General features: G+C 42.3%; 2 protein-coding genes and 2 non-coding genes across 4 annotated transcripts in view; 1 reads left to right on the top strand and 3 right to left on the bottom strand.

Annotated features, from left to right (window-relative positions):
* HMGB1 (high mobility group box 1) overlaps positions 1-4,571 on the bottom strand; it is a 12,625-nt gene extending 8,054 nt beyond the window's left edge. The window contains exons 1-2 of the mRNA XM_063444875.1: positions 4,467-4,571; positions 133-299 (exon numbers count right to left, since the gene is read on the bottom strand). Of these exons, the coding sequence (XP_063300945.1) occupies positions 133-282 (150 nt within the window). The 5' untranslated portion in view covers positions 283-299; positions 4,467-4,571. The remainder of the gene's footprint in view (positions 1-132; positions 300-4,466) is intronic.
* Positions 4,572-37,804: 33,233 nt separating this feature from the next.
* On the top strand, positions 37,805-64,239 carry USPL1 (ubiquitin specific peptidase like 1). The gene is made up of 9 exons (XM_063429475.1): positions 37,805-37,931; positions 46,236-46,406; positions 47,998-48,126; positions 50,091-53,541; positions 53,821-53,916; positions 58,854-58,983; positions 60,524-60,649; positions 61,334-61,488; positions 62,339-64,239. The coding sequence occupies exons 2-9, from the start codon at positions 46,281-46,283 to the stop codon at positions 63,934-63,936; spliced, it is 5,811 nt and encodes a 1,936-aa protein (XP_063285545.1). The 5' UTR covers positions 37,805-37,931; positions 46,236-46,280; the 3' UTR covers positions 63,937-64,239.
* A 5,763-nt stretch (positions 64,240-70,002) lies between these two features.
* Positions 70,003-70,075, bottom strand: TRNAV-AAC (transfer RNA valine (anticodon AAC)). Its single transcript has one exon. It is a non-coding gene; the product is annotated as a tRNA-Val (tRNA).
* Positions 70,076-71,396: 1,321 nt separating this feature from the next.
* TRNAE-UUC (transfer RNA glutamic acid (anticodon UUC)) lies at positions 71,397-71,468 on the bottom strand. The gene has a single exon. It is a non-coding gene; the product is annotated as a tRNA-Glu (tRNA).
* Between the last annotated feature and the right edge of the window lie 621 nt (positions 71,469-72,089).

Here is a 72,089-nt window from a genome sequence, read left to right as displayed (position 1 = left end):
ATACACAGATGACAAACAGCAATAATAATCAAAATAAATAAGTAAATTATAATCTTGAGAATTACTTGCATTTGTTCACCCAAATCAAATATTTTCTCTTACGTTATCATATATTGCAAAAGCGACTCTTACCTTCCACCTTTCTGAACATTTCTTGGAGAACTCTGAGAAATTTACAGATGCATCTGGGTGCTTTTTCTTGTGTTCTTCTCTGCAAGTTTGCACAAAGTAAGCATAAGAGGACATTTTTCCTCTCGGCTTCTTGGGATCACCTTTACCCATTTTTAATTAATTAGTTTCTGCAACACAATAAAAACATTTAAATAAAATAATCAGTGATTTTTTTTTTTTTTTTATCATAATATAGCCAAGCAACTCAGTTGTAGAATGGGATAATTTCTAAGTGCCCCTTAGAGAATACCAGGTAAATAGTCATGGTGTCCTTAAATGGGGGTGCAAAGGAACTCCTGGTACCATAATCACTTATGGTGCTTAGAGTGATTCTTTAACTTTTCCTCAGAAAATGGATTTTAACAGCAAATAAAGCAAAATCACTAATTTGGGATTCTCACTTCAAGTATAAATATACAGACATTACTTTGTTTTGTTTCCGCTCAAGACAGTTTTATCAGCAAATAGGTTTACTTGAACTTTCCCATTTTATATTTCTGAAGAAAATGTCCCCTAGAGGTGAAAATTTTATGCTTGTATATCCCTTTTGGAATACATCCAAATATTTCCCCAGTTGTTTTTTTTTTTTTGTTTTTTTAAACCTCAGCCCCAGCATTTCTAAAGTACCATTCAATATTTATTCAGTCCTAATGGTTTTAACATATATGTATAGTTTACATTTCACATGTGGTAGACGAATAGGTGTAAATATAGGGAAATATTTATGTGGTGTGTCAGTATTTATGAATGCATGTGTGTAATGGGTCAGTATGTGTGAATAGAGGAGTTTGTTTGATATACTAGTGTGTTTGAATGCAGGTGTCTTTGTGTGAAGTGTCAGACAGTGCCTTGAGTCCCCTGGCACGGTTGCTCCATTCATTGTTAAACCATTTCTGACCAGTTTAATACTAAACAAGGGTCCCAGGTCACCCGCTGCTTGGCTCCTACTGGAGGTTAAAACAGAAATTACATTCATACAAGCAATGCAATCCTTTTAGACATACCCATTCATATAAACATATGGGCTCTCTGGTAACCTGAGAGTGGTCAGCTGACACTGCCAGCCACTTACTACTGCTCAGACTAGTGCTTCCTTATTAGCCCAAGTAGTGCAGATAATGGGCAGCTGGGGACTCTTTTTGGCATTAAAATAAAACTGTTTAACGCTGAATGGAAGGGGCGCGCCAGGGAACTACAGACACTATAACTAGTTCAATGAGATGAAGCAGAAATAATGCCTAGTGTCACATTAAGTACCCCAAAACATGACGAAGGTATACATGTCAGGGTTTGCTGTACTCAGTTGAAGCAGAATAAAAATCTATTTGAAGTAAACGGGCACATACAGGAAGTTACGCGAGTAGTTTTCCCATTTAATATGAGAGATAAATACATTCTTAACTGCCCTTTAAAGAGAGACAAGCACACTACATGCACCTTTCGTGAGTTATGATTTAAGAAGGTCCCTTTTCTTCCTATGACCTGTTGCATATAATGTCAAGAGATCTGCAAAACTAATTTCAGCATAAGCTCCCCCACTCACACAAAACCATTCTTCCACCGGCAGTACAAATACTAATTTGGCTTTTGTACACATGGAATGTACGTGCCATAAAAAGACCTCAAAATGCTTGCTCACAGTACTGTATGAGACAGTCTATGTTGAAGCTATGACAAGCCCTCTTAATGTAATGAAAAACATGAATGAACACGAAGTCTTGCTGTGGCTTCTACTGCCTCCCACAGCACTTTATTCAGGTTATTATGGTTATATGAGCTGCCAGAAATTCAAACTAAATTTTACATTGTAGGCCAAAATATCTGAACTAAAAACACAATTCTCTTAGGGCATTGTTACCCCTGTAGGAATCCCCAACAATTCACAATTATGTACCTAAATGAAAATTAACATCTAATGGTGACCTGTATTACATGTCAAGATTTTGCTAAGCACACTCGTTGGATTCATTCAATCTACGCCAAACTGTAGTGAATTTAAAACTGAATTTATGGAAAAATATCCAAAGCAAGCACTACAGATGGGCTGTAAGGTTTTTTTTTTTCTACATTTTGCAATTCAGTTTTTACAAGCACCTAATGTTTGCGGTAGTATTACAAATGCCTTTATACCTTGTTAAAACTACAGTGAGAAATAAAGTGGGTCTGTCATCTTCTGGGGTCTTTATATGTGGCTCTGTCATCTTCTGGGGTCTTTATATATTTTGGAAAGAGCACTGATGGGGACATCAACACTTGGGAGTTCAGCGGCCCTGGGAATGCCGCTATGCTGAGTATATTTACCTAAAATTGTCCACCCAAGGCATCTCCAGCTTCTTTCTTCAGCTCATGGTGCTAAATACCCCTTATTATACAAACAGACAGTGAGGCACAAGACTATGGCACTGATATCTTGTGAAACCTTTTGAGTGACATTAAATCTCCATAAGGGAGACAATACCGTATTCCTAGATGACATCAGTGACAGCTGGGATATGTGACAAAACTGGACAGAGGTGTGTCTGTGTTTTGTGTGGGAAGTGAGATAAAGTTGCTGATGGTAGCGCATGGTTTGTCCATGCAGAAATAAACCATAAGGCCAAGTAGTCCCTAGTACGTTGTCCTATGATATCTTTTGAGTGCGTTTAGATTTCAATGAAAGTCCAACTCACACTGTAGAGCAGAGCCAATTTAACTTAGATGTTGCGTATCATGGAGAAGCATTGCTATAGCCATGTCTGAGCGTAGTGGGAATGATTCTCCACAACAACCTGAAAGTCAGCCAGCACTTGTGCAAAGCCAGGCAAGTTAAGGGCTGCCAAAAACACATTTGAGATAGTTAAAAGCGTTGCTCATCTCGTCCAACACACGCTTTAAGTTCTTTTTAAAAGAACAAAAGGACATTCTCATTACAAAGCAGTGATGACTTATCTGATGTCACCCCCTATCCTTGTAAAAGGTCTAAGCTAGCACTAGTTATACAGTGAGTCAAATGATGGCGCAGATCCAAAAGAGGTGGCGGTGGAGAGAGAGAGAGTCAACAATGACAGTTTTTCTCCTTCCATCTTGCAACACAAGCTTCTGGATGAAAGAAAGTCCCCGTGAAATGCTGCCAGCCGCCTGTCTGTGTGGATGGTTACAACCCCGGCCGCCTCTTGTTTGCGGGCACTGTGTGACTGCGAATACAGCAACACGGTCTTTATCCCCATTATTACACACTCACAGAGAGAGCTAGAGAGACACACACTAACTGCGGGGCCGAGAAGGGAGGGGGGACTGTGAGCGAGGAGTGAGTGCGCGGCCCCGCGAGCGCTGCCTCGGAACACAGGGAGCGCGCGGCGCCAGCTCTCCCTTCCATTGTGTGTGCGTGCCCGTGCGCGCCCCTCCCATCCCGCGCGCTCCCCCCCTTGTCATTAAAACCTCCATGTTAGAACAGGCTGCTCGCAACCGCCATCTCGGGAGGGGGACACGGACACAGCTGCCGCGGCGGCTCGCGTTCCTTTTACCGGGTCACCGGGCAGCTAATGCAGCCCCGGCCATGGGCAGGAGAGAGAGAGAGCCATATCTATATTAATATAAAGCCGTTATCTCCTCACAGAGTGATGGCCGTTATTATTATTATCTCCCTCAGCTTCCCGTCCTGTCAGCCATGTTACAGCAGCGGAGCCTGAGGTGATTTATCTCTCTCTGCCCAGACCGCCCTGATCCTCACAGCCCTGCCCGGGGCAAACAGCGAGCTCACCGCCCGAGCTACCCTCCATCACCACCAGGGACGGCCCCCGGGGGCCACGGATCTCCTGCCAACCGTCTTAATACTAAAACATAGCTAACTAACTACACCTCATCTATCACATGCCGGCCAACACACTATACACACTGTATATAAATATTATAATAAAAAGTTATTTTATCCTCCACAGACTCTCGTCAGAATAAAACATATTGTGGTGAAAATTGTCTTTTAAGAGAAAAAAAAAATGCAATAAAAAAAAAAAAAATTGAATTATAAAAATTAATTTCTTCTTATAATAAAGCCCGTGCCGGGCACAGTGTGAGCAGATGCCCGGTGTATTTAGTTATAATTAGAGTTATGAGGTTATTTTATTATTTTTTCCTGTCACAATCTGCCCTCATCCTGTTTATTAATCCCCGCTTTCGCCCCAGCTCGGCCCATTAATCTCTCTATCTGCTCGTGGTGGGTTTATTGCCGGCTGTTTGAGGCGCGGTGGCCGCTGGCAGTGCCCGCTGAGCGCCGCTCACCCAGTGGGTACAGGCAGCCCGTGCAGTGTGATACTCACCCAATGCTGAGTCTATGGAGCTCAATGTACTGCAATGGCTGTGAGAGCGAGCGGGATCGATACGCAGCCTCTTCACTCTCCCTATCTGTAACATTACTCTCAGCCCAGCCGGGCCGCCATTGGCTACCGCCAACCCTGCGCCGCTCCCCATTGGACGGCGGGGCTTCATTGTCCTGACCAGCGACCGACGCCGGTTGGTCGGAATGTGGCCGACGTCACGGCGGAGCGAAAGGGCGCGCGGATACGAAGCCGGAGCTGTGTTGCTGTGTGCAGCTCGTGAGAGCTGGGAGCTCCGTGTTTACAGCGAGAGCCGAGCTGGGTCCAGCGCGCTGCCCGCCATGCGGCCCCCGAGGGCCACTCCACCCGGCTGGGACATGGCTCTCCGACCTGCCGTATACTGACAACCCCCTGCTCAGCCTTAACCCGCGGGTGGGAGACCGTTCGGTCACAGCTCCGGTGTGTCTGATGGGTTTGTCTCGTGAACGCGCTTCTTAGCCGAACCCGGTGTCCTGTCAGACTGTGTGTGTCCTGTCAGATGGCGGGATAATAGAGTCCTGTCAGACTGTGTGTGTCCTGTCAGATCCCAGGATAATGGAGTCCTGTCAGACTGTGTGTGTCCTGTCATATCCCGGGATAATGGAGTCCTGTCAGACTGCGTGTGTCCTGTCAGATCCCGGGATAATGGAGTCCTGTCAGACTGTGTGTCCTGTCAGATGGCGGGATAATGGAGTCCTGTCAGACTGTGTGTGTCCTGTCAGATCCCAGGATAATGGAGTCCTGTCAGACTGTGTGTGTCCTGTCATATCCCGGGATAATGGAGTCCTGTCAGACTGCGTGTGTCCTGTCAGATCCCGGGATAATGGAGTCCTGTCAGACTGTGTGTCCTGTCAGATGGCGGGATAATGGAGTCCTGTCAGACTGTGTGTGTCCTGTCAGATGGCGGGATAATGGAGTCCTGTCAGACTGTGTGTGTCCTGTCAGATCCCGGGATAATGGAGTCCTGTCAGACTGTGTGTGTCCTGTCAGATGGCGGGATAATGGAGTCCTGTCAGATCCTGGGATAAAGGAGTCCTGTCAGACTGTGTGTCCTGTCAGATGGCGGGATAACGGAGTCCTGTCAGACTGTGTCCTGTCAGATCCCGGGATAATGGAGTCCTGTCAGACTGTGTGTCCGTCAGATCCCGGGATAATGGAGTCCTGTCAGACTGTGTGTCCTGTCAGATCCCGGGATAATGGAGTCCTGTCAGACTGTGTGTCCTGTCAGATCCCGGGATAATGGAGTCCTGTCAGACTGTGTGTCCTGTCAGATCCCAGGATAGTGGAGTCCTGTCAGACTGTGTGTATCCTGTCAGATGGCGGATAATGGAGTCCTGTCAGACTGTGTGTCCTGTCAGATCCCAGGATAATGGAGTCCTGTCAGACTGTGTGTCCTGTCAGATGGCGGGATAACGGAGTCCTGTCAGACTGTGTCCTGTCAGATCCCGGGATAATGGAGTCCTGTCAGACTGTGTGTCCTGTCAGATCCCAGGATAGTGGAGTCCTGTCAGACTGTGTGTGTCCTGTCAGATCCCGGGATAATGGAGTCCTGTCAGACTGTGTGTCCTGTCAGATCCCAGGATAGTGGAGTCCTGTCAGACTGTGTGTGTCCTGTCAGATGGCGGGATAATGGAGTCCTGTCAGACTGTGTGTGTCCTGTCAGATGGCGGGATAATGGAGTCCTGTCAGACTGTGTGTCCTGTCAGATCCCAGGATAATGGAGTCCTGTCAGACTGTGTGTCCTGTCAGATGGCGGGATAATGGAGTCCTGTCAGACTGTGTGTGTCCTGTCAGATGGCGGGATAATGGAGTCCTGTCAGACTGTGTGTGTCCTGTCAGATGGCGGGATAATGGAGTCCTGTCAGACTGTGTGTCCTGTCAGATCCCAGGATAATGGAGTCCTGTCAGACTGTGTGTCCTGTCAGATGGCGGGATAACGGAGTCCTGTCAGACTGTGTCCTGTCAGATCCCGGGATAATGGAGTCCTGTCAGACTGTGTGTCCGTCAGATCCCGGGATAATGGAGTCCTGTCAGACTGTGTGTCCTGTCAGATCCCGGGATAATGGAGTCCTGTCAGACTGTGTCCTGTCAGATCCCAGGATAGTGGAGTCCTGTCAGACTGTGTGTCCTGTCAGATCCCGGGATAATGGAGTCCTGTCAGACTGTGTGTCCTGTCAGATCCCGGGATAATGGAGTCCTGTCAGACTGTGTGTCCTGTCAGATCCCGGGATAATGGAGTCCTGTCAGATCCTGGGATAAAGGAGTCCTGTCAGACTGTGTGTCCTGTCAGATGGCGGGATAACGGAGTCCTGTCAGACTGTGTCCTGTCAGATCCCGGGATAATGGAGTCCTGTCAGACTGTGTGTCCGTCAGATCCCGGGATAATGGAGTCCTGTCAGACTGTGTGTCCTGTCAGATCCCGGGATAATGGAGTCCTGTCAGACTGTGTCCTGTCAGATCCCAGGATAGTGGAGTCCTGTCAGACTGTGTGTCCTGTCAGATCCCGGGATAATGGAGTCCTGTCAGACTGTGTGTCCTGTCAGATCCCGGGATAATGGAGTCCTGTCAGACTGTGTGTCCTGTCAGATCCCAGGATAGTGGAGTCCTGTCAGACTGTGTGTGTCCTGTCAGATGGCGGGATAATGGAGTCCTGTCAGACTGTGTGTCCTGTCAGATCCCAGGATAATGGAGTCCTGTCAGACTGTGTGTCCTGTCAGATGGCGGGATAACGGAGTCCTGTCAGACTGTGTCCTGTCAGATCCCGGGATAATGGAGTCCTGTCAGACTGTGTGTCCGTCAGATCCCGGGATAATGGAGTCCTGTCAGACTGTGTGTCCTGTCAGATCCCGGGATAATGGAGTCCTGTCAGACTGTGTGTCCTGTCAGATCCCAGGATAGTGGAGTCCTGTCAGACTGTGTGTGTCCTGTCAGATGGCGGGATAATGGAGTCCTGTCAGACTGTGTGTCCTGTCAGATCCCAGGATAATGGAGTCCTGTCAGACTGTGTGTGTCCTGTCATATCCCGGGATAATGGAGTCCTGTCAGACTGCGTGTGTCCTGTCAGATCCCGGGATAATGGAGTCCTGTCAGACTGTGTGTGTCCTGTCAGATGGCGGGTTAAACTTCACAAACTTCACATTCCTCCATCCACCATATAATCCGCCGTGTGCCAGCTCCGGGTAACTGATGGACGGACTGACATACCACTCGCTCCGTGTGATTTACTACAGTGCGGATTGTGAGCAGCTCCTCGCACCGCGCTCTGCTCTCACGGGGGTAGACATGCTCTCTGACTTTAGATATCACCGAGCCCGCAGATTACTGGTTCTTCATGGAGAGCACTCACTGAGTGATATCTGGCACCGAGACACACTGAGTGCAGCCCTGGGCTAGCAGGACATGGTGTCTGTGTGTGACCTGTCCATCGAGCTGGGTAATGTGTGTGGCTGGGTAAGGTGGCAGTCTGTGTATTGGTGTGGCTTTAACAGTCCCTGGCATTTAGAAAAAATACCAAGGAACCAGATTTTAAATTAACTCGTTTAGTTCCTATTTAGCATGCTTCTTTGCAAAAATGGCACTTATGCATCCACATTCGCAAAACGCACATAGAAGATAAAAGCGTGATGATTACCAGATTTTATTGTTAACATGCCAAAGTCATGATTTTATTTAATACAGAAGTTAATTTGCTTATCTTTCTTTAATCTTTAGCAGCAAAGAACGGAATTGTTGGAACATACTCCTGTCATTGTGGATTACCAGAATTACCTACAATGGTCTTACAGTTCTATACCGACCGAGCCATGCCCTTCATGTACTTGGGGGCACTCTTGATAGATATACAAGGGAGTCAATTCAGGAAAATGTCTGATCTTAATTAACCAGAAGAAATGTTTTTTTATAATAACCGCAATAAAGGGTAGTTAATTACTAATAACACTTTGACAATTATCAACTAATGGCATGTGAAGCATGTAACAAATTGATCCACAACTTATCTAGAGGCATTACTAGTTGAGACTAGGAGAGTGTAGGTGTAGTGTCTTCCTAGAAGGGAGGGGTAATAATTATGCGCAAAACTGTATGTGACATGGACGTCCTTGCAATGTACATGGTGCAGCAGAACCGATGAAGCAGTTTTGCAATTAACGAGGTATATAGAGAAACTGTTTCACCTAAGCATCTTTAATAAAATCATGACTGTCATGTTACTACTAAAATCTGGTAACTTTATTAAAAGACACATAAGTTCATATTTGCTGGTTCAAATCTGTGAAATAATGGCAGAAGTAAAATGTAAAGGTGGTCTGAAGTAGAACTTAGTGAAAGTGGATTATCGAGATCAATCCGCACACTTCAGGTCTAAGTCAACAACCAAGAGAGAGAACCTTGGAAGCAAGGGCACCTCTCATAAAATTTGGTGTAAACAAAGAGGTGTAAATTCCATCAGGTGACAGTCTATTTTACTCGTCGTGTAAGAGTGATAGATACTGGATGTTGAAGATTATGAAAAGGTAAAAATAACATGGGGAAAAAAAGTATCCTCAAAGGTCGCTGAACGCAATTGCAACTTATGTGAGAAAACTTGGAAAATGGATTTTAGAGATGTTTTAGTCCAAGAAATTTCAAAGAAAACGCCATCAGTAGTATAAGAGCGAGTGGTGATGTCCAACGCCTGTATATAGGCAAGGCAGCATAACCAGATAATTGTTGCAGAGACAAATCTGCGTTATTTGGTTACAAATCAAAAAAACTGAGAACAATTAAAGTCCTAAGTAAGTAGAGTACCTTTGTTGCAGAGTGTTGCAAATAGAATACGTTGTAGAATTTTACTATGTTCCTATTTATAGTCATAGTAGGCATGGATGTTTAATGGGTTAACAAGAACAGATGGTACTTGCTATGCTGTACAAGGAGAACTCTGGAATACGGTAATTGAGGGTCTTGGCCTTGCATGGCTATGGTTATATTCTTACGTCATTATGGTCATATCTATATAAAATAGTGAACAAAGGACGACCACAAGATTCTTATCCTGCTATCCTCTAACTATGTAGAGTGTAAAACTACCTTCAGGAGTCCAGCAATTAACATCTGCTGTTGAACATCCATTATCCTATAACCTCCTTTGCTGTCTTATTTATATAAGAAGTAAGAATAAACCTGAAGAAACTGCAAGTCAGATTGCATATTAATACTTTTGGCTAATATAGACATATATCAACCTGACGAGCCTTTAACCCAAGAAGATATATACATAATACTTATTTTAATCAACCTGGAAAATACACAGGAAAGCGATTTTATTACAGACCTCAAAGCAAAAGGTGTTTCCCCACTTGTAAATCAAAACCACAATGACCAGCCAAGATCGCTGAACAGTGAAGGTTTACCGTGCAATAAACCAAACGATTATCAAAAGGTCTGATAAGGAAAAAGATGTATGTTAAAGAAACTGAATCCACATGTTCCATGCCCACGATAACGAGCCCATGCTATTCCAGGAATGGGAGTAGGATAGTTGTATTCCTGCAGCCCACCCTGCTGCCAAAAGACCAAGAATCAATTGTCTAACGCCAGGCATGTGCCATGGTCCCCGGACAGCAACCAAGCTAAAAGCCAAGGGTGGCCCTGAACTAGGTGTAATACTTTCGTGAGAAAATTATTTGGAACTCAACCGTAGGTGAAAAATCAAATTGGATACTGTCACTTTAAGAAAATATATTTAAATAAAGAACTTTGGCAGTCTTCTGCAGCAATAATGTTTTAAAATAATGCATGAACAATGGAAATCTTGGTTAAGTATATCTTCACAAGAACATTAGTAATTGGTTGCAATTGAATATAAGGAATGCTTAATTAGCAATATAAAGCAATATATATATTGACTTCAATATAAAGTTGACAAAAGCAGGTGATTCCTGTAGTACAAAGGGACAGTCTTTAACTTTAAGAAATAAACTTTATAACATAAACCTGTCCTGCTAGGCAAAGTAGTTGTAGTCATTAGACTCAATTGTAATTAACAATTAAGTAATTTGACATGATATTAAAAAGAGAGAGCATGGAGAATCCCAGAGGGCAGACTTTAGTATTCCTTATCCTTCAAATATAAATTCAGGTAAGAACTAATTAATAATTACAATCACTGGAGAACTTATCTTTCCTTTCATGAATGATGGGAGTTGAAGAAATATGGTTCCTTGAAGTAAGTGAAGAGAGGCAGGAATCCGAAGTTAAGCCTGTTCCTTGAAGAGAGTGTGGAGTAACGCGTAGCCAGGATCAATGCCAGAGGTTCGGTACACAGGAAATCAGGTTAACAGAATTCTGTAGTGAAGCGGCAACAATGTAGCAAGTAGCGAGAGCACATTAAACCACAAGAGAGAGATTGATTGAGCCCTTTAGATGTGGTCGCGGCTTCCTTTTAAAGGAAAGTGCGTGACATCAGACGCATGGGCGGAGATTGATTGGCGAAACCCGGAAGTCATACGGGTAATGCTGATCGGAATGAAATCAACATGGAGGAGTTCCAAGACCATATGGAGGCACTAGGAGAGAATTGGGAGTCCCATTTGGGTCTAAAAGAAGATCTGACTAGAAACTGAGTCATTTTAGAATGTCGATGGACATCTTCAAAATCGTTGGAAAGGAGTGTGAAGAGAACCAGTGATGATTGATATTTGTAGGTGAAGTAGATTATATGGTATCAGCGATAATGGAGGAAAGGCATAGTGGCCATTGTTGTAGAAAAGCATCCATGGCGAGAGCCTCTGGATCCGCTCTCCCGCTGTAAATGTGGGGACAATGTGAGTTCAAACAGGTCTGTGACTAATGGTCCTCATAGTGATAGCTGCTGAAGGAATACTTTAGGTCCAGTCGTGAATTGCTGGAATTCCAGTCTGCCACCACATTGCACACCCCCAGAATGTACTCTGCCTGAACTGATGTTGGGATCCAGGCAGAATTGCCAAAATTCCTTCATCAGATACGCAAAGACACAGGACTGTGCCCCTCCCAGATGATTTATGTACCATACAGCAGAAATATTGTCCAACTTTGAGAAAATGGAACAATGGGTGGAAGCCCCAAGTAGACTACAAATAGCAAAGGACTCTGTCAGAAGCTTAATGTGAAGGGACTTCTCTTGAGGGGACCGCTAACCACCTGTAGAGGTAGGGCCGCAGCATGTGCCCAAGCTAAGCATACATGTGTCGGATTTGACAAAGTACCAAGTGAGTTCCTAATTGTCGTCACAATTGAGAGCTTGATATCCGAGTAAGACATGCCCAGTCGCAAATGTAAACTCTTGAGATTAGATTGAAGTGGGAAGTAGGTCCATCACTCTGGCCAATTGTCGAATGGTTATGAGAGGTTGAGACAAAAGTGTCGTTAATTCCCTTTTTATAGACTTGGTCTTGACATTGGGTAGATGAAAAGAACCTGTGATTTTGAGTTTATGGCAAATCCCAAAAAATGTCATCAGTTAGGTGGAAACTAGTACCAACCTTTTCTGTTTAATCAGGAAACCCAGATTCTGGAGTAGTGTCACTGTCCAAGAGAGATGACGGTGGAGAGCAACCTGCGACATAATGAACAAGTTTTCTAATCATAGGAACTCTAGTTTGGCGCAGAGGAAAGGCCAAACTGGAGACATTTACGCGGGCAGTGTATATCCTCCATTTCGAATTGTTGATATGCCATTAACGCATTTATCACTGGCTTTACGAAACAGTCTATTAGACACCAAGAACAGATTGCTTGTGAAACCTGACGTAGCATAAGGCACCTCTGCACAGGTTCCATTTTTCTGCAGGGTTTAGATCTCCAGGGTTTTACATTCCTTGTCAGAGGCAGAAAAATCAATCCAATGTGGAGGAGTCATCTGACACCATATCAATATTTATCCCAGAACAGTTTGCAGAATACATTAATCGTTCATCAGAGACGCTAAAGCACTGAAAGAGAGCAATTCTGCCCCCTTACCTTTGTTAGGGAAGAAGGGGGAGGCGTAGGTAAGCTTACTATAAAGGCTTCTGTCTTTGGAGGCTTCTTGGGCCCCGCGATTTTGCCAGGGTCAACTACAGATCAATAAGGTAGAAGTGGGACGATTTATTTTCCTGGAATGCAATATGAATTTCGCAAATGCTTTCAAGCTGTCCAGCAACAGTCAAGGCCCACTCCTGTTCTCATGAGCGACGTGAGCATCAGGAAATGCCGGAACATTATTGCCCTCAACCAAAATGGTAGCCATGCATTAGAGGTGATTGCGGCAAAGAGAGATGGCCACTGTATGCAAAATGGTGTGTTGAAGTGAACATGGCCATATCTAAAAAGTGTGGCGATACTTACCAGCTCCATGCTGAGCAGCTACTCTCTAACTGTGTGACCCGACCGCTCCATGTGGAGATATACTTACCCTTTTTGGCACCTGTGAACAGCATGTCCGCATTCGCCAGTGCCAAGCAGCAGAACTCTGTATTAGACTCTAAGGGCACGTCTTGAAATAGATTTGTGTTAGTTTTTTTTTTTTTTTTATTTCGTATGCAAAACATTAGCAGACATAGAACAGGTTTGAAAAAGAAGTGCATTGTTGCCTACGCAGAGGCACAGTTTGTTATTCTAAGGTAAAGCATAATACATATTTCAGAACAATTCCAGCCTGGATAACGTTAGGTCATTGATAACATCTGATAGGGAACAATATACCCACACAGGGGTAGTAATGCTTGTTTAGTAAGTGGCGTGAGATGCAGAATTGGCACATCAATAGCTTTGCAACATTAGCCTACGCAAAGGCTGAAATCGTATTGAGACCGGTATTGTTTACATATTACCCATATAGGGAAGGGTATGTATGTCTAGTGTTCCTTCTGAAGTTCTGGTACACCTTCTGTTTTGCCATACGCGTGCTGATGGTTAAGCTTGTTGGTAGTGTCGTGGGTTAGGGTGTGTTTTAGATAAAAATTTAAACATTTTCCTCTCCCTTTTTTTTTTCTTTTCTCCTTTCCCTCACCTCTTTCCCTCCCTCCTGTTTTTTGTGTGTGGTTGAGTAGCGTATCGGTTTGTTGTTGTTGTGGGATTATGTTGTGTTGGATCAGTTTTTGTTGGTAACATATTGGGTAACTGGATTCCCACGCATGGGTAGGATTGCACTTGCAAGTAGTGCTAAGTAGCTTATGTCAAGAAAGAAGATTATAAGTGGGTGTAGCACTTATGGCGATTGTCTGCAAAGTGAACTACTTGTCTCCTTAGGGGGAGCCTGTGATGTGGTTAGTGTGTGGGATGGTAGCCATGGTGATGTGAAGCGTGGGTGAGTGTGTGCTTCGGGACTGCGTAGGATTGTGTGTCGTGGCTTGGAATCTGGTATTTGTCTGCGGCTCTCTGTCCGATTTCAGGGGTTGAATTAGGTAAGGGACAGGGGGATCCACTTCCGCGGTTATCTGTGGTCGGTCTGGTTCCGCGTATGAATGGGTATATGAGAAAGGGGGGGCGAATGGGAAGAGTAAGGTGCAGGGAAGAGGGGGAGGGGAGAAGAGAGAGAGAGGGGAAAAAAAAAAAGAGGGGACGAGGGCAGGATAGGAAAGGATCTATCCAATCCAATTGAGCGTTATCCCCGGTCCTTAAATAGATTTGTACTCATGACATCACGCCCATCCTTAAAGGTACCACATCATCTAGGCGACCCTATGCTGTTTGGAATGGACCAATCAGAACACATGAACCTATTTAAAGCCATTTTAGGCCCTCATTTCCCTATTAGAGTTTCTGTATAGTTACACGTTTAGTGCTTCAGTGACTCTCTTGAGATTTCCTGTTATTGACCTTGGCTTTGTGAACTTCTGATGCCCTGACCTGGCTTGTTTTTCGTGTATCAGTATTTTTGTATTCCTGACGTCAGCTACTCCTGACTTTGATTCTGTCTGTTTATACGTTAAAGTGACACTGAAGGCAGCCAAGTTAAGCTTAAATTAAAGCTAAGAAGCTCAAAATACACGTGGTTAGTTTCTCTTCTTTCAATTATGTGTAGTTTTCTTGCAGTACTGTAAAATGTCTTGCAGTGTAAGCCGGCCTCCTTAGCCACCCCCTCTCACATTTCAACATGTTCCCTATTCCCAGTCTCTGAAAGAAACATACACTTTGAAGCCAATGGTGTAAGGGATGTTCACAACACAGACCACACTGCTGCTAGAGCCCATATGTTCTCCTCTTCCTCCATATAATGCAAGTAATAAATTCTCCTCCAGCAACGACCAGCCACCATCCCTACCCACTGTTTACTCTTCCCCTGTCAGTCCATATAAGCCAACCTCACTACACACTGTAGAGAGAGAGAGAGAAAACAAAGCTCTAATAGATATTTGAGTTTTTCTGTCTCTATATAGATATTATAAATATGACACTGTATGATACCTAATGTGGTTTGTAAGTTCTACTTTCTGAATACTGAGGACTCCAAAGAGGCTTGGGCAGGCATTATGGGCCTGTGTTGAGCTAAGTGAAACTTTGGCACGCTCAGGAAGGCATAGAGAATCATTGGAACATGGCCACTGGTGGACAGTCTAGCTGAAATACAGAAAGCAGGGAGAAAACAAAGGTGGAAATGACATGCAATCAGAGGAGAAGCAAAAAGTCTGAGCAAATAAAGAGTAAAACCGATACTTCTAAAACTGATTTTTATTCTATTAAGGGAAAAATCATTTAGTGACAGTAGGTTTACTTTTGGGGGTATGCATTTGTTTACCTATACAGTTCCTTAAAGTCTGGCCACTTGAAGTCCTGGTAATAAGGCTTTTGGTGCCTCCCTTTGTGGGGTTCCTCTTTTTTTGTGTGTGTAAGGGAAATGGCAATTGTGGCAAAAAGGGGGTGGGAGATCATACTACAAGGGGACTTGTGAGAGGGATTGACAGTAGAGAGAGGATTTTCTAAAATGGGGAAAATCACAGAGAAGCTTGCAACAAGGAAGTGGAAAGTTAGAATCAACCTGGATTAATTAAACAGGGTTAAACACAGGGCACAATCAGCCCAATGGTCATATATCACATATCAGAGAGAAAACTGGTCACGGTGTATTAGTGATAAATGCACATCTTATTAAAACCCCAGAATCAAAGACAGATATACGATGGATACGTAGGTGAGGAAGCAGCAGCAAAGAAAGAGAAGTGGCTTAGGGTCACATGATGGGATAAACTGGCATTAGTCAAGAAATGTTGCACCAAGAAATATTTACCACACGTAAAACTAATTTTATTTACAACAACAGAGACATGAATATGTAATGTAAACAATAAAAGTCCAGAATCTATATTGGGAGATATAAGGTAAATACCACTCAAAAGGAAACAGAACACAGCAAAAGTTCCAGATTTAAGTATTTTCTTGTTGAAGAAATCAGCATCAGAGTACTTTTTCTGTAATTAGAATCCATGCGAACATACCACAAAAAGAAAACAGAGCAGAGGATCCAATGGTGCAGTATATTAGGGCAAGTGCAACCCGTAAACCATACAGTTCTGGTAATTGCTTACTCACATTTGTTAGAGCTAAAACCAGCTCTAGTACAGAGTGTGCTCAGTGGTTTTGATCCCCCTTTATATGTATCATGAAGATTTCCAAAGCAGAGTGATGACCACAAGATCCAAAAGATAGAATGCAAAGCAATAGTGCTCTCTGTATATTTTTGACCAGAGATTATAATTTAAAAAAAATCTTACTCACAATTTATAGAGCAGGCAAACTGCTCTGTGAATCAGGCGCAGATGATACAATCTCCACCTAGGATTTTTTATTCCAGTTTCTGCAAGGATGATGAACAGGATGCCAGGTAATACAGATGCTAAACAACAAAGAAAGGTAACAATGGTATATGGCAATAATGAATGTAGTAAAGTAGCCAATAATCTTTTATTATTAAAAAAAGAAAAAACAAATATTATCCACTACCATTTTACCACACAAAGATCATTTCCACTTTATAATGCCATGAGTGGTGAATCATTTGGATAATACTGTGTTTTTAATAAGCCACCTATCTTCAGGTGTGCTGCCCCCTTTTTTGTTTGATTACTTAGCGCTGATCCATTGTTCTTTCTTTTGTGTGTTAAACAATGTTATTGGCTGATGTGTTATGTGGGTAACCCTTACTTGTTTTGTAAACAATTGTTTCTACAATTGTACATTAATTCCTTTTTTTGCTGCTGAAGGAATTAAAGCGATAAGAAAACATGAGCCTTCGTGTCTTTTTAAATAAAATTGTTAAATAGTTGATACTTCAGTAAATAAATACATGTTCTCAGAGGCTGAGATGGAGTAAGCTCAGTTACTGTCAAATAGAAATGTTGCACCTGTTAACATCTGCGTCTACAGAAACTCATATTAATTACAGAACTATGAGGTTTGTTTTGCCACCAACATACAATGGTAGCTCTGCACAGAGCTAATGTATAATTTAGCATGTTCCCTGTTTTTGTTTTGTGTACATGTGTTGTTTGTTTTGTTATATCCTATTAGGATTCTTTACTCAGGCGCTGTCAATTGGACAGGTACCAGTTATTAATGCAGAAAAAGGAATTTTCAAGACTCCTGTTAAAGGCTCACCTACCCAACCTGGTTAGGTATAGGTGGAAAATATTTGGTGTTGGACTTGCCATTCCGTCTAGCATCGACACTGGAAAACAGGCACTAACGGTGGATTTAACCCTGCAATGTAAACATTGCATTTTCAAAAAAGATGCACTATTTTACATTGCAGAGACCACCCCACCCAGACCACTTAATTGATTATACAGTAGATGTAGCAAAAATAGATAAAAATGATCAAATATCTATGAAGAAGTTTACAGCATTACTAGAAGTACAGATTACTTAAAATGGCAAGATTACTTAAAATCTACATTTGAGCTTTATCACACCATAAGTACAATTAAATATTAACCAAATATAAAGAACAGAAAAATTCCCCTTAGCCCTAGATCAACAAAGTTGAATCTGTGGCTAGGGAAATGGGTCAGAGTGGGTGGTACCAGCTCCACCGAAAATGGGCATGAATCCTTAATTGTAGATATAATGAAGAAAGCGCACTATATGCTGAGGTGGTGCCCCATAAAAAGAGAGACTACCCAGCAAGCTGGTAAGATGACAGACCGATATTGATATGAGCCTAATCAATCTTAAGATTTGGAGTCCAGTGGATAGGGAAGAACTAGGGGAACAAAATAGGAAAAAACACAAGTGTGTGCAGTGTTCTATACGCTTCATGCAGATTATATGCAAATTTGAGAATAAGAAACTAATAGAGATTGAAAAAAAGATTGAGAGTGAAGTGGAGAAAATCCAACACCATAAAACAGATCCAGCATTTAGCCCAAATGAAAATAAATTACAAAACAATCTTGAGAAGTATCAAAGCATTATAAAACAAAGAAAACACCAAAAATTCTTAAGGGACCATAAGGACTTCAAAACCGGTAACGTCTACAAAAGGTTCAACAAAAAGAGAAGGGTTGACAGTAATCAGGTCTCAACCTCGGAATACGAGTCTAGTGGGTCTGATACTGACGCAGCAGCGACCCCCTCTACCTCTAGTGAGAACAATAGAGGAATTTTAAAGAGAGGTGTCACTTTTTTAGACCACACACAAGGGGAAAATCACCCTGTTTTGAGACCAAGACAAAAAAGACAGTACAACAGGAAGAACAGGTTCTGAAGAATAGACAGATCGTCAACTTATCTGAATATATTCCTACACAATCGGAATTAGATTTGTTGGCAAAAGGTCTGTCCTTCATTCCCATACCACGCTTTGATAAATTTACTTGGGTTAAGGACGTTCATCTCTTCGCAAGAAAGCTCATTCTACACAAAAAATTCCTCCTAAGTGAAGAGAAGAAAGCCAAAAACTTAGGTCTAGAACTCAAAGATTACCGCATGGCTATGATCTTAGCAGACTTATTAGAAGAAAATGATAACACTGGAGGACCAAAATACCCCTTGACCAATCTCAAGAATAAAAGCCATTACTGTCCAAAATTAGGAGATTCCAAGTATGTAGAGACTTTCGTGGAGTTGGTATGCGAGGAGATTGAAAAAATCCCACCTAATGAAATAAGCTACAAACCAAACTCAAACTTAACAGCATCGGAATATAAAGCATTGAATACTTTAAAAGAGAATCAGCAAATAACTATAAAGCCTTCCGATAAAGGTGGCAATATAGTTATATTGGACACTCCAAAATACGTAGGGATGAACAAAAAATTACTCACGGATCAAACGACCTACAAAATCTTGAAACAAGATCCTTCCAAAATGTTTGCAGACAAACTAAGAAGCATTTTACAACAAGGCTTCGATGACAAACTAATCTCTAAGGATGAATATAACTACATGGCAATTAACAATCCTCGTATCTCGACTTTCTATAGCCTGCCTAAGATCCACAAACAACAGAAGATCTTGACAGGCAGACCCATTGTCTCTGGCAACAATAATATGACCCAAAATGTTAGTGTCTATTTGGACCACATTATGAAACCGCTGGTTACACAGCTACCGTCCTATCTAAGAGACACAAAACAAACCTTAGCAGTCCTGACTCAAACCCAATTACCACACAATGCCATCATCTGCAGTTTGGACGTGGAATCCTTATATAGCTCAATACCTCACCCAATAGGGATAAAACATACAGAGCATTTCTTGAGGAGGAGAGGGGCATCCCTAGACAAACACAGCGACCTGGTATTGGATCTCCTAAGGTTTGTGCTAACACACAACTTCTTCCTCTTTGATGGGGTATACTACCACCAGGTGCAGGGCACTGCTATGGGGACATCTTGCGCACCCTCATATGCCAACCTGCACCTGGGATGGTGGGAGGAGCAAGTGGTATTCGCATCTCCCCCACTAAATCCCCTGACCCAGTACATACATCTCTGGAAAAGATACATAGATGACATTATAATCATCTGGACTGGGTCAGGGGACCAGTTTAGGCAATTCACACATAGCCTCAACACTAATGAACTGAATCTTAAATTCACCGCCGAAATAGGCACTCCATCCTTAAGTTTCCTTGACCTCATGGTATCCCCACTACAACAAGGGGTCATTAAAACAAACCTGTTCAGAAAGAGTACAGCGACAAATAATCTTCTAAATTGTAAAAGTCATCACCCAATTCAACAGAAGCGGGGAATACCCACGGGCCAGTATTTACGCCTGAGACGTAACTGCTCCGACTTAGAAGATTTCAAGACACAAGCAAGAGATCTGCGACAAATGTTCAGGTCCAAAGGGTACCCCAACAAATGCCTCAAGAGGGCATACCACAGGGCTCTCTTAACTGAACAGGAAGATTTATTAAGAGAAAAAGGAGCTTTCCCCTCAATATCAAAAGACGGTGATCAGAAACAACTTAGGTGTATTGCCACCTTCGATGCTGGTTGGGACCAGGTCAGAACCATTATGAATCGCTTCTGGCCTCTCCTGAAACAGGATACACATCTTAGAGATGTCCTCCCTTCTTATGCTTCCTTGACAGCTAGAAGGGGTAATAATTTGAAAGACATTTTGGTGCATAGCCACTTTCAAATGAACAAACCACCCACTCACTGGCTGTCGCAAAAAATCAAAGGCACCTATAAATGTGGTAGGTGCAAAGCCTGTAGGTATATCAATACCAATTCAAAAAACTTCAGCAATAGCTCCAATACCGAAAACTTCACGTCACCCTCCTTCTTCAATTGCAATTCGAAGGGTGTGATATATCTCATCACTTGCCAATGCCATGTGATGTACGTGGGAAAAACCTTTAGACCATTCAAGAAACGCATTCTAGAACACATAAACTCAGTTAAAACAACTAGAAACATAGAAACATCTGTCTCCAGGCATGTGAAAACAGTCCATAATGGAGACACCAATGCCCTCAAATTTCAAGACATAGAATTAATCAAACAGGACCAGAGGAAAGGCAATTGGGACCAACGTCTAAGAAGACGTGAATGTTATTGGATCTACCGCCTAAAAACTCTGTCTCCTAAAGGTCTTAATGAGGGCTTTTCATACTCCCCATTTATCTAGAAGTCTCTTCAGACAAAACACATATTTGTCTTGTACATTTGTAAATAGCCTACTTCATCTATCTATTGCGGTCACCGGCCCGCCGAGCCTCACGGCCGTGCCATACCGGCACGGCCACGCCGACAACACGAGCTTACCTGCTCGTCGACGAGCCGGGAACCGCTCCTTCCGTTCTTTCGGGCATCACGCCCGAATCAAACATGGCGCCGACCACGTGGTCGCGCCTAAGAGTAGCTCCGTCCCCGAAAATTATACCAACGTGTGCGTGACGTCACGACGTCAACGCACACGCACGTTTTGGGGTCAGAGGTCGCCCTCTGACCAATCATAGCCTAGAGAGGGGTATTTAAACCCCTAGCTTTTCCCATTACTTTGCCATGTCGTGGTTTCAGTTTCCTGATTTCCTGAGAGTGCTATTTCCGTGATTCTGATTTCCTGGTATCCTGATCCTTGGCGTTTCCCTGGTTATTCTGATCTCTGGTTTCCCTGACTTGGCTTGTTTTATCGGTATTGAGTATTTTCTGGCTTCCTTGACCTCGGCTTTCCCTTTGACCATTCTCTGTCTCTAGCGTATTAGTCCGGCCATTCTAAGGTCCGGTTTACGCTCTATCCTGTTATTTTCCTTTTCTTACCTATGTATATGTTTACATAGTTTCTGCGTGCTGGACCACATTACTAGTCATGACACTATCTTAATTATTATTTATTTTTTGATCAATCCACGGGATTTTTGTTTCAAAATTATTTTCATATATCACTGTATTATGATTTTAACTGCAGGACATTACTTTGTCCCATACTTACCGTCCATTTCCTCCCCTCTTGCTTTTTCCCCCTTTATCAATACCATCCTACATTATGGTTCCTTTTTTGTTTATTGTGGATATATTACTGACGAACTAATGGAGATTCCCCTCATAAACTATCATTTCACACTCCAGGGACTTCTCCATACATACCACATATAAGATTATGAGAGAACACTCCGTAATCAAAGACATACATAATTAATCGAATCATATGTCATTTCTCCACCTTCCATGTAATACACTTAGGATGCAGTGACTGTATTGTTTGAAGTTTTGAGGACTTGCAGATCGCCACATATTCGAATGGCTTACCAGCAAGAACAAAGCTTTAATTGATCAAACATTTAACTGTTAATGCACCCGTGCATCTGTATCATGAAATGATTTCCACTAAGCGAGGGACTTGAGTCAATCATCTGACGTAGTAGCTAATGAATCTCCACCCACATGATGCTCGCGTCAAGATACTACGTCACCGATGACGAAGAAATTACCTTCTTCATGATTGGCCAATTTGCATTTAAATGCAGGGGGGGTTTTGGCGGCAACTTTCACCCCTGACGAAGGAATTTTCAGACTCCGAAATGCGCGTCGGGTTAGACGGGGGGTATTCCCACTCACTGCACTTTGACACTTCACGTGCACCACCTACCATGCACTAAGGGAAACCCCTTTCTGCACATTTTTCGTTATGTTTAATTTTCGTTAACCATTATCTCGATCATTTATTTTGTTTTGGAGTCCGATACCATTTGATAGGAACAGTATCTAGTTTAGCCATCTAGCGTTAGAACACCCACGAAGGTGTTTATTAGCAGAAGCAAAGGGAATCACAGCAGTCTAGCGATCGATTTGTGTTATCAGAGAGATTTTTTCTTATCATACATTACTATTGTCGCTGCCTGTGTATGTCATTAGACATTTTCTCTTCCACTTCACCACTGTGCATCAGTATTGGCTAAACGTTTTTTCCCTACTGAATACTGTGCCTCTCATTGTTACATTCATAGACTGCACGAGTTATATCTTTAAGGGAATATACTGTCTAGGGGTTTATTGTCTCATACTCCCCTGGGAACAGCACTCTGAACAAAGTATTCATTTGCATACCAGGGACAGACTTTCTAATCACTCATAGGATACAGAAGTATATGTGGATACATAGTGGCAAGTGTATCTCTTTCTATAAGCAGTTAATAAAGTTTCAGTGTAACACTGTTGATTTCGAGATACCTTTTTTGGCACTGTATCCATAATTTCTAGTACCATTTGTTGTTTTTTCCTATTTTGTTCCCCTAGTTCTTCCCTATCCACTGGACTCCAAATCTTAAGATTGATTAGGCTCATATCAATATCGGTCTGTCATCTTACCAGCTTGCTGGGTAGTCTCTCTTTTTAAGGGGCACCACCTCAGCATATAGTGCGCTTTCTTCACAATTAAATATTGTTTCTAAAATAAAGATTTAAAAAATGTTACAGCTATGTTTGTAATGCTCAGAGGCATATTCGAGAAGTAATTAGCTCTTCCCTCTTCCTGACAGTAGGAGTTGTATAGTATTTTAGGTTTCTTTTACTGTAGGGAAGGGTGTAACGAAGCGTCTATACCCAGAGTGGTACCTCCGCTGTATATTCTCCCAGGTCCTGCAGTGAAGCAGTGATTATAACTTCCGCATACCCAAACATCAGTCGAGATTTAATGAAGGGTAAAAGATCTGGTTTTATTACGCAAAAGCACACACATTTTATACACAGACCCCCTGTAACGAGAATATACCCCTACACGCAGGATCCAGCCAAACAGAAGACAGCACAGAGGAGAGATACGTCTACCGGACCTTAGAGTGGCCGGACTCTACGTATATAGGAGAAGTACAGAGTCAGGAACGATCCGAGGTCAAGGGCACAAAGAGACAGCGTAAACGAGAACTAGCCGGGCTCTGGTACACAGGAATCAGCAAGCCGGCAAACAGAACAGACAAGGATAAAGCGAAAACGAAGTCAGAATACAAAGCCAAGGTCAAATACTGAGGAACACAACTGAACACAACAAGCGCTAAAGGGAACTGTAGCAGAAACCACGATAGGGCAAGGAACTAAGGGAAAAGGGTAAGTATAAGTAGCCTTTAAACTAATGTGATTGGCTCCTGTCACTTCCACACCCCCAAAAGGTAAGTGTATGGGGTGATTGGCATGACAGGAGCCAATGGGAGCCTTTTTGCAATTTAGGCTCCCACTGTCTCTTTAAGAGCGCGCCCGAGACTCGCGGCGCGCTCTTAGATTCAGGCGGGACATGTGACCGCATCTCGCGGTCACTGCCCGCCTTCCTGTCTGAAGCGTTGGATGAGCCGCGCGCGGCTCTTGCAGCCGCAGGACCGCGCGCGGCTTGAAGAGAGGACTGCGGCCGGCCCCTGGGAAAGGTGAGTAACGCTACAGTACCCCCCCCTGAGGACACGCCCTCCGGGCGGGCAGGACTAGGTCGGGCAGGAAAACGTGAATGGAAAGAACGCACAAGGCGGGGAGCATGAACAGCATCAGCAGAAATCCAACTGCGCTCCTCAGGCCCATAACCCTTCCAATGTACCAAGTACTGAAGCCGACCCCTAAGGAAACGAGAGTCAAGAACAGCAGACACTTCGAATTCCTCATGACCCTCCACAGAGACAGGAGGAGGAGGAGGAGCATGCCGGGTATAGCGGTTGCGCACGTAAGGCTTCAACAACGAGGTGTGAAAAACATTAGGTATGCTCAGATTCTTAGGCAGACCCAAGGCATAAGAAACGGGATTAACCTTATGTATAATACGATAAGGACCAATGAAGCGGGGAGCCAATTTCATAGAAGGCACCCGGAGGCGAATATTCCGCGTGGAAAGCAAAACTCTGTCCCCCACAACATAGGAAGGAGACGCTCTGCGATGCTTGCCATCCTGAGCCTTCTGGCGAGCAGCAGAGTCAACCAAAGAACGCTGAACCTGTTCCCAAGTATTACGCAAACCAGCCAAATGCTCATCCAGAACTGGCATGCCCTGTGAGGAGAATGCAGCCGGGAGAACAACGGGATGCTGGCCATAGACGACGTAAAAAGGGCTTTTGCCGGAAGAATCATGAGTGGCGTTATTCCGAGCAAATTCAGTCCAAGGAAGCAGGTCAGACCAATTGTCCTGATGGTGAGACACAAAACAACAGAGGTACTGCTCCAGAGACTGGTTGGCACGTTCAGCAGCTCCATTAGACTGGGGATGGTAAGCGGAAGAAAACGAGAGAGAAATACCCATTTCTGTACAAAAGGCTCTCCAGAACCTGGAAATAAATTGGCTACCCCTATCGGACACAATAGATAAGGGAATGCCATGTAACCGAAATACTTCTCTAGCGAGGATAAGGGCCAGTTCCTTGGATGTGGGCAACTTGCGAAGAGACACAAAGTGAGCCATTTTGGAAAACCGGTCAACTATCATCAGGATGACTGTGTTACCATTCGAAGGGGGTAATTCAACAATAAAATCCATAGATAGGTTGGACCAAGGTCTCTCGGGAACGGGTAACGGATGCAACAGCCCACAAGGAACTCTACGAGAGGATTTCATACAGGCACAAGTAGTACAAGCACTTATATAGTCAGTGACATCCTTTCGTAAGGAATCCCACCAAAAATACAGAGAAACAGCTGACACTGTTTTGGAAATACCAGGATGTCCAGCAGTCTTAGTATCATGATATAGTGACAGAATATCCCGTCTCTCGGGAACGTCAACGAACAATTTATCATTAGGCCTCTCGCTAGGTGCCATGCTTTGTTTCGCTTGTATGGCCTGCAAGAGGGACGAGGATATAGACAATACAGTAGTTGCTATTATCCTGTCTGGGGGAATGACAGGAGTAACATCAATCTCCTGTTTGTCAACAGTTTCAAACTGTCTGGACAGAGCGTCCGCTTTAGTGTTCCGATCACCTGACCTATAGGTGATTATATAATTGAAATGGGACAAGAACAGTGACCACCTAGCCTGCCTGGAAGACAATCTTTTAGCTTCGCTAAGGTAGGACAGGTTATTATGATCCGTAAATATGAGGATGGGATCCTTAGTGCCTTCTAACAAATGTCTCCATTCTTTGAGTGCTAAAATGATAGCAAGAAGTTCGCGATTACCCACATCATAATTCTTTTCTGCTTTGGACATTTGTTTAGAAAAGAAGCCACAAGGATGCAACGGCTTGTCAGGAGACTCTCTTTGGGATAAGACAGCACCTACCCCTATATCGGAAGCATCAACCTCAAGTATATAGGGCAATGAGGGGACAGGATGCTGTAAAATAGGTGCAGAGGCAAACGTAGTCTTAAGAAAGTCAAAAGCCTGAAGTGCCTCGGTAGACCAGGCACGTGTATTGCCATCCTTTTTAGTCATACGAGTAATAGGTGCTACAATAGACGAAAAACCTTTGATAAAACGTCTATAATAATTAGAGAAACCCAGAAAACGCTGGATGGCTTTCAGACCTTGCGGCAGAGGCCATTCTATGACAGCAGCGAGCTTCCGGGGATCCATACGAAAACCCTTAGCGGAAATCAAATACCCCAAAAACTGGACCTCGGATTGGTCGAATAGGCATTTTTCTAGTTTACAATAAAGGCCATTAGCAAGAAGGGTCTTTAAAACTGTTGTAACATGTCTGTGATGAGTGTGTAGATCTGTAGAATATATTAAAATGTCGTCCAAGTATACAATAACAAATGAGTGAATAAAGTCTCTTAAGACATCATTAATAAATTCTTGGAATACGGCTGGGGCATTGCAAAGCCCAAATGGCATGACGGTATACTCATAATGACCTGACCTAGTGTTGAATGCTGTCTTCCATTCGTGGTCCTTTTTTATACGTATTAAATTGTATGCTCCTCTAAGGTCTAGTTTGGTGAATACCGTAGCATGTTTGAGCCTGTCAAACAATTCTGTTATTAATGGTATAGGGTAAGCATTTTTGATTGTGATTTTATTAAGACCTCTATAATCAATGCAAGGTCTTAAATCACCTTCTTTCTTCGATACAAAGAAGAACACCGCTCCAGCCGGAGAAGAGGATCTCCTAATAAATCCCTTGTCTAATGATTCTTTAATATATTCCTCCATGACACGGTTTTCTTGAACCGATAAGGGGTACACCCTGCCCTTTGGAGGTATAGTGCCAGGCAACAAGTCAATAGCACAATCGTAGGGTCTGTGAGGCGGTAATTTGTCAGCCTCTCTTTTGTCAAAGACAGTCTTTAAAGATAAATACTGAGAGGGTATAGCCGTAGACAAAGGAGGAATGGTAGGAACATTAATAGAATTCACAGGCGTGACTTCAATAGTACATGACTCATGGCAAGCTTCACTCCATGATTTGATCTGCCCTGTCTCCCAGTCAAAAATGGGATTGTGGGCATGTAACCATGGATACCCTAACACCAACTGTGAAGAGGGAGAGGTGATGACCTGGAACCGAATGGTTTCATAGTGTAAAACCCCTGTGTACATGTGTAACGGTGCAGTCTCATGAGTAACAACTGGAGAAATTAAAAGTCTACCATCTATGGCCTCAACGGCCAAGGGTATCTCCTTCTCCCTGATGGGAATGTTGTTTTTCTTTACAAAACCAGAGTCTATAAAATTCTCAGCTGCCCCAGAGTCAACCAGGGCGTATATATTTTCAACTATACAACTCTCTCCCATATGTAAAGAAACAGGGAGAAGCAGTCGGTTAGGAGGCAATGTAGGAGACTTAGAAATCACACCCAAGGCCAGTCCCCTATAAGGTCTTAGGTGCGAGAGTTTTCCGGGAGCAAAGGACACTCCTTTACCATATGGTCTCTCCTACCACAATATAGGCAGAGTCCCTCCCTTCTCCTATGTAATTTTTCATTATCAGAGAGTTTGGCAACCCCTAATTGCATAGGTTCCTCTTCAGATACTCTAACACTCTCCGGTGTATTAACTCTGGGGTGAATAGGTGTAACAAAACGTCTATTTATGTTCTTGGTATAGAGCCTGTCACGAATCCTATTATCTATATCAATGAGGTAGTCAATAAGGTCCTCTTAGGCAACAGGAAGCTCCTTAGCTGCTACCTCATCCAATATAGAGTCTGATAAGCCTTCCATGAAGGCAGTAGTTAACCCATTGTTGGTCCAATCTACCTGTGAGGCAAGGGTACGAAACTGAATAGCGAAATCAGCCACAGACCTAGAACCCTGTTTAACTCTCATTAATGCTCTTGCGGCATTCTTAGACCTTTTCATAGTGTCAAAAGTTCTGCGAAAAGCTGTAAGAAAACTGTGAAAGTCATGCACCATAGGTCCATTAGCTTCCCAAATAGGATTTGCCCATTCAAGTGCTTTGTCGTTAAGTTGGTGCATAAAGAACCCAACTTTAGACCTCTCTGTGGGAAATGAACGTGGATACATCTCAAAGTGAAACTCTATTTGGTTAATGAACCCGCTGCATGTCTTAGAATCCCCTCCATACCTAGGAGGAGGTGTTAAATGGGCCGAAGTAGTAGGCAAAGTGGATACTTCAGGAAGCAGGGGTGTAGGAGGGTTAGGTGTGGTTGCTGGAATGGTTCTAGCTAAGAGCGTCTGGAGAGCCTGAGCTATCTGATCCATACGGTGATCCTGCTCTATAAATCTAGCCTCATGGGACGCCATCTGTTGAGCTAAATCTGCGGGGTCCATGGCCCTATCGTAATGTAACGAGAATATACCCCTACACGCAGGATCCAGCCAAACAGAAGACAGCACAGAGGAGAGATACGTCTACCGGACCTTAGAGTGGCCGGACTCGACGTATATACAGGGCCGCCATCAGGGGGTGACAACCATAACGGTTGTCACGGGCCCGGCGGCCCGGGCCCTACGTGTAGCAGCGGAACTGCGGCGCCCGCACGCTGATGGGGCCCATCGGGTGGCCTTAGGGCCACCCGATGGGCCCCATATCTTCAGGGGCCCGGTCAGCGCTGTGGCCGTGGTATAGCGCGACCGGGCCCCTTAAAAAATAAATTGCCGCCGCAGCGCAAGTGCTGCTGGGAGGAAGTAGTCACTTCCTCCCAGCTCACTCCGCGCGGGAGGAGGGAGCGCCTACCCGACAGCCTGCCCGCCCGACAATGAAGAGGGAGAGCCCCGCCCGCCCGACAATGAAGAGGGAGAGCCAGCCGACTGACAGTCCCATCAGCCCCAGCAAGCCACCCTCCTGCAAAGACAAGGTAAGAAAAAAAGGAGGGTGGCTGGAAAATGAGCTCTGTGTGTGTGTGTGTGAATGTATGTCTGTGTGTATGTCTGTCTGTCTGTTTGTGTGTATGTCTGTCTGTCTGTGTGTATGTCTGTCTGTGTGTATGTCTGTCTGTCTGTGTGTCTGTCTGTGTGTATGTATGTCTGTGTGTATGTATGTCTGTCTGTATGTGTGTATGTATGTCTGTGTGTATGTATGTCTGTGTGTATGTCTGTCTGTGTGTATGTCTGTCTGTCTGTGTGTATGTCTGTCTGTGTGTATGTATGTATGTGTGTATGTATGTTTGTGTGTATGTATGTCTGTCTGTTTGTGTGTATGTCTGTCTGTTTGTGTGTATGTATGTATGTCTGTGTGTATGTCTGTCTGTCTGTGTGTATGTCTGTCTGTCTGTGTGTGTGTATGTCTGTCTATGTCTGTGTATGTCTGTCTGTGTGTATGTCTGTCTGTGTGTCTGTGTGTGAATGTATGTCTATCTGTATGCATGTCATTATGTGTATGAATGTCAGTGTATGTATGTATGCATGTCATTATGAATGTGTGTATGTCTGTCTGTATGCATGTATGTCTATGTGTATGCATGTCAGTGTATGTATGTCTGCATGTCATTATGAATGTGTGTCTGTATGAATGCATGTATGCCAGTATGAATGTATGTCATTATGAATGTGTGTATGTATGGATGTCAGTGTCTGTATGGATGCCAGTATGAATGTATGTCTGTATGTATGTATGCATGTATGTCTATCTGTATGCATGTCATTGTGTGTATGAATGTCAGTGTATGTATGTCTGCATGTCAGTATGAATGTGTGTATGTCAGTATGAATGTCTGTCTGTATGTCATTATGAATGTGTCTGTGTCTGTATGTCCTTATGCATGTGTGTCTGTATCTATGTTAGTATGTGTCTGTCACTATGTACGCCTGTGTGTCTGTATATGTGTGTATGTCTCAGTATTTGTGTGTCAGTATGTATGCCTATATGCGTATCAGTATGTGTGTCTGTTAGTATGTATCAGTGTGTGTGTGTGTGTGTGTATCTGTGTCCTTTTGTATCAGTGAATGTGTTTGTGTCTGTGTGTGTATTCCTGTGGGCGGGATTTGGAGGCGGTCTCCGTGGGCGGTTTTGGAGGCGGGCCCCCAGGGGCCCAGACCCTGAGCTCAGTTAGGGGCCCCAAAATTTCTGGTGGCGGCCCTGCGTATATAGGAGAAGTACAGAGTCAGGAACGATCCGAGGTCAAGGGCACAAAGAGACAGCGTAAACGAGAACTAGCCGGGGTCTGGTACACAGGAATCAGCAAGCCGGCAAACAGAACAGACAAGGATAAAGCGAAAACGAAGTCAGAATACAAAGCCAAGGTCAAATACTGAGGAACACAACTGAACACAACAAGCGCTAAAGGGAACTGTAGCAGAAACCACGATAGGGCAAGGAACTAAGGGAAAAGGGTAAGTATAAGTAGCCTTTAAACTAATGTGATTGGCTCCTGTCACTTCCACACCCCCAAAAGGTAAGTGTATGGGGTGATTGGCATGACAGGAGCCAATGGGAGCCTTTTTGCAATTTAGGCTCCCACTGTCTCTTTAAGAGCGCGCCCCGGGGGGGCGGAGCCTGACCTCTGAGCAGAGTAGACGTGGAAAGCCTGAGCTCCTGAAACTTAGCCTGATTTTGGGGTATTTTGCCCGATTATGAGGCTTCCACGTACAGAATCCAACACACTGATGGTCAGGGGACCCCGGGCAAACGACGTTCTGACTGAAGACAGCACTCAAGCACCCGAAAAGCCCGGGAGCTCTGCTGCGGCCTACCTGGGACAAAGCTGTGGGGGATGCGGCCGATCCACCCGCGCTGCGACCCGGGACCTGAGCCCGCAGCGCTCCTATCCCCCCCCCGGACTGGTGGGGGTCATCCCGGTCCACTTCACGCTGACCAGAACGACAGGCCTCGCATCAACCACTCAGGCAAGATCGCTGAGCAAGAACCTAGCCGTGGCAAGATGGCGGATGCAGCTCCCTCGCAAGCAACGGCAGGGAGTCCAAAGCAGGTGACCACCCACGACCACATGGCAGATTCAATAAGGAGGCTGGACGCCATATTTCAAAGGTTCTGGCTCAAATTGCAGCACCGCGTCCAAGCCACCGAGGCAAGCAGGCGCACAGAAGCTAGGAGACCCCAACGACAGCCTGTGAAGGGACCTACCCAAGGCAGCACTCCAGCGACGACACCCACGAGATCTACCGCTCGCCTTCCCAAGCGGAGAGCCACTAGGGGCATACGCACCCCGCATCATCCACGAGGTCAGAAGACCCCCTGCAACACGCGACGTACGACACCTCGACCTGCCGACTACTCTCTGCGGGGACTAGACTGGGCCTGTTGCAGCACCCAGGTCTGTGGAAAAAGGATGCCGGCCCTCGAACAGGCTTGGGGCTGGAGAAGTCCCTGTGCAGGCGAAATTTGCCCGACGGATGATACCGCCGTCTGGCTAAGGATGGGAGTTGGTTAACTCAGAGGGGGGACTGTCACACAAGCCCTATATCACAAGAGCACAGCAGCTGAATAAAAAAAAAAAACCCTCTGCATCAGTCATTAACCAGGGACATGCCTTCTTATAATGTCCCCAATGTGCATTTAAAATGTCTCCAATGTGCCTGTATAAGGTCTCCAATATGCTTTTTATCATGCCTCCAATGTGTTCTCCCCTGCTTACAGTTTATTGCTAACTTCTTTTTTTCTAACCTCTATGTTTCTATCATTTGACACTAACCCAGCCATCACCCAGGGCAACGAGAACATGCAAAATACTCTGCTCACTTGTCTGAGGCTATTAATCTGCTTCTATTCTGTCTTTAACATGTTAAATGCAACTATATAAAACAAAAATGTGCTGTCTTTCTGAATGCTCCAATTGTTAAGCTTGAAAATGAGCTTGAGGTCTGCTATTGGGGCTCCTTGAGCATGTTTGTCATTATCGTTATGCACAAATAAAATACTAAATTTAAAAAAAAAAAAAAAAAAAAAAAAAAAGAGCGCGCCCGAGACTCGCGGCGCGCTCTTAGATTCAGGCGGGACATGTGACCGCATCTTGCGGTCACTGCCCGCCTTCCTGTCTGAAGCGTTGGATGAGCCGCGCGCGGCTCGTGCAGCCGCAGGACCGCGCGCGGCTTGAAGAGAGGACCGCGGCCGGCCCCTGGGAAAGGTGAGTAACGCTACACCCCCAGCATGGGGTCTCTATTCAGAACTCCCTAAGCCCGCTCAGCTGTTTCTGGGAGATAATTGAGTTGATAACCGGTAAACTAATCATCCCCTGGATACAAAGAGCGCAACACAGAAATACCCCCAAAACATCCGTTAAAAATTCATGTACCCACACATATTATATTATACATCGTTATAAAGGGGAGATCAAAGCGCCAATTCTGGGGAAATGGCGCTGATCCATGCATAATTGTCTAAACACCACACAGTCAAAGTAACCGGTACCATAGTCCTGGCCAAAAAGAGTTTCGGGTTAAATCCTCTGTGATTTATCAGGCTCCGTATCTTCGTGGGAAAAGGGAGCTCCCTGATGGTTTCAGGGAGTGATTGTTCACTTCCATGGACATAATCTTCCCTCCAAAAAGTGCTCTTCTGAGTCGCCGGGAAAGTGGGGAAAATGGAGGTCCAAGCTAACCGGGAAATCTTGAAGTGAGTAGCTGAGCCGCTGATTTTTAGCACGTCTGTCCAGCACAGCGGTTAGGCTCCGCCCCCCGGGGCGGCTGTTTTTAAGATGGAATCTACAGGATTTGGCAACATGCTGAATGTGAGGCTCAAAGGTGAGGCCAGAATCAAGTATGACACCAAGACAGCGCGCTTGCAAGGATGGACTGATGTTGGTCCCACAAACTTGAAGGGAGAGCGAAAGAGGAGGATCAGTATTAGGAGGAGAAAAGACAAGGAGCTCAGTTTTAGAGAGATTGAGTTTCAGAAAGCGGGAGGACATCCAGTCAGAGATGGAAGAAAGGCAAGCAGTGACACGTTGCAGGACGGCAGGGGAGAGGTCCGGGGAGGAGAGATATAACTGGGTGTCATCAGCGTACAGGTAGTAGTGGAATCCAAAATAGGTAATAAGTTTGCCAAGAGAAGCAGTATTAAGAGAAAATAGAAGGGGACCAAGGACAGAGCTTTGGGGGACTCCAACCGAGACAGGACAAGAGGAGGAGGTATCATTATTCAGAGATACACACGGGCACTCACAGATACACATACACCACATATATACACATACACTTACAGATACACACACACATAGATCCACACAAATGCTCACAGATTCACAGACACTCACATATACACACTGGCACTCATAGATACACAGACACTGGCACTAACACACAGACACTCACAGATACACACTGACACACATACTAACAGATACACACATACACATACCTAAACATACACATGGACAAACACACAAATTGCAATTCACATTTGTTAACCATCCTCTGCTCCCATGCCTTTTGTTTGCAGGGAGGTTAATTAATGATGCAGGCTGATGATGATGGAGTATGAAGGAGAAGCTGCAGACCTCTCTCTCCTGCCTCCTCCTCCTCTCTCAGTTGCTTCTTCAGTTACCTGTCAGCCCACGCGGTCATTATGCTGGGGGGAAGAAACAGTCACTTCCAGCACTCTCTGCAACATTAAAGGGGCCTAGTCTGCCAAAGGGCTGCAGCACCCGACCGGGCCCCTGATGAGGTAGTTCCCCTATGGAAGATGCATTAATTTCTCAGGAGGAGCAATTGACCCGTTGCCCCGCCACCCTCCCTCCCGGATCCGCAACTGCAGTGGGGGCGGCGCAGCTTAGCTCATTCAGGGATACTACATTGTCCCGGAATGAGTGTGCCCGGAATCCAGGACAGACTCTCAAAATGTGGGACTGTCCCAGGCGATCCGGGACACGTGGACACCCTAGTATGAATAAATCCATATCTGCAAAATAGGGACATTCCTAAGGGTGCCCTTACTATGAGCAGAACTGCAAACAGAACCATTTTTATGAACACTTTGTGCATAGCTTCCTGTGACAAATCTTGGTTTGGTTTAGTGAACCTGTGCGTATCTTGTATGTTTGCATGTATAACTGGTGCACACATGCATATTCTCACACCGTTTCACTCAAAGCAATCCCTAAAGCAATCTTTCAAAGCAAAGGATTGTATCCGGCTGGTGAAAATTACATGATTGGTATTGCTGCAAGACCTTTCCACCTAACGGGGAAAGCAACAACTACTGTGTATTTGTTTTCATATATCCATTAGAAGCAACATTTTTCATTTACTGCCCCTGTAAGAAAAAAGAGTCCAGCTATGTCATTTAAGACAAGAATTTGTCTGGGCTGCATTGGTTTGGGCTATTGTCTTGTCTCCCATGTAAAGCTAAATTAGTCCAAAGAGCCATGGTATAATAGCTATGTTTTGTGTATATTTCCCATAGGGCATTCTTTCCATACATTATTAATAACACTGAATTACATTTCCAACATTATTACACTAATATTAAGATAATTTAAGTAGTCTGTTTATTCTAGTGGAATGTAAAACACATGCAAGTATTTACTTTTCATCTGCTATGAAAGGATTATACTTTCCAGTAGCAGGTGTCTTGTTCCAGTCTCTAGGTCTATATCGGTGCCACTTTGGAGGTGATCACAAGAAAGCATACATTTAGCAGAGGTTCTGGAAACAGTTTAAACAGTAAGCACGATAATCTCCCATGTTAAAATTAGCGTAGGACCCACCTACACTTGGGTACTGTGACATAGTTGTAGGCTTAACACGATATGGCCATATGGTGTAACTGAATCCCTATATTTGTGTGCTATGATAGGTGATTTTAAGTAGCATTGTAAAAGTTAAAGCTGTATTTTTTTTCTGCGTGCTCTATTCCCTAATATGTATTTTCCTCCAGACTCTAACCTCATTGCAAAGTCAGAACTGAGCTAATTGGAGTTCCCTGTGGCTCAGTAGGGAATGCTAAATCCCTTATGGCAAATTGTTATTCTGCTTCTAGACATAATAGCATACATCTTAAAATAATTCAAAATATCTTGTTATTAATGGCTAAATCTATAAAGAAGGTAATGAGGTAAATATCTTTCTATAGATACAGTAGGGCTTCACTAAACATTGCATTAAAATCAAAGGAAATTCAGGCGAATATAGCCAAATTGGGGCTATAGTTAAAATGGAGCATTTTTCCATGACAGACCTAAATGTTGCAATTGTATTTTCAGTCTGTTTAATGAATACATTTTGGTGTGTGATTTAAATTCACAGGTTATATAGAACTATTACAGTTACAAGCAACATTCACTAAATGCTTACAGTCTGGGCTTCTTTATCATTTGGTTGCATATTGCAGAGTTCACAATCTCAACTCCTGTGTTACTAGCCAGGTTTAAAAGTTAGTAGTCACTGTACATTTCCTCCTACTATTTAATCTCTGGAAATGGGTAAGGAAGCAGCTTGGGCAGTTGCCCTGCCCCCAAATAATTTGTACAACTGACGATTCCTAGCAAGTTAATGCACGCTATGAGTTGCAGAACACTCTGTGCAGCTGCCTGTGAACTACACGTCTAAAAAAAATGAGAAAAAATACAATGGAAATCACTTTTCAGCTATACATTTGCAAGCCATTTTGTATAACCATTATAATTATTTTACATTATTTAAAAGTTAATCACAGTGCAGTTAGAAGACGATGCATTTGCTGTTAGATTTGTGTTTTGTTTTGTTCTTTCTCCTTTATAAATCGCTTGTTCTGGGAGGTATGCAGCCTGCATGTTGCAGCATTTGTAGTAGACTCTGCATGGTGCCTGCTTTAGGTGAAGGTCTGTGACTCAGGCAGATTTCTACAATCTCTAGAGAGCTATAAATGGCTGGTGACCTGCTCTATCACTTAGAGGACCACTATAGACACCCAGACCACTTCAGCTCAATGAAGGGGTCTGAGTGCCAGGTACCTCTAGTTTTAACCCTGCAGCTGAAAACATAGCAGTTTCAGTGTAACTGCTATGTTTACATTGCAGGGTTAATCCAGCCTCTAGTGGCTGTCTCACTGACATCCACAAGAGGTCGCTTACGCGATTCTCAGTGAGTAAATCGCACTGAAATCTGACATCTTCTCCAAATAGCAGAAAAGATTCACCAGATTGTAGCACAATTCTGATCTGGTGAATAGTTCCAGCGCGATCGAGGGTATCTCCCAGTTAGGCGCTCGGTGTGCAGAATGGGTCCAGGGGATCCCAAGAGTCCCCCTTTCCACCTTGGTAATAGAGTAAGCATCTGGAGCTGGGGCCCCTATACCGTCTCCACACAGTGACAATAGCATGTGTTTGGTTCCTTATGGGCTCCTGAGAACGGGTTCATACTCTGTGGGCAGAAGGCTGGCCTCCAAGCCCCTCCACAAGCAAGGGCCACAGGGGCTTCCGTTATAGGTATGAGTATAGAATAAAGCAGGACCATGCATGAGTACACTCATTATCTGAGAGCACAAACTGAGCACTCTCAGCCAATAAAAATGGTCCTGCATTAGCTGGGCTTTGCTCAGAAAACTGGATGTGTTGCGTGATCTTGGTAGAACACAAGTAAATTGTCAAACCATCCTAAATTGGTCTGACATCTTAGCAAGGGACAGTGCAAAGACATGGTGCTTAGAGTGTTTTCTTACTTTACTTGTCAGGAACCTTGCTTTTGGCAATTAATTCCATCTCTAAATGCTGTGAGATTTGGTTATATAATGATGGACCACTGTTTCAAATTCTTACATACATGTCCATAAGGGCTGGATATCCCATGGGCCTGCTTTAATGACTGAAACAAGTATAATTATGGAACTTTAATTCTTATTCTTTGATATATACATTAGTTCCAGTATACTAAGAAAAAACATGGTATGCTCTTACCTGCCTTCCTTACCCCTAATAATATTGGAGGTGGCTTTCCTAAAATAAATTCTTATTTACATTATCCAACACAGGCATCCAACGTCATTAAACGTATTCAGTGCTAAATCTGGCCCCTTGTGTTTGATGTGCATTTGTTACTTGTTAACCAATACTATGCACTTGTAGAAATAGTTTTGTGACATGTATTTTTTTTCTAGATAGGGTGGACATGGAAGCAGGCTGCTGCTTGTCATCATTGAATACAGTGCACTTGTCTTAACAATGTGGACACATGGTGTATGCTAATCCACTGCATGGCTGTCCAGCATTCACCGTTTTTTTTCACAATCAAGATAAGTTCACAATAAAGGAATCATGGAGAGATCAGGTGACTATGACTCACCTCCCTTCCATGCGGTGAGGAGCCCTGAGTTTCAGGAGTCCTGAGCTGCCCTAAGACTAATAATATAATAAAACAATATGTAGACTTGATAAATAAGATTGAGATTCGATAAGGAGGGTATTGTTGAATAACACGGCAGACTGGTAAATAAGATTGGGAGATGGTGAATGAGAGGGTGGGTAAAGGGGGCTTGCTAAATAAGAAGGCTGCTGGTGAATAAGATGGAGTGCTGTAAATAAGGTGGGGGCCAATAAAGTGGGACTGGTTAGTAAATTTAGGTGCTGGGGAATAGTAGTATACCATGAACTAGCATGGTACAGTTAAAGGAGCACTAACGTATTCCTGACCCTATAGTTTTAAAACCACCATCTAGCCCCCTTCTAAATAGAGCAAAATCTTACCTTTATGTTCTATCTAGTCTATTGCTGCTGGCTCTACCCCTGATCTGCCTGCTTATATGGCATCATCAGAAGTGGTATTCGGAGCCAACCACAATGCTTCAACATAGGATTGGCTTTGTCTGAACATGCTGACATACAACTAAATAAAAATAAAAAAAATGTTCATTCCTCCCCCCCCCCCAAAAAATAATCATGTTTTTGGCCGTCATTTATTTATAAATCTATATTTCCAACATCTTTGGATCCTGAAACAAAATCAACCTCTAGTTAGAAACTTGTATTAGGCCAACTTCCTCTTACTGCCTTCTGGTCCATTTGCCCACACTAAAGATGGCGTCAATAACAGCCGAGGACGTTCGCCCGCTGCGCCGGAAGTGAATAGAAGTGGCTGTGACGTATTATTGGCACCGCCGGAAATTAGGACGTTGACTTCACGTTTTGTGGATTCTCGTGTATCCGGCCCGGAGCTGAACCGGAGAGGGCCTGCTGGCCGCTGGACCTTGCCGGCCACCGCTGGGACTCCCAGTGCCATTCATCAAACTGAGGTGAGAGGATGGGGCAGTGCTTGATGTGCCCAGCAGGAGAGCCACGTGCTGGGCAACATGGAGCTGGCTGGCATGCCAACCCTCAAACAGGGGGCCAGGCAGCTCATACAGGGCCACCCGGAGCTTGGGAGACATAAACTGACCCGTAGATACTGTGTGTAATGCTGGACACCCTACTAAACCTCAAATAACCAAATACTCATTATTTAACCACACCACCTATTGTACCCCCACACTGGGAGGTGTGATATAAATCACTTACTAAACATAACTTACACATATGGGCTGTACTAAGAGATATTTAATAACAATTTACCATAAAGTCTGAAATGGGGAAAATATAAATTTAGTAATTCTGAGGGATGACAAATGTGTTAAACAACTAAAGGGGTTTTTGTTTTTCTTTATAGACTAAACATCAAAATGATTTAAAAGTAAAGTATTCTGTGTTCTAGTCACAGTGATATAGATTATTTTAAGCAAACAAATAAGTTTGAATGACTATCTGTTCCTGTCCAAATTAGAGATGATTAAATTGCGTATACGCAGAAGTAAATTCACACTGACACACGGAGTTCAGGTTAAAAGAACTTCGAGAAAATTTAATGGCATCTGGTTAAAAAGCGGGCTCGCACACCCTTATAAGAGCAATATTACATCATCTTAGAATATCAAGATAACAACAAATAAACATCATTAATTGGGTTAGGTGTTAAGTGGCTATGTCAATACCCACCCATCAATATTATTAATTGGCTTAAGTACTAAGTGGCTGGCTAAATGTCCTCCCACCGAGAGGTGGCGTCATCTTGGACATGGGAGTGGACACGATGGCTCAGACGCCATCTTGCTAGCACAAGGCTTCACTCGATGGGAGGGGGGCTTCAGGCGCCATTTTGAGTAGTTAGTGCTGTTAGATTCGAGGTCAGGTTCAAGGCTTTTTAGTGAATGGACATTTCATTAGTACAGTTCTCATGATCTAACTATGGCATACAATGTTTCATATTACAGGAACTTGACAATTCCGGTGTTACTCATATCCTTCTAGAAAATACATTCTCTTTCTAATATTCTAAATGCTGTTAGGAAAATCTGTCATATAATGGAGTTAATGGGAAATTTAATAAGGGTTTTAATAATTCTATAACAACAGCATGGCTGTGTCAGCCTGAGTTTTGAGGTTCGAGTTTCAATTTGCAGTTAAAAGGGGCACTATAGTCCTCAAAACAACTGTTCTGCCATTTAGGAGTTAAAGGAACACTATAGCGTTAGGAATACAAATATTCCTAACGCTTTAGAGCTTTAGTCACCTAAACGATGACTAGGGCCCCGTTCCATGGCAAATAAATGGTTAATGAACTATTTATTTGCTTACCTTAATCCAGCGCCATGCTCCTTTGGCGCTGGTGACCTCTCCTCCTCCATCGACATCAGCCCCCGAGTGGAGCCGAATGCACATGTGCAGCCAGAGGTGCGCACGCATTCAAACCTGCCCATAGGAAAGCATAACTCGGTGCTTTCCAATGGGGATCTTTTTTGATGCTGGACTACATGAGGTCATCCAGCGTTAAATAAGTGTGATTTCCTTGCGGAAGCGTCTCTAGTGGCAGGCGGGAGACAGCCGTTAGAGGATGGATTAACCCTGCACTGTAAACATAGCAGTTTATCTGAAACTGCTATGTTTTCAGCTGCATGGGTAAAACTAGGGGGACCTGGCACCCAGACCACCATTGAGATGAAGTGGTCTGGGTGCCTTTAGTCCTTTAAATTGTATTTCTGTCCATGCAGCCCATGCCAAACCTCCCCTGGTTGTGACTTTTAGCCAGTCAAAAAAAAGTTTCATTTTCAATCAGAAAGCTAACTCACGTTAGAAATGTTTATCTCCTGCTCTGTAAATTGAACTTTAGTCACACTATGGAAGCTCTTACAAGGTCTAGCAAGCTATTAACCGTACAGGAGACAATACATTCTGAATTGACAGAATTTGCAAAAAAGGAAATGTAATCTTTAGTTCTCACTTTACAGAAAGTGTTTAGGAAGGCTGTACAGGTCACATGCAGGGAGGTGTGACTAGGATGCATAAACAAAGTGAATTAACTCCTAAATCGCAGAGAATTGAGCAGTGAGACTGCAGGGGCATGATCAATACACAGAAACTGCTTCATTAAGCTAAAGTGTCTCTTTAATAACCCTCTTCTGTATGTCAGCTTGCATTACTACTTTTGTGTCCTATTCAAATGTCCAAGATTGTTATGTGCTCCACAGATTGCTTGTGCAATATGCTTCTTTAACCCCTTAAGGACACATGACGTGTGTGACATGTCATGATTCCCTTTTATTCCAGAGTTTGGTCCTTAAGGGGTTAAAGTAATTCTCATTTTGGTGAATAAAGCTGTCAGTTTTGCATTGTAGTATATGTATGTACTAAAATGCAAGACTCTCATAGCCTTGCAGTAGCAACTAATCATGATGCACATGCAACTGATCTTATCTGCCAACCATACAGCACCCACGCCAGTATTTGCCCATAAAATGCTATTAATCAGTTACATAACACCCAAATATTTGACAGACCGCACAAGCCATGCCTCATAAGAACCCTGGCTTTGTAGCATATTAGACCCGCTAGCTGCCAGACCCATTAGGTCACGCACAGGTTATTTGATAAAGTCCCAGATTTTAGCAGAATAAAGGGACATTATAGTCACCGGAACCACTACAGCCACTACAGCTTAATTGTAGTAGTTCTGCAGTCTATTCCATTCTCCAGCAGGATTTTCAGAGAAAGGGCAGTGTTTACATTGCTCACTAGTAACACCTCTAGATGCAGTCACTCAGATGGCCACTTGAGGGGCTTCCTATTTCAGTGCTGCACTATGTGTGGCACCTATGTTAATGCTGAACGCTCCACATAGAGATGCATTGATGCAGTGCATCGCTATGATGACTTGTTGATTGGCACAGCGCATCATTTTGCTGTGCATGGGCAATAGCCTCTCAATGTTTCCTATGGGAAAGCAATGGGTTGACTGAGATAATCATGTTTGAGTATTTCAGTCATGGAGGCGGGGCCAGCTGTGGTGAGACCAGTTTGGCGATGGAGGAAAGGTAAAGCAACCTTTTTACTCCACCATGAGGGGGGGCAGAGGATATATATATATATATATATATATATATATATTCCAACACTATGTTGTTAGCAATAAATGTTCCTCTAAATCCAAATTACAAGAATATCTGGAAAATGTATCCAGCTTGACTATTTTACAGTTCTGTTTTGTTTTTTTTGCTACTTTTCGGAGGGTAGTGGATAACGGTGACAAGTTGCTTGTGACACAAATTCGAACAGTCTTTCAGATCACCTAACAGACTGTAACACCCTGGTGTTTGGAGAACCGTTGTGAAGTTCAGTACAATCATTGTACTTACTTTGAAAGCACAAGACATTTATTTCTATATTGTGACTGCTTTAGCAGTTTCAATTTAATTTCTCATATTTTGTGGACATTTCTTATCATCCACAGTCAGATTTTTGTCTAGCTGCGCATTATGTAAAATGTAGTGGTTGGGTATTACAGATAATCTATTATTAAATTCTGGTCAATTGTGGACCTAATTTCCCATGGCTCCTTGCTATCTATTTGGCTGGTTAACCATCACGGAGAACTTGGTCATAAAAGATACTGTCTAAGAATCTGATCAGCCGCATTCTTTGTTTTCAATGATTCCACTCTACCCACTATGCTGGCTGAGAATTATGGGAACCATAACTAATTTTGTTCTTCTAGGGCTGTTTACTACACTCAGTACTGAAGGGGCTGCCCCAGTGGAATATCACAACTCTGTGCACTCAAGGCAGGGCTTGACAAATTTTCTTTGAATCTAGGAGCTAGCTAAAATAATTGAGTATGTGTTGTTTTTTTTTTTTTTTTTAAACTTACATAGCTTTATATTCAACAACAAACATACAATTCTTAAAGGGACACTATAGTCACCAGGTGCTTAATGTAGTGGTTCTGGTGTTTATAGCCTGTCCCTGCAGGCTTTTCAATGTAAACACTGCCTTATCAGAGGAAAGGCAGTGTTTACATTGCTTTGTACTGACACCTCTAGTGACCGTCACTCAGATGGTCACTAGAGGTGTGTCCTGTGTCAGTGCTGCACAGTGTGCAGCACCTCCATTCAGTGTCGCCACGCTCTGCATAGAGGCGCTGAATGTTCCCCATACAGATGCATTGATTCAATGCATCTCTATGAGGAGATGGTGATTTGGCTTACATATCCCAGCGCTAAGGCAAAATTTCTAAGCGCCATGGCCATCTGGCGCCTGGGATTTGTCGATCCCTGACTTAGGGTATTTATTAATATGTGCAAATTCATCCATGGTTTTAATGGATAATGCTATTTACAGCAGGGTTGTCTATTAAATCTTCTATTAAATGCAAAACAAGCAAGGAGCTAATAAAAGACTTTCCTTATGGTTTCTGTAAGTAAAGTTCATTGTGTTGGGTATGAAGCAGTCTAATTTCGTAAAGCTGCTCAGTCACTTTTGAGCCTTACATTGATATAATCTTTATTAATAATTCTCTTTGTTATTTGAAATTCCAACGCAATCAAAATATATACATGCAACAAAATAGGGACTACTTTATCTCATGTTATTGGCAGTCTTTGAGCAATGCTGTACATTAGGTAAAACATGACAAAAACATGCTTGACATATGGTAATAGTAGGTGAAGCAGGGCTTACCCAAATGAGCTTACAATGTTAACGGATGGAGGACAAATACACAGAGGTGTAAGTGAGGGAATCAATTGAACTGTGTATGCCATAAAAGATGGGAGTATTGTTTTGTAGGAGGGAGCATGGTAGATGAGACTGCAGAGGAAGGTTGTAGGTAGGGGATGAGGAATTAAAGTACGAGATGATAGATTTTTCTCTTAAAAAGAGTGTTTTTAGGGTAGGGGGGTTTGGAGGGTCTGCAGAGATGGAGAGTTCAATGGGGTGTCAGGCTATTCCATAAAGGCAGCCCTGGAAAAGTCGTGTAGGTGAAAACCTGGGGTGGGGGGTGTGACAATGTGATAGTAACGGGTCATAAAGAGGCCAGACTGCAAGATACCTCCTAATAAAGGAGGAAATGTAAGCACAGTAGTTGTGGACCGCTTTGTAAGTAAGCAGGAGAAGTTTGAATCAAATCCAAATTGAAACAGATAGCAACTGGCAGTGGTGAGTTTTGATAGTTGCAGTATGTAATGTCGATGAGTCTGGTATAGCTGTTCATCAAGGAATGTAGAGCGTCAATTAGACACTTCTTAACCCGATGAGCATGGACAAGCATTTTGGTTGCATCATGAGTGAGAAAGGGTTGAATGTGAGAAATGTTTTTCAGGGAAAAGTGACAGGAAGGGTCAGTAAATAAGCACACAAAGACAACCTGCCTGTGGGATAGAGTTTATGATATCTCCGTGGACCTTAAGGTAAATAGGAACAGACTTAACCCTAGAGGGAGGAAAGACAAGGAGCTCGATTTATAGAGGTTGAATTCTAGGAATTGACCCTTATTATGAATGCGTGAGATTTCCATTGACTTAGTTTTGTAGTCTCGAACATTTGTGAGAGTAGAATAGAGACAACGGTTCCTGGCAGATTAATTCACCAGAAGTATGTCAACGCCAAGGGCAGACTGCTTGAAGAGAAATTCTAACATTAGAAATACAAAGATCTAGTTATGAAGTTTGTGTCTTAATAATGTTTTTGATTTGCGGCCCCCCAATACAGCAAAACCAAGGTTTAATCCCCTTTTATCTGTTGCTGTGCCAGTATCACAAAGGATGCCACTCTGCCCCTGGATGGGATCCCCATTGCAGCCAATACAACACTTCTCCATAGAGAGAGAAGAATTGGGGGTGAGACTGCACATGCATGGCAGCCGTAGCATTGTACCAATCAGCATCCCCTCAGAGATGCATTATCACATTTGAAATTTTGGAGATGCTAGTTGCTGTAAAAATTCTGAATATAGATTTCAAGGTGTCACAAGGGACAAATATAAACACTGATTATTCACATAAAAGGCTGTGTTTAAACAACTGGGATTGTCTCTTTGCACCGAAACCACCACATTAAGCTGTAGTGGTTCTGGTCTTTAGAGGGTTCTATAAGATATGTTCTGAACAATGATCACTTCGATGGCCGTGCACCGACCGAGAACTCCAAAGAACTGAACAGTCTTCCTTCAACTACAATTCTCATAACTCTGCAATGGCTTTTACGATATGAACGACGCTCCAAACTAAAGCTATGGTTTGCAGGCTGTTGTGCTCACTATGCATTGTGATTGCTTGCAGATTTGAATGTTGGGAGAAACATGTCATAAATATAAACAACTTAGTAGATATTCTCCCAATAAAATATTTATGTGATTTGCTTGGCGTGGTTTTGTTTTTTCCTTTGGGAATATATGAACAATAGGCCAGCCATAGCTGCAGATCTTGAATCTGCAGGTACAGCAAGCTCTTCTTTTCCAGAACAGTTTTCAGTGGCTGTCCAATCAGTCTGTTCAGTAAGCTGTGTTACAGCTCATTGAGAAGTCTTTGCCTCTTGAATTTAGTGCTACAGAGTTAAACTACCAGGAGATTTCTATTGAAATCCATACATAAAATGAGGGAAAAAAAGAGGATGCACTCCTCACTCATAAAGCATTTCCGCAAGCATGTGTTTGGGGTGTTACTTAAATTTCTTAGCCCATTAACGGGATACTATAGTCACCAAATCAACTTAATGAAGCAGTTTTGATTTATAGCTCATGCCTCTGCAGTCCCACTGCTCAGTTCTCTGTCATTTAGGAGTTAAACTATTGTTTTCATGCAGCTCTAGTCACACTTCCCAGCATGTGACTAACACAGCCTTCCTAAACACTTCCTATAAAGAGAGATGTCTAAACTTATGTTATTGCACATTTTGTTTAATTTAGAAGGAACCTGCTGGAGCCTCTTGTTTTTGATTAAAGTTTAAATTACAGAGCAGGAGTTAAAGGTCCACTATAGTGCCAGGAAAACAAACTCGTTTTCCTGGCACTATAGATTTAATAGGTCCCCCCCCCCTCGTGCCGGGCTCAAGAGGGGTTAAAATCTTACCTTTCTCCAGCGCCGTGCTCTCTCGGCGCTTGGGACTCTCCTCCAACTTCCGACGTCATCGGCTGAATGCGCATGCGTGGCAAGAGCCGCGCGCACATTCAGTCAGTCCATAGGAAAGCATTCTCAATGCTTTCCTATGGACGCTGGCATCTTCTTACTGTGAAAATCAAAGTGAAAAGCGCGGAAGCGCCTCTAGCGGCTGCCAATGAGACAGCCACTAGAGGCTGGATTAACCCATAGATAAACATAGCAGGTTCTCTGAAACTATGTTTTCAGCAGGCAGGGTTAACCCTAGATGGACCTGGCACCCAGACCACTTCATTGAGCTGAAGTGGTCTGGGTGCCTATAGTGGTCGTTTAACCCCTTAAGGACACATGGCATGTGTGACATGTCATGATTCCCTTTTATTCCAGAAGTTTGGTCTTTAAGGGGTTAATAACTTATAAAGCAAGTTAACACTCTTTCCATGCAGGCTGTGTCAGTCACAGCCAGGGGAGGTGTGGTTAGGTTTGCACGGACAGAAACAAAAGTGATTTAACTCTTTAATGGCAGATAATTGAGACTGTGTGCGGGAATGAGCTATACACCAAAAACGCTTCATAAAGCTAAAGTTAATTTGTTCATTTTAACCCCTTAAGGACACATGACATGTGTGACATGTCATGATTCCCTTTTATTCCAGAAGTTTGGTCCTTAAGGGGTTAAAGGAACACTCAAAGGTAGGTCACCTTTGGCACTCCAGATGTGAACTACATCTCCCCTAATGGTATGCCAGAATAATGGCTGCAAGAGCATTATGGTAGTTGTAGTCTTCATCATTTAGAATGCTGAAGGTTGACTACCGCTGCTCTACGTTGCTTTTTTTTTCTTTCTTTTCTCTAAGAGGGATTTTCCAAATTCACAATGTACTTATCTAGTATTGGATTCACTTACACACTCATTGTGCTCTGCTACAGCACGCCAGGTAAATGAAAGGACCTGTCCAGCACCATTTGTGTGGTGGTGACCTGTGACACTCCGCTGTTCAACAAATACAGACTTCACCAATGTGTTTATTAAGTAGAATATTATTTCCCTTGCTTCTACAAAACTGTTTTCTGTAGCTGTCTGCATAATGCTGGTTTTAAATCTCATGCGAATTAACTTTTAATCAACTTGTTTTGCAGGGGTCATTGACATGTACATACCGGTGCTGGCAGGTTACATGTGACATGACAAAAATAATCCAATGGGTCACCACGATGGCTTCAGAGACTCCGAAATCTGCAGTGTCTTTGGTTGAACAAGGGTCAATTTTAAATAACTCTTCGCTCCACCTGGTGGGCTATTTGGGAAAAGTCAGTGAAACTTTACTGTTTTGTTTTGTCTAAATATACATATTTTTTAATTTTTTTTTTTTTTTTACCTGCGCACTTTTTCCTTAACATTTTTGTTCTCTGTCACGGAAATCTTTTTTTTTATTTTCTAAAAGGCGAAAGATTTAAACATTTTTCATTTTTTGCTTGCAATATAAATATTGTATTTTTTTTACTAAAACCACCACTTTTACACCCAACACCAACTGGTGTAACAGTCGAATGTTTTGCTGTGTTCTGTTTAATGTATGCATATGAGATGTGAAATAGGAGTAAAGGGGTAAAAAAAATATATATATATAGAATGCCCCTATAATTCTAATAAGAGGGCTTCAGGTGTGGATACAAACTCAATACACTTCAATTAATACAAATATATTAGGCCAGCAAAGTCACCATAGATTGCCACTGAATGATATTGTATGGTTGCCATATTGGACACGTGCATGCTTGTCTGCTCACACTAAATATTGGTGGGCAATTCTTATAGTGCCTTTGTGTGTGTGTGTGTGTGTGTGTGTGCGTGTGTGCGCGCGCGCGCACCGACTTTGGCGGTGGCTGTTTTCTATCAGCACAGAGAAAACCAAATACAGAAATAAATTGTATTTTATGCATTTGCTAGTAATTCGTCTTAGACGATATGAGTTAAAAGGACACCGATGCTAGAGGTGAGCCACTTTTAAATACAATTTTTAAGTAGCCCTGTGTAAAATAATATATTGCTTTGTAATGGGTTACACATAAAGGGAAAAGAATATAAGCTTGTTTGGCAAGATTCGGTCTATGATCTGTGAAATACAGTTATCCAGTTTAGCTTATTTAGAAATCGCAGCTAAACCCTGGTCTCCCAGTGAAAAACAAAGGGGCAAACACATCAGAGTAAAAATATATATCCCTACAGCCATTGACAAATGGACACTTATTGTGTTTGGAGGCTTGTGATTGAGCATGCAACAGAGCACTCGTCCTTTGACAATTGCTCTGTCAGGAGGCAGGATCAGTAAATGTGTAGAAAAAAAATATTCTTTTTGCATTCTTAGAAAAATGCAAACCAATCTTGTATTATATATTTTAAGAAAGACCTGCATTTTTCCCTGATTAAGTATAAATTAGAAAATGCAGTTTGCAATCTAGTAAAATAAAAAAATAAAGGGTTCCCTTTAAATTGTTGCATGTTTGGTGCAAGTATTACATTATTGGTTCAGGATATCCAGCTTGTTTTGTGAAGTTACAGTAGGACTAAGGATCTTATCTTACACGAATTGCATTTGTAAACAATTTTCTTTATAATTTCTTTAAAACAATGCCTATTGGGATCTTCATACTTCATTACACAATGGTTAAGTATTCCATCCATGGATAAAGTATGCGTTTGATAAGGCATTTTATTTTATGAGCTGTGATTATATTTTATCATTTAAAGTGCTGGTTCTTGAAAGTAATGTTTTATACTTATCACCTACTAAAGGTATTGCTTTGAAATATATTATCTTCCAAAATGGATCTAGAAAATGCGGTTTTAATTGGTTTGCAATTTTCCAAAGTTCTATAATGCAGTTTTGTTTTCCCATAGAATTTTGAGACCACTACAACTTCTCCAGATGGATACTGTCCAGTATGCAAGGCCAAAGACAAGAAGCAAGCACTCCGTACATACCGGCTTAATTTCACTCAGTCAATATACCTGTGTTCTGATCCTCAGGTATGTTCAGTTTCTCGTATTCTTTTGGGGCGTCAGTTGCAACTATGTAGCCTTAAAAAGTTATATCGCAAATTTTTACAGCACATATGTCAAGCTTAGTGTTCATGTCTAACACGTGAAAGAACAGGTTATTGATTATTTAAAGGAACACTCCAAGCACCATAACCACTACAGTGAGCTGTTGTGTTTATTCTGGAAAATGTGCACCTTATTCGAAGTAGCCGATATATTTAGTAACACAATAGCTTACTGGATTGATGGAAGAAGGAACTCTCGTCCAGATTTGAAAGTGAAGTTTTAGCTGGTCTCAGAATTTCCTCTCGTCCATTAGCCTGCTCTGGATGTAAAGTATAGATCTGTCTAGTAGTGTAGAATTTAAAATTTTGAGTCCTTGTTTTAACATTGTGACATTTGCCTGAGATGTATTTGTTTCTTACATTTAGTAAGTTAATATAGATTCATCCTCCCCAGCATTGTTATTCACCAAAGTTAGAATTGCCGGGAATTCTAAACATATTTTCACATTTTTTAGACCTATATAGCCGAACTGGAAGCATAGATGAACTAAAATACTGTTAAGTGATCTAAAAGGCACAGAAATAAAGTAAATAGTGAGCAGCAAAACTCTCAAGATAGTGACTGGTTCCTTCACCCTACAGTCAGAAAAGTGAAACCTATCGCAATACAAAAGAATGAGATGTGCTCAAAAAACTTAACTGATCAATTGATATCCTTGTAATAGTGTTTGTGCATGAACAGTGAAAACAATTTAGAAAAAAAGTTGCACTAAATATTTATTAAAAATGTTTGATTTTATTCCTTACTAGGTTTAGATTCAGTCTCCCACTTAAGTATCAAAGAAAGCTTTACCTGTAATCCAGGGTTATGTCAGACTCCATGCAGTAGCCCAGTGCTTACTGTGATATCTTTGGTCCAGTTAGGTGTTGTAGAAAAACGTAGAGGGCGTATGATACCTGGTTAGGTATTCCTGCTCACTTAATAGCACAAAATCCAATGCTTCTCTGAGTATTTTGTGGCATTATGATGTGTGAAAAATCAAGTCTTAAAAGACCACTATAGTGCCAGGAAAACATACTCGTTTTCCTGGCACTATAGTGCCCTCAGTGTACCCCCACCCTCAGGGTCCCACTCCCGCCGGGCTGGATGGAGAGGAAGGGGTTAAATACTTACCTTTCTCCAGCGCCGGGCTCCCTCGGTGCTGGAGACTCTCCTCCTTCTTTCCCCGTCATTGGCTGAATGCGCATGCAATTCTCAATGCTTTCCTATGGACGCTGGCGTCTTCTCACTGAGACAGCCACTAGGGGCTGGATTAACCCATTTGTAAACATAGCAGTTTCTATGTTTACAGCAGAAAGTGGACCTGGCAGCCAGACCACTTCATTAAGCTGAAGTGGTCTGGGTGCCTATAGTGGTCCTTTAAGATGGAAGTGCCTCTTGTGGCTGTTAGTCTGGTCTTCACATTCGACATCATCACATACAGCAAGGTCATGTAAATGCTAATAAAACAACTCTCTTATCTCTTCTATCTCAATATCTGGGCGCAGCCTTTGGTTCTCCTCTGCCCATAATGTCTAACTTGAACCTCTATTCCATCGCATAGGCCAAGTTCTCCCCTCAGCCTGATCCTCCTAGACTGTCATCATACCCCCTAGCTGCTGTGTAAGATGTGCTGCCATTGTTTGCGGACGACAGACCCCAATTTAGAACAGAAATCATGTTAGCCAGCCCAAAACTCTATGATATCCTGATGATGCTGTAAGAGGTGAAGTTAAACTTCATATGTTCAGCATTTCATAGCGAGATGCTGCACATAGAGGCCCCATGGCCACTTCAAAACAGTGAAGTGGTCATGGTGCTTGGAGTAACCATTCAAATGTGTAGTATATTTTAATTGCTGTTTTGGATTTATTTAATGAATGGCTGTCTGTTTTTATTTATTTCAGTGTATTTATCCCTTGGGATACACACCTTTGGATGACGTAATTAAAAACACGGAGGACTTAAAGAAATCATGTCACCAAAGCAAGCAGAAAAAGCGTAATTTCTTGGAAACCTCTCCAACCAACAAAGCTTGTATTAAGAAAATGAAAACTGATCCTTCTGTCTTTATGGACTTTGACTCAAAAAATAACTTTTCTTGTTCTCAAGTAAACTCTAAACATGCACCTCTCACTGTGACACCAGCAAGTGGAGTAACAATGGTACCTAACCCTTCCATGTTTTGTTTAAATGATTACAGACTGCAGACAGAGCAAAACTTGATGGAAAGTTTAAGCCATTGCAGTAGTAGTACCACAACATTATTACTGAATGGGAAACGTGAATCCCCAGATGATGAACCAAAACGGGAGTTTTCACAGGATCATAAAATGCTCCATGTAAAAGAAATGCAAAAAGAGTTTACTAGACTTAATGATTTAAACGATGGTACTGCTAGCAACATTTCAAAACTTACAAGCATGTTGATTAATGGGCATGAAGAAAATATGGGCAATAGTTCCGATAAAGTAAATGCCAGTGTTATCAATGACTATTCTGAAGTACAGGAAAATAGACCCACTGCATTCAGTTCAGTGACTGAAAAGATTGTATGTGAACCTTCTGTTCTAATGCATGTGAAGTATGGCGTTGAAACTATGAATGCAACATGCTCTTCAATTCCAAATTCTGAACTTATAGAAGCTATTGGTTCCAATCTCGGTGGTCAGATTGCTGGGGAAGTGACTGGTTCTCTTAAATGTACATTTCAGAACTCTGAGCCTGAAAAAGATGGGCAAGAAGACTCCGCTTTGGAAGTGTTTAGTGCTTCGGTCAACATGGTGGAGTTAAGTGAGGATAATCTAAATCTATCCGACACATTAATAGAATGCAAAGTATCAGAACCAGTGGGTTTAACCAAGCATGGTCAAAGTCCATGTAACCCTAAAGATTCTGCCAGTACCCTGCAATTTGAACATGGTTTGCAAGAAAGTTCATTGGTCAAGGTGGGCACTGAAGCAGCTGTTGTACATGGCAATGGAAGTATAACTCTATCAGACTCCTCATTAACAGAATGTAAAGTATCAGAACCAGTTTGTTTACCTGCACATGGGCATAGTCCATGTAACCCTACAGATTCACCCAATTTCCTGGAGCAAAGCAGATCTGAGCATGGTTTACAAGAAAGTTCATCGAACAAAGTGTGTAGTGAAGCTGCTGTTGTGCAAGGCAATGAAAGTATGACTCTGTCAGCTATGTCGTTAATAAACTGTAAAGTATCAGAATCCCTTTGTTTGCCCGAACATGGGCAAAGTCCATGTAATCCTATAGATTCTCCTGATCTGCAAAAAAGGCGGTCCGAACATGGTTTGCAAGAAAGTTCATCGATGAAAGTGGGCACTGAAGCACATGTTCAGAACTCTGAGCCTGAACAAAACGGGCAAGAAGACTCTGCTTTGGAAGTTTTTAGTCCTTCAGTCAACATCGTGGAGCGAAGTAATGAAAATCTAAATCTGTCAGACACATTAATAGAATGCGAATTATCAGAACCAGTTTGTTTAACCAAGCATGGCCAAAGTCTATGTAACCCTAAAGATTCTGCCAATACCCTGCAATTAGAACTTGGTCTGCATGAAATTTCATCGATCGAAGTGGACACTGACGCAGCAGCAGCTGTTCTTGGTAATGAAAGCATGACTCTGTCAGACAAATCATTAACAGAAGATAAATTATCAGGACCAATTTGTATAACCAAGCATGGACATAGACCATGGGACCATACAGATTCTCCTATCCTCCTGCAACGAAGGATGTCTGGATATGGTTTGCAGGAAAGTTCCTTGAACGAAATGTGTAATGAAGCAGCTGTTGTGCAAGCCATTGAAAGAATGACTTTGTCAGACACATCGTTAAAAGAGTGTAAAGTATCAGAACCAGAATATAACACTACAGAATCTCCTAATCCCCTGCAAAAAAGGAGATCTGAGTGTGGTCTGCAAAAAGGTTCATCAATCAAAGTGTTAACTGAAGCAGCTGTTGTGCAAGGCAATGAAAGTGTGACTCTGTCAGACACATCAGTAACCGAATGTAAAGTATCAGAGCCAGTTTGTTTAACCGAGCAGGGACAAAGTCCATCTAACTCTACAGATCCTTCTAATCTGCAGCAAAGGAGATCTGAATTTGGTCTGCAAGAAAGTTCCTTGATCAAAGTGTGCACTGAACCAGCTGCTGTTCAAGGCGATGAAAGCGTGACTCTGTCAGACACATCATTAGCAGAATGTAAAGCATCAGAGTCAGTTTCTTTAACCGAACCGGGACAAAGTCCTTGTAACTCTACAGATTCATCTGATTTGCCAGAAAATTCCTTAATTGAAGTGAACACTGAAGTGGATGTTGTACTAGTCAATGAAAATATGACTCTGTCAGACACATCATTAACAGAATGTAAAGCATCAGAGTCAGTTTGTTTAACCGAGCAGGGACAAACTCCTTGTAACTCTACAGATTCATCTGTTCTGCTGCAAATGAAATCTGATTTGGCAGAAAATGCCTTTATTGAAGTGAACACTGAAGTGGATGTTGTACTAGTCAATGAAAACATGACTCTGTCAGACACATCATTAACAGAGTGTAGCCCAACACATTCTCTTAATCCCCTGCAACAAAGGAGAGCCGGACATGGTTTGCCAGAAAATACACCAGATGAAGTGGGTACTGAAGCAACTTTTGTGCAAGGCAATGAAAGTATAAAGCCAAACGGTGCTTTATTAGTTAAATATGAAATACATAGAACCCCTGATTTGGTTCAAATATGTCAAAGAGAAGTTAAGCATGCTGGCTCTCCTAGTTTGGTGTCCATACCAGTGGAAGGAAATTCATTGATGGAAGTGTGCAATACTGATCTTGTTACAACTCTCCCTTCAGTAAACACCTGCAATACAAAAATAGTTCTCTCCTCCTTAGGAGACACAATAATGGATAGCCCTATCAAGCAAAATAATGTGGTGGCAATGGCAAGCCCTTTCAACCAAGTTCACACTGAAGACTCTAAAGATGTCCCAGAGCCAGAGATGTCTTCACTTGTGCCTGTCTTGCAGAGAAAATGTGTAAACATCACTGCAGAAAAATCGTGTCCTACAGATAATGCACCAGAAGAGCCATTGCTGGATCCTCAGCCAGCTTCAGAGAAGGCTAATCCCCAAACTCAGAATAAAACCTGCAAATATCTCCAGTGGAGAAACAAATTTTCTCTTTGTTGGTTAAACTGCATGTTGGCTTTTTTGGTTCATTCCAGCACACTCAAGAGCTTTGTGGCAGAAAGTGGTTTTACGGAGGAATCAGTCATTCATATACTTTTTGCAAAATACAAGGAAGCAAATGCTATAGTGACATCGACCGGCCACAGAAGCAAACGAGGTATTTATAAACCTACTTTTTCTGTGTACTCACCTTCTTTGATATCCGATTTTTTTTCTTTTCTTACTAAATTGCTTAGAAAAACAAAATGTAACATATGCTTCTTGTCCTATATGTAAGTGACTCTTTAGCTTTGTAATTATTTTCCTTTAGGTAAGCCCTGGCTAGCAGCAGATTGTCTTGACACAAAAGGTGTATATGTTTTGAAAAGAACAATAAAGTAGTTTTAAAGTTCATTTGTCCTATAGAAACAGATCTGATTTAATGTTTACTTTGCAGGTTATCCCAAAAAACTTTCTGCAGCTCAAAAATGTCTGGAGGAAGTCAGAATGGTACTCTTTGACACAATCAAGATTCCGTTGAAGTGCAAGTTGGGTAAGTTACATTTTGTTTTGTCTTTTTCTTTCATATATACATTTATTTGCTGATGAGGCATTTTTGGTTTTATGCAACCGTAATATTCACACATAAGAAAGTAACTAACTCTGTCTTCACTGTATGCCTGAAATGAATGGGTGTCAGTGATTGCTGAACCTATCTTCATACCTCTGTATATATTCTACATAGCTTTCATGGAATTTGTTCAAATTCGTGAGTTTCCTCTTTCACATATCCACCAGTGTTTCACAGTGTCTTTATATAATTCCCAGGAATTATCAATGAAGATTATAGGATAAGTTCTGGCTGGAGTGGGGCAGTGCCCAGATATATTCTTTGCGCATTAACGTTGACAATGAGCACTAGAGGTTACGGAGCAAAGAGTGCACCTTTAATCTAGACATTTAAACGAGACATGCATAGATATCTAGATTAGAATTTTTTTTTTTCCTCTTATCTTACCTGAAGCAAACCAAGTTACCTACACATGCACAGAAAGCTTAATGAAAACCGCCTTCAGTACTTAAAAAAAAAAATCTATATATCTATATCTATATATCTATATCTATATATCTATATATATATATATATATATATATATATATGTATATATGTGTATATGTATAATTTTTTTTTTTTTCAATGTAATGGCTAGAAAAAACAAACCAAAAACAAAGGAAATTGAATTGTCTATTTACATTCTAATGCATTTGAGTGTAATCTCCTTTTTAAAGGATTCTCTTTGTGTAGTCACATTTTTTCTTTTAACAAAGGGTACATTTTCTAACGAACAATGTCATTTGCAGCTTATTTTTAATTCGGTGACACGCCTTCTTTTCAGGTGTCTGGAAAGTGACTTAAAAGTGGTTTATGGAGTAGTGGACTGCATTATAGTGTAAGTAGAATTCGGCCTGCAAGATCTTACCCGAATTGGATGGTATTGAATTCTAAAAAAATCCCCAAACACCATTGGTTGTATTAAAGGGGCACTGAAGGCTGTAGTTGATTCCTTTTTTTTTTATTTTAATGCATTATGATGAAATTTTGATGGTCCCAAGTATCCAAGTTGTCGCTAAAACACCAGTCTATCCATCTGTGAAAACTTTTAAAACCACAGGGCGTTGCTCGTTTAAAAAGGGGTTCTGCCAAGAACATGTTCTGTCAGTAGCTTGACAAACCTTTTATTAGTGGTAGGTGGACAGACTAAAAGTGTTGCTGTTAAGGCCTGGAGGCAATATTGGGGGGGTGATACAGGGTCTAATTGTTAAATGGTCCATTTATAGTCAAATTTACATTTGTGAATTTCTTCTTTTAAATGACAGCGGTATGTTAATTGTACACTTTCAGATAATGCAACATTTTTTGGATCTTATGAAAATCATTTTAAAGTTTAGCAGATTAAGCAGCCTTTTTTAATAAAAATATTTGTGAGCATCATTTTCAATGATGACTTTGTGCATGCGGGATGTTCTCATTCACATTGGAGCCATCACTGATTGTGGTGTGGAGGAACTGTAGTAGCCTACACAGAGCCTTGATCTCTACCCCACTGAACATCTTTGGGATTGTAAGAATTAACATTTTTTTTTTAATGCTTTTGGGTGAATGGGCACCAATTCCCACAGGCGGAATCCAAACTCTTGGAAGAGTGGTAGCTTTTATAATGGAGTTGTTCCCTTCAATTATGACTATAGTGCCCATGTTTTTAATACGAATGTCCAACAAGGTCATATAGGTGTGATGATATGGTGTCTGCACACTTTTGGCCATATAGTGTATATTTTAATGTTTGTGGGTTTTGTTGCACAGAGAAACCTTCAAACTTGGTGTCATTTTTGGCAGGTACTTCAGATGTATGGTGGTTTTAATGGAATCTGTTATGTTTGCGTGGTATCTGTTTGTTTGTTTTTTAATATGAAATATCTTCCTGGGTGGTGTACTCACAATTATTACAGTCAGGGTTGTTCAATGTGTAAACTTTATTTGCCTTATAGACTGCGACTATTCGGCTTTTTAACATGTTTTTTTTTTTTTTTTTGTAGTCTGAGTGCACCTTCAAATATTACAATCTATATTTGTATCAGCCAAGATATAACTTGCAAGAATAGCCATTTGTTATTGCAATTTGTAATTAACACTACTAAGATCTTATTTGTAGATCTAATCTCCCTAAATATATTGATAATTGTCTTCCAATTGAAAATAAAACTGGAGAGAGAATTCTATGTGCACTAAGTTGCCATTCAGTGAGGACTGACACCCCGCTTAATGCTATTCATTTACTAGCCAGCATGGTGGATTTAATTTAATTGATATCACTTGTCATGACGATTTCGATTGGAAGGAAGACTAGATTTCATTTTTTGGTATTAACCTCACCAAAAATCTTAACAAAAAATTTAGATAGTTTTTGGAGAACAATTTAAATAGTTTTATATAACTAAAAAAAATAACATGCATATTTGTGTATTTGCTTAATCATCAGTGCTGGTTAACTGAAGAGGTTTAACAAAATATCTTTAAAAACTTAAACTGCAATGGTTTCCTCTCTTACCTGGGTCCCACCGGGCACCAAGCCTTCTCAGTTGCTGGGTGAAATTAATCAGACTGCTGTAATAGCTAGATTCCATTGGTCATGTTTTGACTGAGAGCATCAGCTGAGCACTCTCAGCCAATGAAGGATTCTGTGCAAAGAATATGCACAGAATTGATGTTATCCACCCTGGAACTCTTGTTCTGGGCTGGCTCGTGATGTACAAATGCAGCTGCCAGAGATGGAGTTATAACCCTTCCAGCAGTATAAAATATGTCCGTATGTGCAGTTTCATACTGATAAGCTTATCATACAGACTTAAAGCACCATGACCACTTCAAATCATTAAACTGGTTAGGAAACTTGGAGTAACCCTTCAAGGTAAGCTATTTATTGTGTGTACATAGATTTGCAAAATAACAATACTCTTAAGGTCTTTTTTTTTTTTTTTTTTTTTTTTTTTTTTAATGTCTGCAGACACAAGTTTTACTTGGATTAATGGAATTTCATTTACCATAAATGTAACTTTTGCATGAATACACAGCCTCATGCTCCATAACCAATTCTTCGTTTCTTGCTGAATAACCTTTGGACTACAATTTTTAGATAGACCTCCAAAAGCATTTACAAAAATAAATATCAGATTTACTTCACTTTTTATTATTCATTTTTATTTATTTAATATAGTTTTTTGTTTTTTAAAGCCTCACATTTTATCAATCTTGCTTGCCAGTATGAGTGCGTCCGTATGGAAGACTTTCAAGATATGGTGGATGTTATGGGGAAATGCAACAAAGACAGCAGTAGCTGTAAATTGTGACTTCAATTAAGGTTTAAATGTAAGGGATATATGGATGATTCCAGGGTATTGGGGTATTAAATGATAGCTGTCATTTCTCTAGAATGTATACTATTGAAAACAACATTGAAAATCACCTTTAACTTATGTTGAAGAGAATGTCACCATCTAAGGTCTTTGCATAAATGGCAGAAACCCTTGAAGGTGACATCACTGCTGGGTTGATAGGGGCACGGAAAGGTGAGGTTTACCTAAACCTGTCCTTTTTAATCCACCGCATTCGCGGGATCCTCCGTAGATCTCAGTATTTTTTCATTACAGCCGTCACTGGTAACAGCTAGGGAAAGTGACAAGCTTCACAAAGGTAACTCCTCCTTTTGTCGAGCTTTATCTAGTGTAGGAAAAATGAGTAGTACCTACTTTGTCTCAGTATATCTTTTGACTGTGTTGGAATTTCAACCATATTCCAACTGAATATTTCACTTACATCAATCCCCCTGTCCGCCCCATGAAATGCTACATTTTAACTTAAATTATAGGAACACTCTAGCATTAGGAATACATGATTTATTATCAATGTTGGTGTTGTTCTATCATTTATTATCATCATCTCCATTTATATAGCGCCAACCGATTCCGTAACACAATATTATGAGAGGGGGGATTTAACTCTAAATAGGACAATTACAAGAAAACTTACAGGAACGATAGGTTGAAGAGGACCCTGCTCAAACGAGCTTACAGTCTATATAATGATGCAGTGGCATATGAAGCAATTGCCTCATTGTGCCTAACTGCATTCTCTCCTAAGGGTGCATTAACTCAGTGCATCTTTATGAGAAGCATTCATTGTCTTCATGCGAAGATTGCAGGACAGCAACATGAAGGGCCTCTAATGACAGCCACTAGAGGTGGCCTTAGAGACAAATGTAAACAATGCCTTTTCTCAGGAATATCAAAAACTGTTTACTATTATGAGTCTGCAGAGTATCTTTGCACCAGAACCACTAGCTGTTTCTGCTGCTTAGTGTCCCTATAAAAAAATAAAAAAATTTAATTAAAATATAATTTTGTTCAGACAAGGCAAAGTCAGGGTAACACTGCAAATGAAGGGAAGAAATAGAAACCTTGTTTAATTTCTTCTCTTCTCTGTAAGCTTTGTCTGTTCTGACTGGCAGTTGCAAAGGACAGAGCTTATAGCAATGATTGATAGAGAATGAAAATGGTGGTTCCTAGTTGCAGGGCAAAGAGGTGTGGATTTTGTACGTTTAATTTTTATTTTTCACACCTCTCACATACTTATTGAATATGGGGTAAGTACACATTAAAAATCCTGTGAAATTATAGTTTATTTTTAAGAATGAGAAATGTTAAAATATGATTAAGGATCCGTTAAGTAAAAATGGTTCTGTGAATAATACTTTTTAAATGTAATTTTTTTTTATTTCCTCCAGGATTGTACACATTTAAAAGAAACCATTTTGATTCTGAATATATTAGCTGCAGATGAAACTGCCAGTTGTTGTTGGCACTGTTTGATGTTGTGTACTTGGATTGATTGTAATGCCATTCTTTTTTTTTTTTTTTTCTCCTTTCTAACAGGAGATAAAGAGACCCCAGTCTTTGCATTACCTTTGCTACTGAAGCAGGATCCCAAGTTTGAGGAGCTATTTGTGCATTCTTATTCATGGAGTTTTTCCTGTAACTTATGTGGATACCAACATCAGGAGTGGTAAGAGCTTGTGTTCCATGTTAATAAGAAGTTAAAGGGCAGCAAGAGATGTGCAACTTAAATTAGACCTATATACAATTTAAAGAAACACTCCAATCACCATAACGGGACTTTATGTAGTTGTACTGGTGTGTATAGCTTGTCTCGGCAGGCATTTTAATGTAAACACAGAGAAAATTCAGTTTTTACATTGGTTCCTAGAAACGCCTCCAGTGGCAGTGATTCAGGCGGCCCCTAGAGGTGCTGCTTGGGTCAGTGCTCTGCATGGAGACGCTAAAATTTTCTCGTAGAGATTTGAGTCAATGCTGCATTTCTGAGGAGCTGCTGATTGGCGCATCGTGGTGTTTTGCCATGTATGCGCAATAGACTCCCAATGCTTTCCTATGAGAAGGCATTCAATTAGCTAAGATCATCAAGTTTGATCTCCGCTAGTGAGGCGGAGCCACCCACGACAGACCCACATGGCGCTAGAAAAGGTGAGTTAACTCACCTTGAGGTAAGGGGGGCTGTGTGGCCTAAACTGTTATTTTAGAAGTATAGTATCGGGGGTACCCACTTGTATTCCTGATAATAAAGTGTTCCTTTAACAACTACAGCATACTAAAAATAATTTCCCATTGCCTGTTATGGGCTAAGCCCTGCACTTTTAGTCTTGGCTCAGATGGAAGTGTTTCTGGCTCTGTCGGAAATAGTGAAAGCAGTGAGGGGAACCTTGCAGACCCCAACTAGATAGAGCGTTGTTTGTCAAAACCCTCCCAAACCGTATGACTAAAGGGGAGATGCCCATGGTCTCTGCATCAAAGCCTCTACACTGAGCTTTAGTTTTTATGGTGTGTAGAATGCTTCTGCCTACAATTCTTACACTGCACTGACCCTATCTCATCACACAGAAAAGGGCCACATTAGTTATAGGTGATTCTTAAAGGACCACTATAGGCACCCAGACCACTTCAGCTTAATGAAGTGGTCTGGGTGCCAGGTCCTTCTAGGATTAACCCTGCCTGCTGTAAACATAGCAGTTTCAGAGAAACTGCTATGTTTACATATGGGTTAATCCAGCCTCTAGTGGCTTTCTCATTGACAGCCGCTAGAGGCGCTTTCACACTTCTCACTGTGATTTTCACAGTGAGAAGACACCAGCGTCCATAGGAAAGCGTTTAGAATGCTTTCCTATGGACTGACTGCGCGCGCCGCGCATGCACATTCAGCCGATGACGACTGGAGGAGGAGAGTCCCCAGCGCCGGGCTCCCGGCGCTGGAATAAGGTGAGGTTTAACCCCTTCCTCCCACTTCAGCCCGGCGGGAGTGGGGCCATGAGGGTGGGGGGACCTATTAACACTATAGTGCCAGGAAAACAAGTTTTTTCCTGGCACTATAATGGTCCTTTAATGTTTTATTCAGTGGTGTCATTTTTTTGATGTGATGGTTTCCCTTTAAATTGCTAGCATTTCCTTAAAAAAAAAAAAAAAAGTATCTAAAGGAAATTCAACACTTTTTGTAATGAATCACTGTCATGATTTTATTGTTTTTTTAAATATAGCTGTGAGAAAACTATGACTACATTTACAAATATTGCCCCAGATTGGAATCCTCTGAATGCAGTACACATCGCTCCTTGCAACAAATGTCAGGACACTGGTCAGAAACGGAAAATGAATTTAGAAAAGTAAGTGTGTAAGCATGGCTAGCTCGTATCACTTTTAAGGAGCGGGACTGCTGAGTCTTTCATACGAGTTTTTTTAAATTATTAAATTGGGCCATTTACTTTTGGTAAAGATTAATTATTATTTTAAAATTGAACTGACTTCCACACTATATTCTTATATAATTGTTTCATCAAGTTTTGAAAGGAAATGTACTCTTTGTTAAATGAAGTATGTGGAGAAAAAGAGAAAATCTCATCCTCTACCTTTAGTATATGACCGGATCCTTCAGCCATATACATACTTTGGGTTGGATGGTGTTTTTAATTAGATAGTTGGTCTTTCTGATGATGTCGATGCACAGAGCAGGGAGTGAAGCAGCGAGGACCATATAGGTTTTCACACATTATCTAACCAAAGGTATATATGTACATGGCTGAAGAATCCTGTCCTATACTAAAGGTAGGGTAGGGAGTTTATTTTGTTTGTCATTTAACACATAATCTCTTTCGTTTCAAAACTTAATGAAAGGATCATTATATAGAAGTGTTGTTGTGACAGTTGTCCTTAAAACATGCAAAATACTTAAGGTGGATTCCCTCCTTCTACACCCCTCTATAATTTGAAACCATTTGAGTTCTGCATAAAACACAGCGCAGATTGGGCTGTAATGGAGTGTTATTAAAAGGAATGTTCTGTTGTTGCAGGATACATTCTATATTCATGGTTCATTTTGTGGAAGGATTACCAAGCAACAATCTAACGTTGTATTCATTTAAGTTTGAAGAACACTTGTATGAAGCTAAAGGAGTTATCCGTTATCATGGTGACCATTTTTCGACTTGGATTGCAAGCAATGATGGTAAGTGTTACAGTTAATAAATAGAAAATCCTTTACAATCTGCGAAATGGTGTTAGGAATACAAAACTGTGCCTCTACTTTTGTGGCATTGAAGAAAGGGTTAAAAAAACCTTTTTTTTTTTCACTTACCTGATTCCAGCGGCGAGGTCCCTAAGTGTTGGATTGGGCTCCTTCTCCTGTGACATCATGGTGATCTAGCTACCTAATGCACATGCACATGGCCACCCACCGTGGGAAAGTATTGAATACATTATTTCCTTTTGGGTTTTTCAAGATGCAGGAATTACCTCTAGTGACATGGAGTGGTCTAAGTGCCTATAGTGTCCTTTTAACTGTGTGTGCAAAATAAGATCCCTAGTGGTGGTTGCTCAGCTGATCAAGTCACACATTTACCCTAGCACACACTACTGTCAGATTATCAATTATTTAATAATTTTATCCCTTTTCAGTACTTTGCAGACTTGAATAGGGTTTAGCTTCTACCTTTTTATTCCTTTAATATTCGAAGTTGATGTTGCAATTTGGCCTTTTGGTTTGGGGGTGGGGTGTAGCTTGTTGTTGAGCAGCAGTCAGGGCAGGAAGGCAGACTCCAGGCCCAAGTTCACATCCGGTTGTGTGACAGCTCAGGATCTGACCCCCAGCCGAGGCGGTAAGTAATATGAGTTGGAGGACCGACTGGTGCAGTGGCCTCACTGGCGAGCGGGGGAAGAGCAGGAGCTGCAAGCAGCTAACTCAGGTTTAAAGATGTTGCTTTGCTGTATCTAAACTGGGATCTTTTTGGTGCAAAACATCCAGGTCAGTTATTTAATCATGCACTTTAATATCTTCTAAATATTGTTTAATATTTTAGGAACATGGATGGAGTCTGATGACCTGAGAGGATCATACTGCAAAAACCATTTGTGTTTTGGAGTCCCACCTGCTGAAATTCATATAGTAATTTGGGAGAGGAGTACTTCAAAGTTTACTGAAGAGGAAAATCAAAAATCCACAGAGGGAGATGACTGCCATGCACTTTCTAGCCACTCTGTATCACCTTCTGGTCAAATCCCATCTCCTGCTTCAACTCAATTGCCGAAAGAAAATTCTTCTGTTCTTCAAGCTGAATCACTTACCCCAAAGAAGTCAGATTTACTATTTGGATTTGAGGGTTATGCTGATGATGACATTATTACGCTAACTCTTACAGAGATTCCAGTTGACTCTCTAGGAAAGCCAAAAGAAACTGATCTTGCTCCAGTCATTGTAACTCCTGCAGAACATGCAAATGGAATGGCAACAGTCTCTTCCAATTCAAATACTTTAAATGTTCCTTGTGCTGTTGATCACATACAGTCATCTGGCATACTGGAACCTGATGTGGCAAATTCAGTTAAGATATTGCATACGAAACCTGCAAGCCATTCTACCGATCCATCCCCTAACAGCGTAGCATCTGTTAAACCTGCAAACCTCTCTGCTGAAACTTCACCAAACACTGCCAAGAAGGGGGTAGTGGGCAGCTGGGTGAAGAGTCTGCTAAATAAGAATCCTTCACTAGCTTCTACCTTAATGGTTTCAAATACAAAAAATACAACCATTAATAAAGACTATTGCTCCCCTCTGAAGCTAACTGATGCAAAGAAGGCACAAAGTTTTGGTGCATTTAAAGCAAAGGGTGTCTTAGGTAATAACCATGCAAAGGACACACAATTATCACTTCAAAATGGAACCTCCGTTAGATCACTTATGCCAAAAGATAACACCAGTCCTTCTGATCAGACTTTTCATACACCTAGCATTCCAAATCAGTTGACACGGGGGCGCAATGAAACAAATAATGGTAGGTTGCAGACAAAGGATCGACGCTCGTATTCTGAGGATAAAATTCGCAAGCTTAGATTAAAATTGTTAAAGAAGCTAAAGGCTAAGAAAAACGAGCTGGCTACCTTGGAGACACTTGCAAAAACTCAGCATAATAATTCTACAGCAGATCAAATGAATCCTGCTCCCCAAGCAAACGTCTTCAAGCGGCGTGATCACTTGCGGGGCTTTCTTCAGGAGTTACAAGATCATATCGATAACGCTGACAATGAATCTGTATGTACCATGAGTTCCAATGCATCCCTTTGCAGCAGCCCAGGAGACGCAGAGTTCTTTGCTGAGTTATTTTCTCCGTCATCCACTACCACTGTCAAAGAGAACGATGATGATGGCAGATTTCTAGAAATGTTAGTCGATGGGTTTAGCACATCTGTACCCAGTTACCCAACAGACTCTCCCCAGTTAAGTGTTAATAACTTTGCCACGTGCAATCCACCCCCTCAAAAGCCTTGCTCAGGAAGTACTAGTAGTATCACAAATAGCAGTTTTGAAAATTCAGCCATGGATGATCACTTTGATTTCCTCTCAATGGAGACGATGAACGAAGAAAGCCATTATATTGATTCTTTTGATGATATTTTTTAAAACGAAATGCTGCCTGTTGTGTTGAAGTTGATTCTGCCATATCTTGACTTTTTGTGAACTGTATTTCAATTATACCGTTGTAAAATATATTTATTTTATTGCACTTAACTTTTATTTTTTTTTAAATGTGTATGTTTTCAGAAATAAAGTTAAAATTCTGTTTGAGAAAAGAACATTTGCGATATCGAATAGACACAATTGAAGAGACTGGGCTTTATGAAGGGATTTTGATGACTTGTATAAGCTTAATGTGTAGCAGGATTTCAAGATTCCTTATCCAACCTTCATATTACCAGGACTTGGTTGTATACTCATTTTTTGTAAACCGACCCATACTGCTGCTCACCCCCCAACAACTAGGATATGATTGAACATTTTCAGCCAGTAGATGTTTGTTTATTTTTTTAAATCCAATTGTGTGTGAAAAGCTCTCAACCTACTAAGGAGTAATATTCAATGTACTTGACATTATTTCAGAGAAACTGCCTGTGATGGTCAACTTAAAATTAGTTTTGCTTATCTTCAATGGCCCAGTCAAAGTATGATGACACAGTATTCAGAGTTTCTCTATGCAAAGTATTGGTTTGGCAGATCATGGTGTGGGATGAAATAAACACTCCGGCGATCGCAATGGGAGAATTACCTAGCATCCCAAGAAGTCCCCCTGCTGCCTTGCAATCACATGGACGGTATAGCTGTCCAGAGCAGTGCCAGCAGGGGAAGTGCCTGGAATGACAGGTAGTCCCCCTGTTGACTGTAATAGTTAAAAAAAAAAATATTAACGCTAACTTTGGCCAGTATTTGTGACTAAGTGTCTACTAAAAAAGACTGGCCATACCCCATTTGCAATACCTTTTGTTGTCTACTATTGCAAATGGTATGTCATAATGGGGGTAATTCTCATTCCTGGGCTACCATATGGTCTCAAAGGCAACGTAACCAATCTGGCGAATTTCTATGTGGAAAAAATGGAAACATGTAACATGCTATATTTGACCCTGTAACTTTCCAAAACACCATAAAATCTGTACATAGAGGGTACTGTTTTACACGGGAGACATCGATGAATACACATATGTATATTTTATTGCAGTAAAAGCAAACAGTATTTTGACATTCCCAGTTAAAATGTCATGCAGAACTAAAAAAAATAATGTCTTAATTTAGCACTTTTTTTTTTATATATATATATATATATATATATTTTATTCATATTCAATTATGTTTCATAGCTAAATATTTGATGTTAAATGAAATCCCTATTTCTCCTGAATAAAATATGTAATCAGTGTGGGTGCACTTAAAGGGACACTATAGTCACCTGAAAAAGTTTAGCTTAATGAAGCAGTTTTGGTGTATAGAACATGCCCCTGCAGCCTCACTGCTCAATCCTCTGCATGTGACTTGCACAGCCTTCCATAAACACTTCCTGTAAAGAGAGCCCTATTTAGGCTTTCTTTATTGCAAGTTCTGTTTAATTAAGATTTTCTTATCCCCTGCTATGTTATTAGCTTGCTAGACCCTGCAAGAGCCTCCTGTATGTGATTAAAGTTCAATTTAGAGATTGAGATACAATTATTTAAGGTAAATTACATCTGTTTGAAAGTGAAACCAGTTTTTTTTTCCATGCAGGCTCTGTCAATCATAGCCAGGGGAGGTGTGGCTAGGGCTGCATAAACAGAAACAAAGTGATTTAACTCCTAAATGACAGTGAATTGAGCAGGGAAATTGCAGGGGAATGATCTATACACTAAAACTGCTTTATTTAGCTAAAGTAATTTAGGTGACTATAGTGTTCCTTTAAGATAAGATGTGAATTATGGTTGAACAGACATAGTCCAATTCCAACTTTTGTTTACATTTTATTTTAATCAAAATGTGTACATTTGGCTCAGTCCTTCAGGGTTTAAAGGGGCACTATAGGCTCCTGGAGAGCCCCCCCTCCCGCAGGGGGCAGTCCAAGAGCCTATTGTGCCAGGAAAGCGGGTTTGTTTTCCTGGCACTGTAGGAAGGGGTTAAAATCCCTTCACCCAGTTACCTGAATACAGCGCTGATGGCGCTTAGACAAGCTCCATCATGCAACCTCTGTGTCCAACCATATCATATCTATAAGATTTATTTTTCCTGATGGGAGAGACAGATACCATATCCTATATTTGTGTGGACAGACTGTTGACTTTGCTGACTATAAATGGTCTGTGTTCTGGGGTATGTTAACATGTACTTCTGTTACTGAGCCAAGAAAAACTTGGGGGTGTCCTTAGCAGAATGCAGGGTTGCCCTCAATCACAAAATGCATCAATGTTTCCAAGATTTCTCTATTCAGTCACCCAATTCATCCTAATTGCACACATGTGGATACACTTGTATTGACATACTAGATGCAATGGTTCATATCAGGTTGATACAGAAGACCCACCATAGCATTCACTTATATTACAGGCTGAATATTCCCTGTTCTTGGAATGCTGTCTTTTGCAAAATAGTCCATCTGGATAAATTTTTTTTTTTTTAACCTTTCCCTTGTTTCAAGTAATCTATAGTACAGGGGTAGGCAACCTTTTAGCAGCACTGTGCCGATATAGGATTGTGATGTCCCATAGCGTGCCGATCCCCAGGCCTGTCGCTACCAGGCAAGCAAACCAAGCAATTGCTTGGGGCCCCCCCTTGGGGCGCTTCCTATAAGGCTGCAGCTGCCTGAGGAGAACACGTGGGGGGGGGGGGGGGGGGTGAGGAGAAGGGGAGATTAGGAGAACACAGGGAGTGGGAGGTGGGGAGATTAGGAGAACACAGGGAGTGGGAGGTGGGGAGATTAGGAGAACACAGGGAGTGGGAGGTGGGGAGATTAGGAGAACACAGGGAGTGGGAGGTGGGGAGATTAGGAGAACACAGGGAGTGGGAGGTGGGGAGATTAGGAGAACACAGGGAGTGGGAGGTGGGGAGATTAGGAGAACACAGGGAGTGGGAGGTGAGGAGAAGGAGAGATGGGAACACAGGGAGTGGGAGGTGAGGAGAAGGGGAGATGAGGAGAACACGGGGGGGTGAGGAGAAGGGGAGATGAGGAGAACATGTGGGGGGGTGAGGAGATGGGGAGATTAGGAGAACACAGGGAGTGGGAGGTGAGGAGAAGGGGAGATGAGGAGAACACGGGGAGGTGAGGAGAACACAGGGAGGGGGTGAGGAGAACACGGGGAGGTGAGAAGAACACAGGGAGGGGGTGAGGAGAAGGGGAGGTGAGGAGAACACAGGGAGGGAGTGAGGAGAAGGGGAGGTGAGGAGAACACAGGGAGGGGGTGAGGAGAAGGTGAGGTGAGGAGAACACAGGGGGGGGTGAGGAGAAGGGGAGATGAGAACACAGGGAGGGGGTTGAGGAGAACACAGGGAGGGGGTTGAGGAGAACACAGGGAGGGGGTTGAGGAGAACACAGGGAGGGGGTGAGGAGGAGGTGAGGAGAACACAGGGGGGGTGAGGAGAAGGGGAGATGAGAACACAGGGAGGGGGTTGAGGAGAACACAGGGAGGGGGTTGAGGAGAACACAGGGAGGGGGTGAGGAGAAGGGGAGGTGAGGTGAGGAGAACACAGGGGGGGGTGAGGAGAAGGGGAGATGAGAACACAGGGAGGGGGTTGAGGAGAACACAGGGAGGGGGTTGAGGAGAACACAGGGAGGGGGGGCGAGGTGAACACAGGGAGGGGGTGAGGAGAACACAGGGAGGGGGAGGTGAGGAGAAGGGGAGATGAGGAGAACACAGGGAGGGGGAGGGGAGGAGAAGGGGAGATGAGGAGAACACAAGGAGGGGGAGGTGAGGAGAAGGGGAGATGAGGAGAACATGTGCGTGTATGAGCTATTATATTGTATATGTTCATTAGTAGTTTATGGTATCGTGTATGATACATATGAATGTGGACTGTGTATGAGGGCTGCTTGTGGAATTGTGTGTGTGGGTGGATATGTCACATTGTGTGTTTGGTAGTGTGTGGGGGCTGTTTGGGGTTTTGCATGTGAGAGGCTGCATGTGGGATTGTGTGCATGTATGTGGATTGTTAGTGGTGTTGCGTTTGTGGGGATTGTGTGTATGTTTGTGTGTGGGCTGTTCGTATTATTTGAATGAGGAGAGGCTTATTCTGCAGGTCTGTGTATATCTAGCACTGTGAGTGGCTTCCCTGGGTTCCAGTGGGGACCAGCCTGGGCAGGTACAGGTCAAGGACAGGAGCTGCAACATCATCTGTGGGCTGCTCTACTACAGTGTGGATTCCCATTCACAAGTGCTGGGAGGAAGTGATCTGAGATCACTTACTCTATATGCTGCAATACATAAATTGAGGATTGTCCTTAACTACCTCTTTATATTAGCAGATATCTGAAGTTTCACTGAGACTCCTGAGAGGCCAGACCCTGTTTGGCTCTAGCAGCCTTGAGTGCCGTGGAAAGACACCTCGAGTGCCGTGCATGGGACTAGTGCCGTAGGTTGCCTACCCCTGCTATAGTATGTCAGAAAATTGATTTTTACTTGAACTTTTTTTTTTCTTCTTCTAGATCATCGCTTAATGGCACATATTTTCTCAGAAACTCTCTTATTTGTGCCTACTGCCTGTCCCTGCAGGCTTTTGAATGTAAACACTGTCTTTTCAGAGAAAATGCATTGTTTACATTACTGTTTAGTAATACTTCTAGTGGCAGTCACTCAGACAGTCACTAAATATCTCCTTGCTAGCCATATTTGTGTTATAAATATATATGTTCCACGCCTCACTGTATTTCAGATTTTGATGGGATAAATATTATAGTTTATATTAATTTTAAAAAAAAAAAGGGCCTGATTACTATCTCGAGGGGACGCAAGTTGCCGTAGCTCCTTCAGACAAACCTATATTAACCCCTTAAGGACCAATCTTCTGGAATAAAAGGGAATCATGACATGTCACACATGTCATGTGTCCTTAAGGGGTTAAAGGACCACTATAGTGCCCTGAGGGTGCCCCCACCCTCAGGGTCCCCCTCCTGCTGGGCTCTGGAGAGAGGAAGGGGTTAAAATCCTTACCTTTCTCCAGCGCTGGGTGGGGAGCTTTCCTCCTTCCTAGCAATGTCATCGGCTTAATACGCATGCGTGGCAGGAGCCGCGCTTGCATTCAGCCTGTTCATAGGAAAGCATTTACAATGCTTTCCTATGGACGCTGGCGTCTTCTCACTGTGATTTTCACAGTGAGAAGCACGCAAGCGCCTCTAGCGGCTGTCAAGTGAGACAGCCTCTAGAGGCTGGATTAACCCTCAGTGTAAACATAGCCGTTTCAGAGAAACGGCTATGTTTAAAAAAAAAAAAAAAGGGTTAACCCTAGCTGGACCAGGCACCCAGACCACTTCATTAAGATGAAGTGGTCTGGGTGCCTATAGAGGTCCTTTAAGCTGGCTTTTAAAATTTTTGGGCTGATTCTTTAAATTGGAGGGGATTCTGACTGTGACGCAGTGACAGTGCATCTTATTGCTGCTGAACGCATCCCGTTTTGGCCCGATCTACAGGAGACTGCAGCTCCCATGATTTACCTTGCTGATCGAATACATAGGGGTGGCAGCTGCTCTGTACACACCAACCCGCTGTTCCTCAATACACAGGCCACTGGACCAATGAGGGTTATCCCAAGCCCCACAGAGGCAGTTTAACAAGATAGTGAACACCTCACAAGTGCAGTGTACATGGGCCTACAGCAAAATGGCAGCGGATCAGTACAATGCCTATCCTGGCAAAGAGCCAGTCGGGGGACACCTCATTTATACCATCCATACCTTCGGGGTAATTTTCAACGCTGAAAATCCCAGCGGGTCGGGTTCCTCTTCAGACCCTATATAGGGAAGGACTTCTACACCATCGGTGACTAGGTCCGTGAAACTGGTGATGGTTCCTGTATTACCTTGGGTCAAGTGCAGTGACCTATTCCAAGCTCCTTATTTAACACTGTCACTTCCCTCTAAAGTGCCAGGATAACAAATTTGCTTTCCTGGCACTATATCTGCCTATAGTCTATCAAAATTGTGTGTGCGTATATACACATCCACTTGCTTAGAAAAGAAAATGTTTCCGCCCGGTTTCGAACCGGGGACCTTTCGCGTGTTAGGCGAACGTGATAACCACTACACTACGGAAACTTCAGTTGTATCTTTTGTTCCGGTTATTGTATTTATCTCAGCTATCTAGTGATTGATGTATACTGTATTTATGTGTATCGTTTAAAGGGACATTATAGTCAGAGAAAATACAGTGTTTACATTGATTGATACGAATACCTCCAGTGGCCGTCACTCAGACGGCCACCAGAGGGACTTCCTATCATGCAGGGCCCTAAAAAGGCCCTGTATACATCAGACGTATTAAAATACGTCTGACGTGTGCAGGAGAGAGAAGGCACTGTGTGCGCGCCTTCTCTATCCAGCCTGTCAGCAGAGGAGGGGAGCGGGCAAAGACCGCGAGCTGAGCTGTCAGTCAGCTCAGCTCGCGGCCGCGCACACCGCGCGCATGTGCGGTAGTGCGCTCAGGACTTCAGTGGGCTGCATGAATGGAAGCGTCTGATTGCTCCCTGCTCGCGCCCGCCTATTTCGTCATTTTGACGAAATAGGGGTCGCGGCGTCACGAGGCTCCCTGCGCTGGAACCAGGTGAGTAAAAACTGCTGCCTGGAGAGTCCCTTTAAGTGTATTTAATTATACAGTTTATTTCCTCCAGTTTGCTGTAGTCAGTTAGTGGCACCTCTTACACACTTTTTTTTTTTAATAATAAGGATACGTAGAAAGAAGTTTTTGGTTTTTTTTTCTTACGTTATTCAACGTAAGAAAAGCAATAGCTAAAAAAAAAAAAAAAAAAAAATCAAGCGTCCCTGGGTGGGCTTGAACCACCAACCTTTCGGTTAACAGCCGAACGCGCTAACCGATTGCGCCACAGAGACCTTGTTGTACAGATCAAGCATCCTATCAGTACTAAGCATGCGAGGGGTGAAGATTGTGCATTAGAACGTGATTGAAGTATTCGTAGGCGTTCTATTCGGTGCAGTAACTTCTCATTCGATAGAACATTCTTGTCTCTGGCTGCATTCCATGTATAGATCCACACAGCAGACTTCACATGAACCAGAGCCATTTTTGTGGAGCCGATATGATTAAATCCTCTGCCGCCGCCGCCATCTTTGCGGAGACCAAGATTATGTTTATTTATGCAGCTATTATAATGTATTATGCACCTATCACATTTTGTATTATGCATTCGTTTCCATAAGAAGTCTGATGTGACCGAGAGACAAATTAAAATCAGTGACTGAGAATCTTGACGTTATATATATCTAACAACAAGGTAGTTAAATGTTACGCCAATTAAAAAAGAGAAAAAAAACATTTGATTTGGTATATACTGTGATAATATTGTGCTTGAGGGGGAAATGGAAAATGGAAAATGCAACTTTGCAAAAAAAAAAAGTCAACTTCCCATACCGGGAGTCGAACCCGGGCCGCCTGGGTGAAAACCAGGAATCCTAACCGCTAGACCATATGGGAGGCCATGTGAAACTACTTGTGTGAAAGCCGTGGTGTGAAAGCCGTGGTGTGAAATGAATAAGAAATACAGTTTCAATTTGCTGACATCCTTAATACATACATGTTTAAAAAATGGTTATTTAAGGAATTCATGTATTCTACCTTGGAATGTTCAGTTTGTATTGTTTCTTTCCATAGAAACTGTCCATTGCAATCTGCTCACTCTGGAAATATAAACAGTTCAATATGAAAGCCGTCTTTCATAAAAACAATGAGTTACTGGGGACTGGCATATCTGAAAGAAATGTCTCAAAAAGGAAACTGGTCTGAATGCACGCCAGGCTAGTTGACAATTACTTTCCATGGGCCAAATGCCCTCAGTGCAGTCTAATGACGCTTTCACTGTGCCTTATGGCGACTTGTTATGTAGAGCAGTGCTCCCCAACCTTTTTATCGCCGCGGACCAGTAAACGTTTGATCATTTTTCCGTGGCCCGCTTGTTTTGATTTAATAAGACAAAAAAAAACAGTCACATATATTAAAAAAAAAAAACACAGACACATACATAGTCAGAAAATCACAAACACAGTCACATAAAGACATAGACTCAAAATTGTTGGTTCAGGGTCCCACACATACGCA

Source organism: Pelobates fuscus, chromosome 1, assembly GCF_036172605.1.
Source record: "Pelobates fuscus isolate aPelFus1 chromosome 1, aPelFus1.pri, whole genome shotgun sequence".
NCBI lineage: Eukaryota > Metazoa > Chordata > Amphibia > Anura > Pelobatidae > Pelobates > Pelobates fuscus.
Note: the sequence above shows the minus strand (reverse complement) of the source record. Positions and strands in the feature narration are given on the sequence as shown.

Coding starts and splice junctions, on each gene's coding strand:
- USPL1 (XM_063429475.1), top strand. CDS start 46,281: ATGACAAAAATAATCCAATGGGTCACCACGATGGCTTCAGAGACTCCG. Junction 48,127..50,090: donor ACCTGTGTTCTGATCCTCAG/GTATGTTCAGTT, acceptor TATTTATTTCAG/TGTATTTATCCCTTGGGATA. Junction 58,984..60,523: donor GGATACCAACATCAGGAGTG/GTAAGAGCTTGT, acceptor TTTTAAATATAG/CTGTGAGAAAACTATGACTA.